The following is a 69098-nucleotide window of genomic DNA, read 5'->3' on the forward strand; positions in this document are numbered from 1 at the left end:
GTGTCCTCTTGCACTATTAGTCTGAATGTCCAGAGAAATAACTGCTTGTAGTAAAGCAGAGAAGTTTGCTGCCAGCTAAAAAATCTGAATCCCACATGGCTCATATTCAGTATTTTGTTGCTGTCTGACTTCTACTTATCTATCTTTTGTTAGAGATGAAATCATGTGAAAATAATGAATTGCGGGGGGAATAATTAATGAATTAAATAGGAGAAGACCAACATCTAAGTCAGAAAATTCAGTGAAGTTCATGAAAATTCATGCATGGGAAGAACTAAAAATGTAGTTTATCTATCAAAAATGAATTAAATTTGAATAGGAAAAAAAGTGTTTTAAGTGGCATAAAGCCACAGCTTTCAGTTTGATGAGTAGATAAGACAAACTAATGGGTCTCTGCAGTTGAAAGTATGAGATCCATCTGCTTCTTTTTTCTTCTTCTGCTTCTCTCCTTCTATGCCCCAGCTCTCTTCCTCTTCCCCTGCTCACAGCCACATCATCATATTTTATGGCTGTAGCATCAGCCACTTCTATGGCTTAATTCAATTCAGAGAAATGGCAGAAAACAATCCATAGCATAAATGGCATAAATGGTCTGCCATTGCTGGAGAGGTACAAGTATTAGAGAAAATACAAAGTTATGACAGAAAAAGAAAGGGAGAAGGGTAGAGGACGTAATCTTTTTGGTAGTAGTGAACTGTTCTGTTTGCCCACTACGTTTCATTTGACCAACCCCTAAAAAGACGCTGAACGAGAAGTGGCTTTCCCTCACATATTCTACATCAAACTGATCTCAGACGTATGGTAGCAATCGTGGAATTGCATCAAAATTAGCACAGTTATTCAGGAACGAAGCATCCTCCTATGGCTTCAGAGCACTCCATTCTGCTTTTCTTAGTATTTTGGCCTTTACATCTCATTTTCCCATTACTTAGTGAAGCTGTTTTTAATGACAGGGATGAAAAACCTTCTGCCTAAGGTTCAGCAGCTCTTTTTCTGGAGTAACAAGAACTATCTGCATTCAGATGGTCCCAAAACCCCTACCTACAAAGAAGCCTCTGCCCGATATTCATCCTGGCTTGATGACAGAGCAAATACGTGAAATTCTACAGCTTCCTCCTGGCTCAGAAAGGGTTCCATGCTCAGTTCCATGTTTGCAAAAGAGATCTGGAAAAAATGTTCTTTGTCTGAACATTATTGTTCCTTAGGGGTGGCAGAGCATGTCCCTTCTGCAAGAGAGAATAGGCTTTAAGGCCCCCCATGGCACACAGCAGCTCCCAGGGAATCTATGATAGGCCAATAACCTCCTATGCCTCTAAACCATCCACAAACCCCGACAGCCACCATGTCAAATGACAATAGTGCAGAATCCCCAGAAGAGTTTCAGACTTCTGACGATGAATTGAGAACTTTATTAGAATAAGTAGACCAGAACTCCCCTTAAGAAGGCACTCCCAAAGTATGGTCCACGAGGCCAGCCGAAATGCTCTAAGGCTGGCCTGCAAAACTCTGTTAAAAACACGGTTTTCAACAGTGTCTCTCTTAAAGGTTTGATGAAACAGCTTTGTCTGGCACTGCCAGACAAAGAATAAGCCTAAAAGTCCTCCACTAATCAGAAACTTTGAGAACTTCTACCTTAAAACACTTTTCCCTCATCCTCCTCCTCCTATCAGAGTTTTTCAGCCCCTTCCACCAGATGTCCTGTTACAGACTTGAAGCTGCAGCAGGTCCATCACTGCTTCTTTTTTCCAGTGAGGCTCTGGTTCTTCTGAAGGTCCCAAGGTCAGCTCCAGGATCAGCTGGGTGACTATCTCACCAACCTGGTCATTCCCACCGTGAGAGAACTTCTGCCTTTTCAGTTTTTTGGGCACTGAACACCACAGAGGTAAACTCCCCTTGAGAGGCTTTTTGCTCAGGTTCCAGCATGACTGAACCTTAACCTTCAACACATGCCACAGTCCAGTAAAGTTTACATACTTCAGCCAACGGCAGTCCCATATGGTCTACCTCCAGTAACAGTGATGTCAGCAGGTATTGCCCAACATTTTCCCTATTTAGTTTTATTGCCTCTAGATGGCCTGATTTCATCTTGCGTAAGAGTTTTATGTTTGAGTAGGAAGACCTGAAAACGCTGGATTTTGACACCTACAAGCTTCCTGTCACTTACACCGGGCCACTTGAAAGGAAAGTGGACCTCTCACTTCAGCAGTAGTGTTCCCAGCTGCTGACTGGCAGCATGCCGGACAAGAAGACTGCCCTACAGCCAAGAGGAATTCACACAGGCTAGTTTTGCTACGGGCTTCACTCCTGCTCTCCCTCACCAGTCTGATCCCTTGTGAAATGAGTGACCTGAATGTTGTATGCTTGAATCCACAGTGTGTTTCACAGTGCTTGGAACATTACAGACCTAAGAAACTGCTCCTCACGATGGCTAATCCTTTCAAGAAATGAAAGGGAAAAGATGCCTAAGATCCACCCATTGCTGGTTTAGGTTAAAGAAATATTTCTACAAATATGGATCAGCCAGTAGCTGCACCATAGATAAGCCACACAGACTTAGTGCCGTTCAGCAGCCACAACACAAACTGCGCTCTGTATCTCACGGGTGGTATTATTCTGCTCTCAACCTCCCCTTCACCGAGGAATGCCCCCAAAACTTACACAGGTCATACATCTTCCTATGACATCCTACTGTATATTTTATCCCCTTCTTGTTCTGCAACCGGTACGGGGAATCTTTATGCATGGAGTTCATTCACTAAATGAAAAAATGTGACTACAGAAACACAAATGCTGTGTGAGGAAACCAACAGGAAGTGTAATTTATACAACTCCCTTTCTGTTTATTTTGTCTTTTTCCTATTATTATTTTTTTCAGGTGGAGATGCAATAGCTTGCATTTTTTTTGTGCAATAGCTATGGTCAGTTTTGGATGCATGCCTGATGCCTGTCTCATAGTTTTACCAATTCCACAACACGTCATTAACCTCTTGTGAAAACACTGACTTTGTAAAACTCTCTCCTGGATGCACAGTGGGAGAAGACAACTCTTTTAAAATCTTCTCAGTCAGTACAGCACTTAAATCTGACGTTAAACTAGTCTCCAGATATCTCCTGTTTTCAGACATAAAGTAGAGCTGCTCCTGGAGTTACTATTAAGAATTCGTTTTGCTCCTTCTCTGAGGAGCACACATTAAAGACTTACTCTCTATTACACTTCCTCACTCCTTAGAAACCTTGCCATTGTATTCATCATATACTACTATAATGAGGAGCACACTAGAACTTGACAATTTGACCTGAGAAGGTAATATATTTTGAAGTTAAATACTCAACTGCTTTTTGAAGTGACAAGTCTTAGTTTTTCTTAGCGGAGTTTCAGTTTCCTATCTTTTTTTTCCTGTCCCTGGCTCTACTATTTTCACCTTTCTTCCTGTACCCCCCAAGATGAATAGCATTCCTTTGTGTGCATATGTGAGAAAGCTGTCAGCAAGAAGCAGAGATAAAGTGAAGTACTAGGCCTACATTCTGTCAACTGTCAGTGCTTTTTAAAAACATGTTTTCGTTAAAAACTGCTCCATCAGGGATCCCAAACAGTCTCAGAATAGCGCTAGAGTCCCATAAATATTGCTTTAGGGAATATAGTCACATTAGGAATGCTCATCAGTGAGTGCAACAGGCAGCAGATTAGCAGAAACAGTCACAATTAGTGCTCTAAGGACTGTAGAGAAACATGCATATTTTCATTCAGTGTATATTATTACTGTAACCAAAAGTGCATGACAGTCTGCAGGTATAAGAAACACGCGGCTTCTACACATATCTGCCATATGTGTAATCTTCACTTACTAGACTCATCATCACAAACAAACAAGAAAAACCTATAACTGCTCATTCCCTGACACTATAAACTGCACCCACACCTGGCCATATTAATCTCATCATGATAGTATTTGTACTTCTTCCTCCTCTAGCATATATGTAAAATACCGGTTGTTACCTTTATAACCTTCTATTAATGGCTGAGGAGTTCATTTACATTTATGATACAAAGACAGTAATGGTCTCCATTGCGCTAATACATTTCATGAGGAATTTTCTTTTAAAATAAGATGCAGTTCTGAACTAGTCTCTTTATACTGAAATGGTTTTGAAAACCCCTGCTACTCTCTAAGAGGTGTATTACTTTCAGAAACAGTTATGCAATACATCTAGATCAGTCAGTTTTAACAAGTACCCTAGGAACCAAATATGTATATACATATTAATGAATCAAATAGTATACAGAAATAAGAAAAAATATCTGTAAATTACACTCATTCTGGAGGGCAGCATGTTCCTAGTCATAAGCCTTGAGATGCAAGGTCACTCCATTTGCTGACATTAAACTAGTAAACCTACAACAGCATCTAAGCACGCATGAAACTTTCCTTTTCACAATACTTATGTTCCCTGCAGGCTCATGGACAGATGTTGTAACAACTCTGCTAGAAATTAAAACAAGAAAAATATTTTTCACTTCCTTTTCTGAGTCCCTCTTCGCAGATTGGAAGCCAGAAATAAAAGCAAAGCACAGTCAGCAAAGGACTGAGAAGCCTTTAAATATTTGTACTCTGCAGCCAAGGTGGGGGGAAAGCTTGTCCAATTTATTATGAATAGTCTACACTGCTCAAAAAAGATACTCTGATTTAACATTTTACCTACTTAGCAATGCCACTGGGCAATCACAGGAATACTCAGAGGCTTTTTTTTCTAGCCACAAAACAATTCCAATAAAGAGTGCAATGTTTTCAGCAACGCTATGAGACAAATACAGACCTAGCAATGAGGATAAAATTCTTTATTCTGGTATACAAAGCTGTACTAATAATAATTGTGTTCAGGGAAGGGGAAGTTGTATTCTTACAACTATACCGATATAATGGCAGCAGGATGAGTAAGAACAAACAGTTTTGCGTATTTGTATCCTCTTTCAGATCCAGTTGTGTAGGATGAACTTGCCACCACTTCTGGTCGGTGCTCATAGCCCACCTGCTGCACGTCACTGCTTGCACAGCCCAGATAACAGAAGAGCTTGCTCGAGCACTCACATCAGTTTGGTTGGCAAGGTCATCAGCTGTTTTACTCTAGCCTAGCTGTGCCTTTTGTGGATAAGGTAAGCACACTTACTACCATTACAAGATTTATCAGGGTGACACTTTTCAGCAGCAAGGCCAGCAATGAAGACATGATATTTTGACATCCTCTGCCAGCTCTGCTATTTGCAAAGTCAGCGGCTGTCACCACAGCCTTAAGCGACTGACTCAGAACAAAGCAATGCCTGTCAGGATCCTGCATTTGGCCCTGCTCAGCCTGCAATTTACTTCAGGGTGAACTTTCAAGATCTGAAGATTCATAACTTCATACCTCTACACTGCCTCAAGGAGGGAGACTCCCCTGCCACTACCATAAAGTTACATATAAATCACTGTTTGCATCACTGACTGAAATCTGACTAGTGACTCCAGCTGTTAGAGCTGAGATGTAATTCTGCTTTATTACAAGCACTGAAATGCACGCTCACTTCCTGTGGAAATGGTCTGAAGAATCATAGAATCATAGAATGGTTTGGGTTGGAAGGGACCTTTAAGGTCACCTAAACCCCCTGCTATAGGCAGGGACACCTCCCTCTAGACCATGTTGCTCAGAGCCCCATCCAGTCTGGCCTTTAAAGCTTCCAGGGAGGGGGCATCCACAGCCTCACTGGGCAACCTATTCCAGTGTCTCACCACCCTCACAGAAAAAGAAGGCCACTGTGTCTTCAACTTAATGAACTTCCCTCTATTCACACATTACCACAGCACTTGTTACTACTGATGGCAAACCTTTGGTACAGCTCTTTAAAGTACTCTGGAGTATATTGATGCACTACTACATTATAAGGCCCAATACTTCGAGTTGGCAGTAGAGCAGTTGCATTAATATCTCCTGGTGACTATGTCCAGATCATGAAAGTTTTATTACATAGTTCTGCTAAGGAGGAATTCTTTTTAGTTTGTTTGTTTGGTTTTTGTTTTTTTGTTTTAAGTAACAACTCTGATGATAAGTACAGCATTGTACCCAGAGTCTTTCCTACAGTACTGGTATAGGTACTGAGTCATTAATGTATGTCACTTATTCAGATATTTGACACAGACCAATAGCCAATATTACCCAGTGCATCTCAGGTCACTCCTCAACTCAAAATCATCAGCTAGAAAGGTGCAGAGGTAATGGAATCTGTTCCCTGAGATAGAGGCCAAAAATCCACATCTTCTACTAAAATTTAAATGTGGTCAAAAGAAACTACAAAAAATTACCATGACACAGCTTATGTCTACAGTGCCGTGGAGATGAATAGAATGCTTAATATAATTACTCTGTACACCAAGCTAAAAAAACTTCAGTTAATAAATGAATGGAATTTAAAATGAAAATAAATACATAAGCTACCGAGCTTTAACATCATATATAGATTTTAAGCTCAACATTCTTCTGACTAGGTTAATAAATAGTATGTATACATACATTTGGTTTCATGACAAGACAATTCTATATTTATAAAACTAAATTAGCGTTCAGTTGAAATCTCCTTCGTCCCACATCATAAATGCAGTTAGCACTCCAGTCAGGCATGTAAGAACGATTCTCTAAGGCTTCCTACAAATTCTGCCCTTCTCTTGCTGATGTTTCTTCTTCCATGTTCTTCCTAAGCTGTAATAAAAAAAGGTGCACGAGGCACCATTAGTTATGAAAACACAAGATATTAACTGATGGGAGGCTGATTCTCCCCAATGCTTTACTTTTCAGAAATCAGTCAAAGAAGAGGAATGTCAGACCTTGTCTTCATTCAATATCCAAACTAAAAGAATTCTTTAAACTCTTTGAAATTTTGCCAGGGTGGAATTAAAGAACTGAAAGACATTTTTCCATTACACTAATATATGCATATCCGCAGAGAAAATAAAAGAAGGACTTGCCTCAATCTAAAAGTCCTCTATTGCCATTATTAATGCTACAACACGGTTCTGATTTTCTGCTTTTAATTAGTTATTTGGTGATTTGAAACACTGATTGCTAGAAGTTGAATATATTCCATGCATGACTGCAGAAGTCTAGTGACATATCACAACAGAAACAAATATACATGAAATATCCTCCAGAGAGATCTAGCTTAAAACAAATGTCTTTGACTTTTGGAAAAGAAAGTTATGTGTTCACTATCTATTTTTGTTTAAACCAAGCTTTATTTAATTATACGAGTACTTACAAAGACAGCATAGTCCTTAAAAAGTTCACTTTTACTTTGAAAACTAGGTCCATGGAAAAAGAAATTAGCTTCTTAATAGCTCTATTTTATTACATTTCAAATTCCGATTCATAACTTGTTGCTCCAGCATATGGGCAACATATCACAGCAAAAACTAAACAAATTACTATAGCATAATGAATTGCTGTTCAGTAGCTGAGCAACAATAACTGATCGTACGTGTGCTTTTCACAAAATAAGATGCATTATTTTAAACACCAGTGAGGATACGCATTAGGCTCTCCTCACAACCACAACAAAGCCATGGTTTTCTAAAACACGAATTCCCTGCAAAACAGCAATCTAGGTTCTATATTTCTTCCTGAACTACCAACAAAACCATGTACTGAGCTTCACACCACATACTCACTGGAAACTACTGAAGGCCAAGTGTCTTCATCATCACCAAAGGCCTATTATAGACATCTAATCATGGAATCATACAATTGTTTGAGTTAGAAGGGCCCCTTAAAGGTCATTTTGTCCAACTCCCCTGCAATGAATAGGGATACCTACAGCTATGTCAGGTTACTCAGAGCCCTGTCCAGCCTAACCTTGAGCATCTCCAGGGATGGGGCATCCACCAGCTCTCTAGCCAGCCTGTTCCAGTGCTTCACTACCCTTATTGTAAAAAACTTTTTTCTTATATCCAGACTAAATCTCCCCTCCTTTTTGTTTAAAACCATTTCTACTTGTCCTATCACAACACACCCTGCTAAAGAGTCATAGAATCATAGAATCACAAGGTTGGAAAGGACCCACAAGAACATATAATCCAACCATCCCATCCTCCCATTGCTACGTCAAGCCAATAAAATATCTTGTAGCTCCTCATCCAGATGCCTCTTGAACACTGCCAGGGACGGCGAGGGCAACCTCCCAACCTCCCTTTAGGGGACAGCATTGAGGTCTCCCCTGAGCCTCCTCTTCTCCAGACTGAACAATCCCAGCTCCCTCAGCCACTCCTCATAAGGTTTGTGCTCCAGACCCCTCACCAGTTTTGTTGCCCTTCTCTGGACATGTTCCAGGGCCTCAATGTCTTTCTTGTAGTGAGGGGCCCAAAACTGAACACAGTACTCAAGGTGCAGCCTCACCAGTGCTGAGTACAGGGGGACGATCACCTCCCTGCTCCTGCTGGCCACACTATTTCAATGCAGGCCAGGATGCCGTTGGCCCTCTTGGCCACCTGGGCACACTGCTGGCTAATATTCAGCAGAGCATCAACCAACACCCCCAGGTCCCTTTCCTCCTCACAGTCATCCAACCACTCAGCCCCAAGCCTATAGTGCTGCATGCGATTGTTGTGCCCAAAGTGCTGACCTGGCACTTGGCCTTGTTGAACCTCATCCCATTCACCTCAGCACAGCGATCCAGCTCACCTAGAAAGGCCCATAGTCTTCCCTGTCATCAAGGCCTAAAATGTCCTGCAGACTCTTCACTGTGGTGACAAGATAAAAATGGATGAATCACACCTGGCCATCACACATCAGTTTGAAGGCTTCTCCTTCCTGAACACACAGGCTGAAGTCGCTTGATGCAGCACTCTCTAGAGACTCAGCTAAGTATGGAAACAAAGGACGACAGGCTTAGAGAAGAACGACGTCCAGGAGGACGAGCAAGTTTTGCTATGAACAGGTGTTTGTCACAGTTAAACTATAAGTTTATCTTATAGCAACCTATGGCCATGTTGGAATCAGAGCAAGGTATTTTTTTAAATTACATTATCTAGGATGAAATTAGACAGCCAACACCCCTAGGTTTGTGCTGAAGGAATAAAACAGCACAGAGCAGCCTCAGCATGTGCACAGGTCCAAACAGTCCAGCTTGCTTTTCACTTCCCTCCTATGACAACAAACATGGAGAAGTTTCTCCTACGTTTTGGTTTTAGCTTTCTTTGTAAATTAGCCATCTATTAAATGAATTTACAGGTTTTGTAACAGTGGCAAAGGCTGTACAAAATCTAGTAGAGAATAAACTTAGTGGGGGAGCTCCACCTAGCTGGCAAAATTTCTCTTTTTGGCCCAGTTTATTTTACTCACTGTGAGAAAAATTATTTAACCGAGCAAGCTGCTTCCACACAAAAGCTCACTGTAGAAACCACAATGCCAAATAGGCATCCACCAGATGCATGGACCAGACATCACACCACTGACTGTACTGCACTGGGAGTCTGAACCACGAGTTCCATCCTCCAAGGTGACTCAGAAGTGAAGAACTGAAGAAGACTCTCTCCTGATCAGGAGAGAATCAGGAAAAAAAAAACTGCTCTGGTGAGTACAGTCCTCCTGCTCCATCCTGACCTTCTGACTTCCACTCAGAATAAGATATAAGGGAACAAGCAGAGCAAAGAGAGAAGTGTTAGAAATACACATGCCACATACACGTGTTGCACCTTCAATCTTTCATCCCTCTAGAAAGGGCCCAGCAACTTCAGTCCTCTCTGCTTCAAATTTTACGAGTGGTTGAGTTACACGTGTAAGGATCTGCAAAGGCACCAAGTTTTAATAAAGAAATTGATTTACAGTTAAGTTCAGAACACTGCAAGATTAATAAACTTTCCCTCTCAACAGGCTGATTGCCAGGATGACATCAAAAAGAAGGGACTGAGATTCTTCTCATGAGCTCACTATTTTTTGCATTTTTTGGTTATTTCAGGGTTGTACTTTATTTTACTGACACCATAATACATCCATTGTCAGAAGGCACTGTCATCAAGGATAAAATTTAAGGTGAGTATGGCGTAATCCCTAAATCAGCTGAATTCTGTATTATAACAGGTCAAGACAAAACCAAAAACGTACAGAAACTTTTCCACAAATTGCAAAACTAATCATATATGTTATTTAAATTATTGTTTTAATCCATTTTGGTCTCTGGAAATGTGAGATACTAAGCGTAAGAGCATAAGGAGGGAACTAAGGGGTCAAAACTAGTAGGTCTGACCTCCATACTGACCTAGCCAGTAAAAGCTATTACTAACAGAGAACTGACTAAATTCCTAAAAGAACAAACAAACAAGGATATTTCATCAGTTTTCATAATGATGAAGAACTGATGACTCATGGAGTAATATTTGAACAGAACACCACTTTCTCAACCAGCTCATAACTTCCTTTGCATGGCAGGAAGACTTAAAATGGATCCTATTGGTCCAGCATGATTTAATTTCACGAAGTAGTTGCTCGCTAGCTTCTAGAAAGGAAACTTCAGCCAACGCCTGCAGAAATGTGCAGAGCAAGCTACTGGCAAAGCCAGTAACATACCTGGGATAACTTGTTAGCTCCCATGCAAAGAACATGCTGAGGATTGCTTATATACATATATATTTCTTTAACGTCGTTTTTAAAAATCTAAGAGAGCTGTTTGAGTTCTGGATCTCCCCAAAGCACTGGTGAATTCAGAGACCACGCAACTACAGAGATAACTCTCACAGGCTTAAGTGTGCTCTACAGGCATTCCTTCCATCACTGGACATTTTTCCTAAGTCTGCAAGCTGAAAGGCTGGAAGTCCCTTCTCTAACTACGAAATGAATGCTTAAAGCCCTCAGCAAAGATCTGGGTAAAGGCGTTGTGAGTAACACTGTGTTTATGACTAAAATAATTTCAGTCTAGTCATGAAAAGAAATAGCACACACTTACATACCTGTTTGTATTTATATATATGTATATGTGTTTTTAGAAGTTAAAAATCACTTAGCATTGTTCATTAATTGTAGAAGATGGCATGGAACATCTATTTTCTTTACATAGCTTATTCCCCTAGTTACCCAAATACTGTCTTGTATTGAAGATAGGGCATCAAACCCCAACACCCAGAATCACAGAATTGTAGGGGTTGGAAGGGACCTCCAGAGATCCTCCAGAACGTTTTATCATGCAGAAGTTTTAACCACAGAATCTCTATTAACACTTTCAAAGTGATTCAGAAGACACTTTCCCTGAGGCCACCTTCTTGTTCTTTTTTAACAGATACTAAGCAAATCAACACTAGAAGATGTATATGATGTATATTTCAGCATTATCTTGCTTGCTTTATATACTGTGGGTTTAAAAAAAAAAAAAAAAAAAAAAAAAAGGGCAATGGGAGATGCAGTTTGTATTTGAAGACAATAAAAAATATCACCATAAGTTTCATTTTTCTCTTATTATTATTAGACCGTAGTCCAGCAAAAGGATTTGTCCTTTTGTATGTACACGTATTAACAAGATTGTTTTATTTGTTATGCTTCTCCCTGAGTCTACAGGTTCACAGAAACACAAATTTCAGTAAAAACACCTAACATTTCTCTTTCATGCCTTGCTTTAGAAAGGCTTCAGACACAAAATATGTACCTTCTCAGATGACACCTCCAGCCTAGGACCCACTCTGGGTTGCTACAGCCAGCTCCTTGTACACAGACAGTGGTCTGGCTTAGAAGCCACGCAGGCACAGCTGCTGCCAACCCTTTTTCTTGTGCTGTTGTGGAATCACCCAGTGATGGAGCTTGGGCTGCAGCATCACTGACACATCAGCAGTACCTAATCCTTATCCTTCATCTCCTCTGACTTGAACTTAAACAGCACCGTCCCCTCTGTCCCTACGAAATAGATACCTGGCTGAGAAAGACATCATTAAGACAAACTCAGGGGAAGAAAGAATGAGGTTTTGCAGTGAGAAATCAAAAAACGTTCCTTGACATTACTAAGATGCACTTGAGATTACACACCCTCAGAAAGCCCCACATATTGTCTCTCACCAACCTACTGAAAGGTCATAAACATTTTGATATTACAAGTCACTCATCAAATCAGCACACGGAAGGGACCAGAACATGCTGTGGCTTTCTGCACGCGTTTTATGCTGAATTTCAGTTGCTTTCATCTCCTCACACTGAAGAGCAAAGCGAATCTTCTCTCAACTGTTCAGCAAGTGCTGTGAACAAGACAATTCACCTGCTACAATCTACAGCACCATCCATCACAGCAACTGCTGCCCACAGCAGTGCCTGGGATGGGTGGCTGTTCCACATGCCACACCATAAACTCACTGACACTGTCCCTGGCAGCGGCTAACATGACTGCACTGGAAGAGTACATGGTCTGGCTGTAGGCAATTAAAGGTCTTCCTGAACCAGCAGAAGCATCGCCACTTTTTAAGTTAGCAATCCCTGGTGAACCTTTGTCCCACAAATCTCTCAGATCACTGCTTTAACCTATTTTTTCAAACTGCCTGCACCAATGTGCCATGGTGTAATTATTTTGTTTTTCCCCTCTAACAATGTCTCCTCTTTCCTGTTTTTACATCCTGAAGACTTCATTTGGTATATTATTGAAAAAAAAAAAACCTTAATTTGCTCTGTGTTCTCCTCACCACTTGTGCCTCTGCAGAGAGCTATCATAATCAATCTCCCTCTTCTGAAATCTATTGTTTAAGATGGAGAGCTTTTCTATCCTCATATGAAAAATATTCCAGTGATCCTTGTTCCAGTTTTCAGCTTCTTATCCCAACTCTGCTATACCTTCATTCTGACAAGGTGGCCCCAAATGCATGCAGTTTTTAAGATCTCCATGGTTTCATGAAACAGCTGGATGGGTTTTTCTTTTTTTTTTTTTTTTTTTCCTTTCCCTCTTAGCTCTTTCTACCCCTTCCTAATACTGTTGTACTTGCCTTTTTGACCTCCATTGAGTATCAGGCTGACATTTTCACAGAATCATTCACAATGAGTCCAGGATCCTTCCTGAGTGATAATAGGTAATTTAGAGCGCATCACTGTGTATGTATAATTAGTTGTTTTTCTCCATGTGCATTATTTTGCATTTATAGATTCCAAATTTCATCTGCCATTTTCTCACTCAGTCACGCAGAATTGCAAGATCTTCTGCACTGCTTTTCAGCCAGCTTTAGCTTTGATGTCTGTGAGCTTTATCATTCCCTCCATTCTCCCCAGATTGCTTTTAAACACAGAGTACAGAGACAGCTGTACTGTGTCAGATCAGTGCTCCTCCTAACCAAGCATTCTGTGCAATATTGACTAAAAAGAAAGATGCTTAAGCAACAGCACCAGAACACAGCTCTGGAAGACTTTCCAGTCTCGGCCCCTCCTGAGTTTGTACAGTGTGTCTTTCTACTCTTGATAGCTGTCTTTTCTTTATGTTCTTTCTTTATACTATTGATGGTTCTTTTTTCATGCAGTTGTTTACTCTCTCCTTGGATTCAGGCAAACTTCTAGCATTCATAATGCCCTTGGGCATTCACAGGAATTCATAGCTTAGCTACACACTGTGCTAAGAAACCACCTCCTCTTGTTCTGAACCCAACACCCACAAGCTTCCTCTGCAACAACAAACACTCAGTCCCCAGTCACTCTGTAATGACACCCATGTCTTGGTGGATTTATGTCATATCAGCATTTTTGAAGACTGAGCCATGTTAGCCATATCAGAACAAGCTGAATCTTTAGGCTCAGGCCCAAAATTTAACAAGAAATCAAAAGGGCTACAACAACTAGATGGGCCATCATCACCCAGTGCTTTTCTGGGTAAAAAGAGATGTCATATTTTCTCTCTCCTATTTAACATACCCACTCTCATTCAAATGAGATCTATGACAGATCAATGAGGTTCTCATCCCAGGAACATTCATAATGCTTCTGCAACAGCTGCATTTACAAAGATGATCAGGGGACTGGAGCACCTCCCCTCTGAAGACAGGCTGAGTGAGCTGGGCTTGTACAGCCTGGAGAAAAGAAAGCTGCGGGGTGACCTCATTGCAGCCTTTCAGTACCTAAAGGGAGCCTACAGAGGGGGGGGGTGAAACAACTCTTCAAAAGGGTTGGTAACTGCAGGACGAGGAGAAATGATTTTAAGTTGAGGGAGGGGAGATTTAGGTTGGATGTCAGGGGGAAATTCTTTACAGAGAGAGTGGTGAGGTGCTGGAACAGGCTGCCCAGAGAGGTTGTGGATGCCCCATCCCTGGAGGTGTTCAAGGCCAGGTTGGATGGGGCCCTGGGCAGCCTGGTCTAGCATTAAATGGGGAGGTTGGTGGCCCTGCATGTGGCAGGGAGATTCATGATCTCTGAGGTCCCATCCAACCCTGGCCATTCTGTGATTTCAACAATCAACAACACATCTGTAAAAAGTAGTACACTAAGGAGAAGCAGAAAAATAAAAGTGAAGTTAAATTTTAAGAACGCTCTTCTGTGTTGCTCTTGTACTTAGCTTTCTATTGTCTTCTCTTCGACTAGTATTCTTCCTCGTTCAAAGCAAATAGCAATTTTATTACTGGCCAGGAGACTGAAAGCTCTCAGTATGGGAACCACACAAAAGACTCCTACAAGCTGTACAGGAACAGTGAACACAATTACTCTAGGTTTTTTTTCTATACTTCCACATACGTTATTATACTTGGACTTCTTTTTAAAAAGAAACTGAGATCATCCCCATCCACGCCCCAGGGATTTTTTTCTGTTCAGTGTGGAACGTCTAGATTGAAGCAAGTGAATTTCACGCTTCATTCCGAGGACAGTGAGGCTTACAGTCACTCTGATGTGTTCCAGGAACGACTCCCTCAGTTGTGGGCTAACTGCAGAAGCAGTTTGTCTCTCCCATTCATTTCCCATTTTGCCAACAATGCCATTGTTTCCGTGGAATGCAGCTGTCATGAGCGGTCGTGACTGCAGAAGGTGTTCCCTAGGGCAGCTTGGGCCACTTCCATCAAGCATTGTGAAGTCTAAGACCAAAACCAAAACCTTGAACTTGTCTCGGTACTCAGCAGGGTTACAGTGCAATGAGCAGAGCTTCAGGGTGCTATGCTTTCAGCAGCCTGTATTACGGAGGAGATGAATTGCTCCATTTTGCGTCAGCTCTGTAAATCCATACCATATGAGTGGCTACTAAAAGTCAGTAGCCAACTAGAGCACAAGCATTCACAGCTTCTACAGCTATTGTGAAACTGGGGAGCAGGTTCAGTATTTATACAAGCAAGAGGCGCAATATGAATTCAGGAAACTATTTAAATACAAATAAATCTGTACAATTATATATCCATGACTCTACTGAATCCCACACACTGTTCAGCCAAGAATTTATTTTAGCTTAATACTTAACATAAAAACTTCTTTCTTCAGTTTTGAGAAGCAATTAGGACAGTTTTCAAATAGAAAACATTTATGGTTTATGTGGAAGCATACATGCAAGCTCACATCTTCACATCTACACAATTATCATACAAAGATGTGCAAACTAATTCCTATAAAGGGAATTCCTGCATCCTTCGAAGAAGTACAGGTTAACAGAACCAGTTCTTGCCTACATTATAGCTTGTCTTCATAAAACTCAAAATCAAACAAAGCTTTTATTCTTGAGTTTCCAAACTTTAGTATGACATTTCCAGCATTTTCTTTTGGTTCTTCAAATATACGTATACATATATGGCTCCCAATGCACTTTCTCCCGCATTTATGACCTGTAAGGGATCTTATCCAATATTACCAAGATTTTTCACACTTTCTGCTCCTCCTGTTTTATCAGTCCTATCAAGTTCCATCACTAGTATTTCCACCATTCATCTTGTTCAGACACCTCTCCATCTGCATCAGTAATTGTCCAGTGTCCAAACAACCACAGCCAAGAACAACCTCTTGACTTCCCAGACACATTTTCTAGATTTTCCCCATTAGTGGCCGAGGAGACTCATTTGAAATGAGAACATAGTTCAGACGGCTGCACCGGTTATTTCTACCTCTTATTACTGCCATAACACTTCTTCCAAGACTAAAGCGCAAGCATTGGTCTAAGTGCATCATGCACATTTTAAACATCAAGTGAGTTTAAAAAGAGTAAAAAGCATATCCAAGTACATTGTTATAAATAAAAAAGTTACTGAATGCATACAATACCAGATCTCTCTGACAGAAGATTGCAAGGGCTAGCATTCCAATATCCCACTCCCCACCCAGTGATGAAGGATCACATCACCTTTTCTCACATGCTTTCAATTTTGTTTCTAGAATACCTGTAGAAAGACAAATCCTTTCTATTGCCTTGAAGGAAGAAGAAAGGGAAGGCAGTCCTCAATCCTCTGTGGCTACCTGCCTCTTTGTGTAGAGGCCTGAAGTATGCTACAAGCAGACTCATTCTTCTCCTAAGAGAGGAGAACGAAGAATCATGTCACAACTTTTTATCTCCTCTCTAACACAAGATAGAGAACCAATTGAACCAAGAATCACTGGCTTCACGGATGAAGATTTAGCCAAGCTACAAACCAACTAAAGCACAGGGAAGGAAGAGAGCATCACATGGAAAGGAATGGACAAATCTCACCGTACATAAGCAGCTCTGTCTCTACTGCATACCTGAACATACACAGCAAAACCACATTCTACTTTCTCTCCATGATCGAAGTCAGTTTTGAATGACAGTCAATAGCAAGAGTGCATAATGAAGACCAGATATAAAAAAAAGTGTTTAGAAAAAGGCTCAATACATAACTACAGTTAAAGAAAAAGCTGTGTTATTTAAACATCAGCCGGTTTCATTAGCACTTCTTCTGAAAGACAACATCCTTGTCAAAATATATTTTTTTGTTAAAAGCCTACAAAACTCACATGAAAACACTCCTGACGTCCCTTTAAAGAGAGCAATGAACTAGTCAGCTAGGGAAATGTGATCTGGGAAAGTCCAGAACAGGCTTCTTGTGGAAGGATGGAAACCTAAAACAGACTGGAAACTCTAAAGCCATAAGGCAGAAGAGATATTAGAGTGAGAAGAACAGAAGGCAGAGAAAACAAGAAGGGCATTTTTTCAGCGTTACCACAAGCATAAGCTGCAACCAAAGGCTGACATTAACAAACCACATTATCTTATGCCCTCGTGCATACAATGTCAGACTTGAATGATGAAGTTGGCACATTTTTGCTTCTCATGAAAAGAAAAACAAGGAAACGAGGAAAACAATGCCAATTAAAACTTTTTTAGAACAAGGAACCCTTGCTACAATCACACTGAAGAATACCAAACTGGATTTTAGTACAATTACACTCACTGTTATGTTCGATTCAAACATGACTTTCTAACTTAACCTTTCTTTAGTGAAAAATGAAACATTTCTGGAAAAGAAGCAACGATAATTTGCTTAAGAAAGTATATACAAGAAAGTAAATTATTTTTACAGACCTACACCACAGAAGTAATGGAACATGACAAACTTTTCTTTTCCTTATCAAAATTACCTGACATGTTGAGTTCTGTAAAACACTGGAATGACTTCATTCATTAAAGTATTCCAGTTTATCTGAAGTTACAGAGCAAACCAAATAATCAAAGAATGTACAACACTGTCACATGAATATCAGATTCTTATCATCAAGCGTTGTTGCAAAAAAAAAAAAAAAAAAAAAAAAAAAAAATGAAAGTAGTTACTGTTTGCCATTTGAAATTACAGAAACAGTGTCAGTTGGCCTCATCACAGACGTGTGGAAGACATTTACTTCTAACACTGAGAATTAAGAGTTATCTGAGACTGGGGAGACAATATGAAAGTAAACTGTATTCTGTATTTCTAGCACACCCTAAAACATCATTATGACTCCAAGTCACATTCATCTTTCTCTGCTTTCCCAAAGTTCTTTCCTTGTTTTAGCTTATCTTCTATTCAAGCTACAATCACTGCACTGGTAAAATTACCATCCACACATTTAAACTGAAATCCCTCCCCCAAAAAATGACTATGTGGAGCACTATCAAGACCACTTGCAACTCTCCATCATTTTCCATCCTCTTCATACAAGGCTTTGGGAACCAGCAATGAGAGGTGAGAGAGCTGAAGCCAGCTTTCCACAGTCTGCAGCCAAGAGTCCCGACTCAGTTTCTTCCTTGGGATAAGAGTTCATCGTATGTATACATGCCTTTGCTATCAACGACCTTTAAATGGCCAACTTGTAATCTATAGGAGACCTTTAGGCATCAATTGACATAAAGCTCATTAGCAGAACATGCAAGATAAGTTTAATGAAAGCTTGATAACGGTGTTTTTGTTCAACTACATCTAAAGATCCCATTTTGCCCACCCACAGCACTGGATGACAGCTCTATCTGAAGTTCTATTTGAAATATCATAGGGCAGAAATACTAAGTAAACCTCTCCTGGGAAGACAGCACTGTAACTTGCCTCCACTGCCTTCAGAGTGAGATTAGTTATGGGGCTTGTTCATAACTAGATCCTTTCATCATCCTCTAGACAGCTACCGATGGTGTGGAACTTGTACTTGGGGACATGAGATAGAGGCAAAGATATTGGCTGTCCCACTGCCAGTGTTGTAAATCATCTACCTTACTGCAATAGCAAAAAGTGTCCCAAGAAATCAGTCACAGATAAGCTAGCTGCTAGTTGCTCCTAGTTTCAGCTCACCCATGTAGCCACACGCATTGTCTAGGAAAAAAACACCAGCAAACTACAAACCTTACAGATAAAGCAACTGTAGAACCACTGAGTTTTCCCACTAATACAATTACTGAAGCAAACAATTTTCCTTAAGGACTGAAGCTGTTACATCAAATCTGACCTCCTAGTAGGCTAACACAGCCTCTATATGACATTCCAACAAACCACACACATCATAAAATGGTACTACCTCCAAAGCAAACTGCAACATTAAGAAATGCTTCAACCTCTCAAAGAACATTACTACTTCCAATACACTAATAAAACTGGTACAGAGAGGCACACTGACTAGAGGTATGAAAGGACAAGCATGACTACTGAACCCACCACTACTTGTATGACTTCCCCTTGATCAGCAGAATCATAGAATTGCTCAGGTTGGAAAAGACCTTAAGGATCATCAATTCCAACCGCAACCTGACCATAGCATCCTAACTCTAACAACCCTCCGCTAAATCATGTCCCTAAGCACCACATCCAAATGGTTTTTAAACACACAAAATGTCCCACACACACACAAATTAATGGAACTCCACAAGCACTGAAATCACCAGTTCTCTTAACAAAGTTATTTCAAAATTCCACTTATATTAAAGAACGAGTAACATAAGTACTTCACACACTATAATTTAAGCAAACCAGCGGAGTCTTGTTTGTTGACCAACAGAATTAAGCACAAAAATAATCCATACCAGTAAGTGAGGAAGACAGCTGGATTTCCTAGAACACCAAGTACTATAAATGTTGCACTGAGTAGTGTCTGCTATTTCAATTTATTTTGAATCATCATAAAGATTCTTTGGAAGACACACCAAGACTAAAGGAATAAGAGGCATGAGTCTTCCACAGCTGAGATGATCCCCTGCCCAGAAAGTTTACAATCAGAACTAGTTAACAGTTTTAATACTACACTGTCTTGCAGCGCTTTGAAAACTAGAACTGGATTCCTTTTCCCAGAATTGTTTTCCTGCAGGTTGTTAAGTCAAGCGGACATTTATTTGACAACTAACAGTCGTCTGTGTTTAGAAAACATATGGGATGCCCAAACATGCAAGTCAAAGGTGCTCTCCTAAAGAGTAATCTGAAGAGGTTACTCAGGCATCAAGCACTGTTGTGGGCACAGCCACAGACACTACTGCTTGGACACTGCCCAAGTGCTTACCTACTCACTCAAGCCCAGAGAGATCATCAACTTGCAAGAAAGTTGCATATATGCCTCAATTAGCAAGCAAGTTTTCTTTCAAATATCACTCCATTAAGTGAATGTATTAACGCTGTATAACGTCATCATCTACATGCCATACATAACCAAGTCCAAACTGCTGCCAGCAAGTGGTTGCACAAACCCTCTTGAGTGTGCTCAAGGCAATATTAGTACAGTTCACCCAGCTGCTCACTTATCCAACATTAACTTCAGAGCTGTGTAGGCGGTAACTCCGGCAGAGGAAAGGTTGCAAGTCACTGGGGGAAGAGTTGTACCTTCAGCCAGCACAGCTGCGGGCAAAATGAATTATCTTGCTACACCTTTAGCCCTTAGGGCCTAACGTGAACTGCAGATGGTGAGATCAGCCACAGCAGGCACTGTTACATGGCAAAGTGGTTGTTAAGCTACCTACCCAGGTAGTGATGGAGCTGGGGAGCCAGCCTAAAGGGGCCCAAAAAAGCATTGCCCGCTCCCTGGAAGGCTGCAGCTAACCCTGCTGAGACACCCATTGTGCAACACAGAATACGTTATCTGCATTTCCACAGCACAACAGAAATAGACACACGCTCCCTGAAGCTGCGTCTGGAATGCGACATCCAGGCAAGATGCACTCTTTACAAAAAGATGCTCGCTGATTTCCAGAGACCGTCAGCTATCGACAAACTCGTGCAGCATCCCAGCTGCCGGGGCACGAGATCTCAAACAGGTTAAGCTGAAGCCGCCGCTTTCACCGCAGGCTCCGCCTGCACGCAGCCTCGATCCCACTGCAAAGTGCCTGCTGAGCTCCCAACTCACAGCCAGCACCTGAAGGCAAACGATTTCAAACACGTGGCTGCGAGCCGCCGCAGATCAGGGCCCGCCATGTAAGCGGGCCAGAGAGGTCGCACGGCATCGCCCAAGCCATCGGCGGCCCGTTAACAACGGTTAACAACGCACCGCTACGGAGCGCAGGCCGCGAACGGGCCCGGGGCGGGCTCGGAGGCGGGCCGTGCCCGCCGGCGGCAGGAAGGTAGGCCGCGGTCACCATGACGACGCCGCGGGCCGCTCCCCGGGGAGAGCCGCCCCTGGCGCCCGCCGCCGGAAGTTTATTTATAGCTTGGCCGGACACGCGCTGACGTCACGGAGAGCACCGCCCCCGTGCGTCAGCGTAAGGCGTACGTAATGGGAACGTGACACACGCACGGCGTGAGCTATTTATAGCCGGCGGGAGGCGGGAGGGGAGGGGAGGGGAGGGGAGGGGAGGGGAGGGGAGGGGAGGGGAGGGGAGGGGAGGGGAGGGGAGGGGAGGGGAGGGGAGGGGAGGGGAGGGGAGGGGAGGGGAGGGGAGGGGAGGGGAGGGGAGGGGAGGGGAGGGGAGGGGAGGGGAGGGGAGGGGAGGGGAGGGGAGGGGAGGGGAGGGGGCGCTTCGGCCGTTTGTGTGCCGCCCGAACGCGCTCGGGGGCGGGGCCGGGGCGGCGTGGGCTCGGCCGGGTGCCCGCCCTCCCGTAGCCACGCCCCCGCGGGGGAAGCCGAGCGATGGCGGCGGCGCGTGACGGGCGCGGGGCGGGGCAGAGGTCACGGTGGGGCGTGGGTGTCTGTGGGGGGGGAATCCCCCTCCTCCACGCGGGAAAAACCACGGAAAATAAACGCTCGGCGCGCGCCGGCGGCTTCCGGGAAAGGTGGCGGCCATCGTGCGGCGCTGAGGCGGGACGGGACGGGACGGGACGGAGCAGCGCCGTTCCGCTTCTCTTTTAGTTCAGGTCTCCGGACGGGCTTTCCCAGGCTGCGCAAGGAAGCGTGCGTAAGGCGGGTACGGCGTTAACAGCCTGCCCTGCCCGGGGCTGGGGCAGCCAGGAGCTTGGCTCCACTCTGCGCTTCACAGTGATATTCGCAACGCCAGAGCCTGCCTTCACAGCTCACCTTTGGAGCTGGGACCAGCCGCTCAAGCCTGGAGCGACGTATGCCCTGCTCTCTCATAGGCAGGGCAGTGGCAAAAAAAAAGTGGAGCTGATTTATCAGCTCATCCAACTGGGCATCCAAGCTGATGCAGATACCAGAAGTTCTGCTTGCAACTGGAGAAAGCTGGTGTTTAACCTATGTTTAACCCACTTCTGGTCCTTAAGATGCTCGAAAGAAGTAGCCTAAGTGTTCTTGGGTCAGTTACTCATTTCTTCATATGAGAAAAGAAGAATCACTGCAATTGAGGCATCCGAGGCCTTGTGTATTAGTAAGGCATAAACAATAATGGCACTGAGTGTTCATCCATCTGTGTGGCTTTTATCTCCTAAATCCCCAGCTGCAGAGATGAATGGCATTGTGCAGAGGCGTTGAGCTGGGTCAGAGATGAGGTGAGACCTACACCTTGACGGTCCATTGCCTTGGCAGCCAAGTCAGCCTCGTTCCCATCTGAAATCCTTGAAGCCAAGAAACTGTGGAGAGTCTTCTTGATGCTGGGCAGTTCAGATAATGCTGCCATGAGATAACTGTCATCAATGGGCAGGGAAACACTAGGGCAGGAGGAGAAGGTGGACTGAGAAGAGGGGAGAGGAGCAACCAGTGCAACGCTGTGTGTAGATAAAAGGAAATCTAGAAGTCATTGCCATAACTGCAGTGCCTCCGAAGAAGACTAAGTAGTTATCTGATATAAATGATGATTGTCTTTGCAGTCATCATGTGTTTACGAAGTACTTCATGCACTAAGTAAAGAGGTGACTCCTTGGGAACTGCAAATGGGCAGTTCTGTCAAGAATTAATTATGGAAATGAAAGGCTCAGAAGGAAACTGTGGAGAAAAAACTCACAAAATAATAATGATAATTCCTATTGCTTTCCTAATTTTTAAGTAGAACTGACTTTTTTTTCCTCCTTTTTACCATCTCCCCCCCCTTTTTTTTATTTGAGTGAACACAATCAAATAAGATTGCCCTGAAGAAATGAAGGCCAAAGCTAAGTGGAATTCTTGTGCATCCACAATAAATCCAGTTAAAAGCTCCTTCATTATTACATAATTAATGTACTCAAATTAAGATCCTTCTGAATGTTCCTCCATCTCCTTATTTAATAATCTGCCATGCTTGCATGTCTGAACCTCGTCTGGACCCAGCTTCTCCCATTCCTAATCAGCTCTTACGTGGGCAGGAGGAATTACATTCCCAACAAGCCCTCCATTTAATGTGATCACAGTTTGGTCTGTGGGTTCGTCTGAAAGGCAGTCGTGCCTTCCCTCAACGTGTGACCTTCTTTACTTTTCATTTTGGATCCCTGCAAGCGAGAAAGAATTGCCTATTGTCTTTGCAAGCCAGGCAAAGTGAGCAGACTGAGTCAGCGCGGGAATATTCAGGCCTCCCATCTGTGGTATTGCAGAATTCCAGGGCAATTCCACCAGTTGGTGGAGCTTCTGTCTGGGAAAACAGAGCCATTGTGAACAAAGCATACTGCGCATACTTCTAACATTCATAAAAGATTTGGTTGGAATCATTTGAATCTTTCTCAAAATTTCTTCCTTTGGGGCAGAAATTTCCAATGTGGGGCCTCGATCCAACGGCAGTTGGAAAACCTGAGCATTTGCCATCTGGCCATTTCTCTAGCTGGGAAAAAAAAAAAAAAAACAACGAAAACCTTTTGACCGTGAATGTGTGATGGAAAGCTAGATTAGACCGGGACTTAATTCAGTCGAGATCAGGACTTAATTTAGGAAGGGACACTCTGCCAGACACAATAGCAGAGGCTGAGCTAGGCCCTAGGCCTTGTCCTCTTCCCCACCATGACCTCTGTGTGTGACAGGCACCTCACCTTTCCACTGGGAGACACAAATGGCTTTATTCACCTTGATCGATACCAGAGCCTTCCATGTTTATTCTCTGTATGGCAGGACACTTCTGTGGGGTAGGATTCTGGCTCAGACCTAACCCAACACAGGCCTTAGGTGACCAAGTTAACATTGGTACAGTTGTCTTTAATGCTGTATCCCCTGAAAGAATAGAATTGTAGAATTACAGAATCATTTAAGTTGGAAGAGACCCTTAAAGGTCACCTAGTCCAGCTCCCCTGCAATGAGCAGGGACATCTACAGCTACATCAGGTTGCTCAGAGCTCCGTCCAGCCTGACCTTGACTGTGTCCAGGGATGGGGCACCTTCAAGGCCATCTACTTCCACCCCCCCTGCCACGGACAGAGACACCTTCCACCAGACCAAAACCCCATCCCAGCCTTGAACCCTCCAGGGATGGGGATCTGCAGCTGCTCTGAGCAGCCTGTGCCAGTGCCTCACCATCATCTGAGTACTACTTTCTTCTTTAGATCTAATCTAAATCTCTTTTAGCTTAAAGCTATTCCCCCCATCCTATCACTATCTGTCCATGTAAAAAGTTGCTCTGACTTAGAATGACATAAGCACCATGTTACTGGTTCTCTAGGAAAGTATGGAGTAGAAGAGGAGCCGTTATTACAGAAATCATGCTCAACAGAAAGGACACATCAGGCAAGAATGCAAGTTCATGCAAGGCCATGGCAGTATTTTCACACTGTAGGCATTTAATGTTAAAATACATAAGACATCCTTGCAGCAGGAATGGATGTGCAGAACTCCTCCACTCCAGCAGACAGCCTGAAGCACCAGCCTGAAAGTGCTTTCACCACTTCAAAGGGACGACTGAGATGCCACCCAGCACAACACAAGGATCACAGCAGGTTCTAGGAGCTGGGGAATGTGGTTTGGCTCACATTCCCCAAGAGGTGTTCAAGACCAAGCTGGATGGGCCCTGGGCAACCTATCTAGTGCCTGATTTAGTAGTTGGTAACTCTGCCCACAGCTGGGAGGTTGGAACTAATGATCTTTGAGATCCCTTCCAACCCAAGCCATTCTATCATCTCCACCCTCACCTCTCCACCCCAGACAGAGGAAAGTCTTTGACCACGGTCATATTGTGCAAGCTGTTGTGTGATGTGATATCCTCTGATGGGGTTTTCCTAGAAAGCAGCATCCTGGCTGAAGAATGTCTGGTTTCCTGGAGGGAGGGAGGTTTGTATGTGATGCAGAGGGATGCACTTTGATTTAGGAGGTTGGACTGGATGGCCTTGTGAACAGCACCGCTATGCCACTGCTGATGCCACGGACAGATGGCAGCTGGATGGGATTTATTTTTGACTAAAGTACCTAAATTCTGCAGCAAATAGCAGTGGCATTTTCACCGCTTCGAACCCAGAAATTAGAGATCTGGTCTTGCAGAAGACAACTGCAAGCTCCAGCAACGAGTTTCCCACCAAGTTGTTTGTGCTTATGACCAAACGTATGAGAGAGAACCGCGAGGAAAGCCCTCGGCCTGTCCCGGCTGCTCGTTCCCAGCCCTTCTCTCCCTCTGCCCACGCCTTATCCCGCGGCCGGGAGCTCCTCGCACGAAGGATTTCCTTCCGACTCCCTCCAAAGCACGCAGCGCACGGTGCCTGACCTCTGCCGTAATCAATCCCCGTCGGGCGGCGGGCCCCGCTCCCGCAGGAAGCGCTCAGCCCCACGCGCGGACACGCAGCTCGGTGGCCGCTCGCCTCCGTTCCCCCACATCCAGCTCCCCGTGCAGCGCCGCCCGAAATAGCTCCCGGCGGATCATTTTAAAGCTCTCTCGTCGTCGCTTTGAGGTGGATCGTGTGTTTTTTTAGCCTCCCCGGATGACGCTATTTGCACGCCGTGGGAGACGGCTCGAGGAGGCGGCCGAGCCGCGCGGTGGACGCGCACGCGGGTGGGAGCGGGGGCGCTGCCGGGACCCCCCGGTTCGGCGTCGGTGGGGCGCAGCCCATTCCCGGCAGCCAGAACGGAGACGGCAGCGACGGAGCGCGGAAAGTGCCGCCGGCCCGAGTCGGAGCGCCATCAAAGGGGATCCCCCCGCCCGGCCTCCTCGCTCCTCCCGGCGCTTACTCAGCCGCCGGGGGGAGGCCCCGAGCCGCCGCCGTGAGGTCACCGCCGCCGCCCCGCTGCGCTCCGCTGCGTCACGCAGGGGTATCCCCGCCGCCGCCCAGCGGGGCATCCCCGCGGCGGAAACACGCCGCTTCCACGCGCGTCCCGGACGGAGGGGGAGACGAAGGGGGGTGGAGGACAGGGAACGGTTAGTCCCGCAGTCCCTCCGCTCCTCGTAGCCGGGCGGGGAAACCCCCTCCCGCGCACCCACCCGCGCACTGCCGGGTGTCGCCGACCCGGAGGGCGGCCCCGCGGCCCCCCCCCCCGTGAGCGCGGAGCAAGCCGGGCGCGGGCGGGAGCGCGGCCCCGTGACAATGGCCCCGGCGGGCGCGCTATTTTTACCCTCCCGCGCCTATATTTGGTTTGGCCGGACCGCAACCGGGGGGCCAAAAATAGCGCCGCGCTCCCGCCCGCCCCGCGCTACCGCGGCCGCCGCTCAATGGGCTCCGGCCCCGCCCCCTCCCGCGCGCGGGGCCAGCGGCTAAATTTAGCAACGCCGCTTGCGTCAATGACGCGGCCGCCGTGCGTCAGCGCGCCGCGCCCCGCCCCTTGGAGCGGGGCCCGCCGCGTCCTGTGCGTGGATTGGCCGCGGCGGCGCGAGGACGGCGTTCCGCCGTGACGTACGGCCGCTGATTGGCCCCGCCGGGGGCCGGCGACGGCCGCAGGGGAAGCGCCGCTGCGCGGGGAGCCCGGCGGCATCCCCGGGGGGGGGGGGGGGTGAGAGGGGGGAGGCCCCGCGGGCTCGGGGCCGCGGAACGGTACAGAGGGCACGGGGCGGGCAGAGGCGAAAGGCCCTCCTCCGCGGAGCGCCCCGCAGTTCCCGGGCCGGGCCGTGTGAAGGCCGCCTGTAACCGTGGTGCGCCGTGGTGCACCGTGGTACACAGACAGACGGGCACGCGCGGACGGACGGGCACGCAGGCGGACACAGAGAGAGGCACACTGACAGACACGGGAGGATACAGAGAGGCGGACACACACAGACAGACGTACAGCCGGAGCGGCCCCTGCTGCAACTTACGGGCGGCTGGCTGCTGCGGGAGGGCGGCCCCGGGGTGAAGAAACGGAGGGAAATAATAAGGAGTGTATATTACAAAAGAAAAAAAAAGGGGGGGGGGGGGGGGGGGGAAGTCGAAAAGAAAGGAAAAAGAAAGAAAGGAAAAATATGAAAAAGAGAAATAGAGAAAAAAAAAAAACTGGAGGTAATAGAAAATTAAAAATAAGGGGGGAAAAAAGACAGGAAAAATAAAAGAGAAGAGTGAGGAAAAAAAAAAGAAAAAAAAGGGGGAAAAAAGGAACGGAGGGAAAATGAGGGGAAAAAAAAAAAAAGAAAGAAAGAAAAAGAAAAAAGAAAAAGCGGAGAAAAGATTCCCGGGTCACTGCCGGCAGCGCCGGCCGTGGGGCAGCGCAGCTTCCCGGCCCCTTCAGCGCCCAGCGCTCAGCCTTTGCGAACACCACCGCGGCGCGGCCGCCGCTGTCGTTGAATACTAAGCATCACAACAACAATAATAATAACAACAATAATAATCACATTCATCATCATCATAGAGGTATTTAATCAGCCTCAGAGCGGCTCCCGATGCAGCCGGCTCCGAGCCCTTCCCACTGCGGTGCGGCCGCCTGCAGCGCGCCGCGGGGCTCGGTTCGGTTCGGCACGGTTCGGCACGGTTCGAGACGGTTCGGCACGGTTCGGCACTCAGCACTCAGCGCGGCTCGGCACCGCTCGGCACTCAGCGACGGGCGCGCGGCGCGCACCGTGCGGCGAAGGGGGGGGGGTCAGTAGCGTCAGGCTCCCATGGCGTCACTATTGACGTTTCGCATTCCAGCCGCTCTATGGAGAGGCCGCTAGGGCCGCTCTCACATAAATGACGTTCCGAGCGAGGCAGCGGAGAGCAGCGCGGAGCAGCCGCCGCCGTCCTCTCTCCCGGCACCGCCGCACGCGCACCGCGGGGCGCTCGCAGCCGCCGCGGGGACGAAGCGTGGCGCCCGCCCGGCAGCGGCTCGCGGGGCTCCGGAGGGCCCTTCCCATGCCCGCGGGGAGCGCGCGGTGCGGAGCCGCAGCCGCCCGGCAACCCCGCCGTGCCCCACGGCCGCTGGACAGCGCCTGAGAGGGAGCGGGCGCCTGGATGTAAAGACGGAACCCCCACAGCAGCCGAGTACGTACGGGGCGGGCGGGGAAAGTTGCGGCGCCGCGCTCGGAGCTCGGCGAGCGGAGGACAACTTTCGCCTCCCGGTGTGTGCGCCCGGGATGCCGCTTCTGTCCGACCGAGCCGTGCCCCGGGCGGGGGGCGGCCGCCGGAGCCGGGCTCTCTCCGCCGGGTGTTGTCATGGAAATGATGCCGCTGCCGGATAGGGGATGGATGGATGGATGGATGGATGGATGGATGGATGGATGGATGGATGGATGGATGGATGGATGGATGGATGGATGGCAGCGGTGTTACTTCGCTTCCTGGCGCGGAGCTGCGCCCTACGGGGACCGCGTACGGAGCATCGCCGCGGCCGTGCGGTGCCCCCCGGGCCGGGGCCGCGGGAGCGGGGAGAGCCGCGAGGGCTCGCGGTCGCGTGCGGCGTTCGGGACGGCGGTGTCGGTGAGGCGCAGCCCCGCACCGGTGGGCTTCGAGGCGCTGAGTTGCGCTGCGAGGAAATTTCCCAGGGAAAGAGCGGAGAAACGCAGCGTTCTGCATAGGGGCTCGGTGCTGGATTTACTCATTCCTTTCTCGAGGAAAAAAAAAAAAAAGAAAAAAGGCAAGCAAGCAAGCAAGCAAGCAAAAACTTTGGGAGCGAGCCGCCAACTTTTTTCCAAGCCGCTCCGCTCGGTGACATTCTTCGCCCGCTTTCTTCCTGCTCCGTGGAGACCGCCGTGCGCCGGGGCCGGGAACGCTCCGGCCGTGGGCTGCGGCACAGCGGAGCCTCCGCCGAGGGTGGCCCCGAACCCCCGGGGATACGGGGAGCTGGAAACGGAGCTCGGAACTTTTAATTGAACGGAGCTTCCCCTGCGCGGTCCCTCCCGGGTAAACGAAGGTTTCGAAACTCGGCTGAAGAAGTCGCAGTCACAATGGAGTGTTTCACGCTTTGCTCCTCGTGTTACAGGGCGGGGAGGGCCGTCACTCGGGGGCCCGATGTAAAGTGCACGGAGGAAGAAAAGGGCTTTGACACGGCCGCTCATTGCCTCCTGATTTACAGCCCCGTGCCGCTGCGCTCCCGGCTCCGGCGGCCGCAGCCCGGGGGGAGCCGCGTGCCGGGCAGCGCGGCCGCGTCTCCGGGTAACCGGGGAACGGAGGGGTCCTCTGGGACCGGGATCGGGGAGGGGGGGAGGTGCGCTGCCGGCCGGGGAATCTTGCAGCTCCCCCCGACCCCTCCCGACGGAGAAACTCCGGGGATGCCCGGAAAGGAGGGAGGGAGGGAAGGATGGAGGGGCTGCCGCGGGCTCCTCCCGGCAGGTGAGCGCGGAGGGGCCCGGCCCTCCCCGCCGCCCCTCACCCGGGAGAGACCCGTTGGCCGCTGACCGAACCTTCTTCCCCCGCCGCAGCGCCCCCCGGGTCGGAAGCGCGCCCCCCGCCGCGGCCATCCCCCGCTGCCGCCTCCGCGGAGAGCTCCCAGCCGGCGCCGACCCCGCCGCCGCCCGCCGCCGCCCGCCCCGCCAGCCCCACCATTCAGCGCGCAAGGTACCCGCCAGGTGAGCCGGGGGGGAGAGGGGACGGAGGTGCGAGGCCGCCCCGAGCCACGGGGGGCGGGTGGGGAACGGGTGGGACCTGCGGAGCTTCGCGGGGTGGCGGGATGGGAAAGCGGCGGTCGTGGCGGCGAGAGCTCCAGCCCCGATCTCCCGCTCGGCTGCTCGGTGGCACGGCACGTACCGCGCGTTGCGGCGTGGGGGCTTTTAGTGATAGCGTCGGGGAAGGAGGGACAGCCGCGAGGTCGTTTGTGTTGGTGCCCCGAGAGGAAGGGTTGGGTTGGGGTCAGCGAGGCGGAGGCGCTGGCGGCAGCGGGGTAGGAGGAGCCGCGTGGCCGCAGCGGACCTTTGTGTAGGGTCTGTTTTGCTGTCCCCAGGTCAGACTTATTTTAGACTTGGGCTTTCTTAGTCTGCTCTGAGCAGAACGCAGGCCGTAACTCTGGCGTGCCCAGAAACACCCAGCACCCACACCAGTGCCTTCCATCAGCCTCTGTGCCTGCCGGGAGCTGCTAAAAGCCCTTTTACCCCCACCGGGTTCACGCCGGGTTCGGCGCGGCCCCAGTGCGGTGCGGAGGTGCGGGCAAGGCATTGCTCGCCCTTTGTATTTACTCTTCGAGCCGAACCGGTGATAGAAGCGGGACTTGGCACGGGCGCAGATATCCATAGGAAGAAAAGGAGTGGTGGGAGATAGGCAGGGCTGGGAGGCGAGGCTTGGGAGAGCGTTGTCCTGCTGCCTGTTTTCTAAGCAGTAATTTTAGAAAACGGCACTGTTTTATGCTTTTAGTGTTTTGTTTTTGTTTTTTTTTTTTTCTGTCACTTATTAATGTTTACTCAAAAAGAAGAAAGATGGGAGTGCTGTGTGATGGTACAGTGAGATCTGGTGTTCAGTTTCCATTTACCTGCACAGCAGAGCTACGAGTTGGTTTGGCACCTTTTGGTTGGGTTCTTGCATGGCACGCTCAAGTGGGTGTCTAAACATCATTAGCAAAGGGCGTTCTTAAAATCCTAATGCAAACCCCATTATTTTCAGTGCGACTTTGTGTTTTAACAGGAGTTATTTATCAGCTGCTTACAAAACACAAATTGCCACAATTAAGAGGAAATGAACTTAATTTTGATGGACATTTTCCCACGTTCCTCTTCCCCTTCACTGGGGAAACGGCACAGATGGGTGCACTGTACCCCCCGGCTGCACACCCTGGGCATGCCGTGTGCTTTGGGCTTGGTTTGCAGACGTGGGGCAGCAGCCTGCGGTCAGGTGAACCTCATGTGGGCTGTGGCCACAATTTCCTGCCAGCAACAAAGGAGACAGTGCATCAGTGGGAAATGGAAAAGGATGAAGTCTTTGCAGCCGTGCACTGCCTTGCTGAAAGCATCCCAGCTCCCAGTGAGCCATGTTAACTTTTACGGCTGATGGATAAAACCAATTCTGTTATCTTATAAAAACAGAAATACCCCATCCTTTTTTCTCTTCCATTTTTGCAAATTCAGGGATACGTTTGAGCTCTGACACCCGCTGCCAATGGTGTTCCTTTCGTAATAAATATCGGTTTTAATATTATGCATTTGGTAATCTAGTTTACCCTTCATGAAGATTTTATGGCACGTTCTGACGCATACGGGGATAGATTTAGCACCATAAACCGTTCCCGTTCTGCTTATCTAATTCTCATTGACACCTATGGATATGGAGCAGCGGATCTGGGGCAGCCCGAGATGGATCCTTCTCCCACTGACACCGCTATAGATTGGAGTTGCTCCCCAATACCCGACCCCAAATGCACGTTTCTTGCTGAAGGGCAGCGGCTCGGGGCTGATTTATACTTCTCACCTCCAGGTGAGAGCGGGAGGCTCCGACAGAGCTCTGGGAAATGCGGGCAGCTCGTTGTCGGGAAGGAGGTAGTGAATGGGGCTGTGGGCCGCGGGGCTGGCTGTAACGTCCTCCTTTGCCCCTGCAGATATGCCCTGTGTGCAAGCGCAGTATAGCCCTTCGCCGCCTGGTTCGAGTTATGCAGCTCAGACCTACGCGTATGGCTCGGAGTATAGCTCGGAGATCATGAACCCGGACTATGGCAAGCTGAGCATGGAGCTGAGCGGCACCGAGATCACCGCCACTGCCACCACCTCCCTCCCCAGCTTCAGCACCTTCATGGAGGGTTACTCCGGCAGCTACGAGCTCAAGCCTTCCTGCCTCTACCAAATGCAATCTGCCTCCTCCGGCCAGAGGCCCCTCATCAAGATGGAAGATGCCCGGCTCTCCACCTACCAGCCCTCGCTGCCCCCCTCGGTGGACGAGAGCATGCCCAGCACCTCTATGTACTTCAAGCAGTCGCCTCCCTCCACGCCCACCACGCCCGGCTTCCCCCCGCACCAGAGCCTGTGGGACGAGCCCCCGCTGCCTCCCACACAGACCTGCCTGCCCCCCGGCCACCTGATGGAGGCCGCCCCCATGAAGACTGCGCCTCCGCGCTTCCCCCTCTTCCACTTCAAGCACTCTCCTCCCCACACGCCGCCGGCGGGCCCCCACATGTGCTACGACCCGGCCTCCCTGAGCTTGCCGCTGGGCTCTGACAGATCGCCAGCCGGCCAGGCGCCCATGGAGAGCCACTCCTACGGGCTGCCCTTGGCCAAGCGGCCGGCCACCTTAGCCTTCTCACCGCTCGGCCTCAACGCGGCCGCCTCTGGCCTCATGGGCGAGGCCAGCGGTGGTGGTGGTGGCGGGCTGCCCTCTCCGCCCAGCAGGAGTTCCTCGTCTGGGGAGGGCACGTGCGCCGTCTGCGGGGACAACGCTGCCTGCCAGCACTACGGCGTGCGGACCTGCGAGGGCTGCAAGGGCTTCTTCAAGGTGAGACACCCTGCTCCCCTCCCTGCCTGCCGCCCCTGGGCTCCAAGCTCCGCACCCACCATTGGTAGTTGTAGAAGTGGCTCAGAAGGCCAGAGCAGCACCGGCACGAGGAGGAAACCTCAGGCAATGTTGTGTTTGGTCACTGCCTCAGTGCTGCTCTTGGTTCAGGTGTCCCAGCACTGTAGCTCTGAAGCACTGCTGACAGCAGTAATCCACTTTGAGGCAGACGAAATCATGTGCTGACATTTTTAAGACTGAAATTCCTTCTGCTTTTAGATTCTGGCACTTCATAATTTCAGCAAATTTAGTTCAGGTTTTGTTTTGTTTTGTTTTTAGAAATGGCACCAGCGAAGCACTCGGGGTAGACTTTTTGGGGAGTGGTTTTGAGCAGTAGACTTTAAAAAGTTGATGAATTCAAGGCCAGGTTGGATGGGGCTCTGGGCAGCCTGAGCTGGTGTGGAGATGCCCTGCCCATAGCAGGGGTGGGGCTGGGGGGCCTTTGAGGTCCCTTCCAACCCAAACCATTCTGTAATTCTATGAGTCTATGAAATTTGGGGCCGATTCAGTCTATTTCTTTCAGCACAGATAGGAGTTGTGCCCCTGTTCTGCCAAAGATATCCTAACTACGATGGGAACAAAAATAGTCCCAAAGTAGTTGGAGGGGAGGGCTCACCTCGTTATGCTGTTGTTGTTGTGCATATAACTGCTACTATTACTTGGTAATAATCCTTTGGCAACGAGTTAAAATACACATGCTCCCCTGCAACTCGTTTGTTATTTAAAAATAATTATAAAATGGAGCACAGATAACCTGGAAATGGCAGCTCCTGAGGGCCTGACCCTGCCCCCGTGGAAATCTATAGCATGTCCCTCGTTGGGGGCAGGATCCACAGTTTGTCCTGCACTCTTCTTTTCTCAGTTCTAAAGTGTAATGAGCAGCATTTGCTGTGTCCCTTGTATTTAGTCCATTGCAGCTGCTCCTCGAGAAAGAACAGTGTTAAAATAGCATTTCCCCGATAATTTAATTGCAGTGAAAGATTTAATACCAAACTGAACTGATGAATTTGATCCTCTTCTGATGCCTTTCCTATTAATATCTTTCGGTGCTAAGCTGTCTTTGACTTTAAGTACGAAAACAATATATAAATATCCTAACATATTATAATAATATATATATATTTTTTGTGACGACTTCTATTACATTTTTTCAAGGCTCACCAGGTTTTTACAAATTTTTAAGGCACGGTATAGTTTATATATAGTTATATGTAAGCCGTTTTAAGCATTAATTACATATATGGCTACAGTATGACTCGGTCCATTTCTTCCCAAAAGTCAGGTCGGCTTTCCCAGAATATTTAACTGAACATATTTGGAGGAGTTCTGCTATTTTTACTTTTCTCCCTGCTGATCTTAATGGCAACCAAACCAGTTGTTGTGGCATTCGCCTAACAATAGCGATAGCAGGAGAAATACATCGCAGATCGTTTTGGTTTTATTTTAATAAGGTCAGCAATAATCAAGGGAATGAACCAAGTAGAAAATTGTTCCCAAAGGGATATTAAAAGCGGAGATAATCTAATCCCCAAAGGTAGATGCGATGACCTGGTAATTTCAGATATGATTTTATCATTCAAAGTTGCCTGTCTCCGGAGACTTGCTTCAGAACAATCCTCGATGATTTTCATTGTCAGTAGCTAACACTAATAAAATTGTTTTTCCTGCAGGCTAGTGTGTTAGGAAATTAATTTTATCTAATTATATGAATTGCACTGTCGCTTTTCACGTTGTAATTAAAATACATGTTGTCAGGTTCCAAGTTGTTCACGAAACTCTCGGTTCGCTGTTTTTCTGTTGCCTTTTCTCAGAGGACGGTTCAGAAAAATGCAAAATATGTTTGTCTGGCAAACAAGAACTGTCCGGTGGACAAGAGACGCCGTAACAGATGTCAGTACTGCCGCTTTCAGAAGTGTCTCAGCGTCGGCATGGTGAAAGAAGGTGAGGGCTACTGCTATTATTATCCCAAATGCTGGAGCATTACGTTGAACGAGCACGTGTGTGTGTGTGCGTGTGTGTGCGTGTTTGTGGACACAGACGTCTTTACTACGGACTTGGCAATTAGCTTCCTAGCTGTCCCTCCAATTCGTGCATCTGTACAATAACACATCATTGATTTTTTTTTTTCCTGTTGCCCAGTTGAGTGGGTTTAACATGTTTAGACTTTCTGGGAGCCCAGAGTTCAAGGATTGCAAGGTCACAAGGGGATAATTTGACTCTGGCCAGAATGTGTCCTTTATGAACTCTGAATGCCATTCATTAATGCAGTTGGCTTCCGCACGTTATCTTGTAGCATCAATGTTTCGTTGTCTTGGGTGCCTTTTTGCACAGGATCTTGTCTCGTGGCCATGAGCTGATTGTAAATTTGCAATTAATTTAAATGGAAACTGGATCAACTCATTAGTCCCTGTTCTGCAAATATTTAAGTATGTGAGTAATACTGTGTGAGCAGTCCTATTGCAAATACTGACATGGGAAATACAGCCTATATAGTGTGACCATATTTTTTGACTGCTTTGAGAAAGCTAAAGTTACTGTGAAAGAACAGCCCTGCCATATAGCAGGTGACGTTTGTGTTTCAAACTCTGTTTTCTATTCAGCAGTAGGGCTGTATGTGTGCATATAGGGGTACACAGGTGTGCTGCAAACAAAGCATGAGCACTAGAAACACAGCTGGGCTCCAAGGAAGCAGTTATTCTGCTGCTTACGGTCATAGTTGTAAGCAGTTTTGGTACCATTTGTGTTTCTTTGCCATCAAAGGCATCAACAGCATGCTGAAATTGGAGAATGCTCTTATTTTTGCTGGGCTGGCCATCGCAGGGGAAGCAGGTGCTCATGCTGCTCTGTCGTTTTACCGTGTCCTTACCACCGACACGCTTCTTTTCTATGCAGTTGTCCGCACAGACAGCCTGAAAGGGAGAAGAGGTCGGCTGCCTTCCAAACCAAAGAGCCCCCTGCAGCAGGAACCTTCGCAGCCCTCCCCGCCTTCTCCTCCCATCAGCATGATGAACGCCCTCGTACGAGCTTTAACCGACTCCACGCCCAGGGAGCTCGACTATTCACGAGTATGTCTCGCTTTTCTTTGTTTGTTTTCTGCATGGAAATGACTCATGAGCTGCATTCCTAGCTGGTTGGCTGAAATGAAAAGAAATGTGAAATTGGGGTGAGAGTAGAAGTTGGCCAGCCGGCCGTGCCTTTTGGGTGGGTGGGTAATGGTGGGGAAGGAGGTGTGCCGGCACTCGGTTGGCAGCTGTTCACTGTGAGGGTCTTATATTCAAGGTTATCTACCGTGTATATTTCAGAGAGTGAAAGCAAATTATGTGGATAAGTAGACTGGTTGTCTTGCAAAAGGCTGTGATTACAATGCAACTGATTGATCTCCCAAAGTCAGGACTATCCGTGTGTCTGGTATCTTAATTTTCAAGTTATTCATGCTAAAATCTAACGGAACTTTGATAGCGTGCAGCTATGAGTGTTGTGTGAAATAACACGCAATGGATAGCTCCGTTTACGTTGAAATCATAGGAAATTTGCCATTATTTCAAAGATTACAGAGCCCAGCTTTGGATGTCCCAGCAGGAATATTTCTTAAGTAAAATTCACATTCAGGAAACAAACCTCTAAATCAAAATTCTGAAAGATTGTATCAGCAAAGCTTCACCAGATATTATTTATTTTCTTACCCTAGTTCTTTAATGTGTAGTGGGCACCATTTAAATATTGATAAGGTATATTTTGAAAGCGTATAAAACTGCTCTGTAGTTATTAAAATATAGTGTAGAAGCAGCTTGTAAAATGCATTCTTAGGAAGGCTGAATGTATGAAAAGAAAAAAAATATGGCTACAAAAAAACAAGATTCAAATTCCTTCCACTTAATGAAATATGATTAAATCTCAGACTGAAAAATACAGCTGTACTCAGACAATATTCACATTGTCCATTTATCACTTGTTGCTAAGTAATATTTAATGCTAAAATGTGTTCTGTTGTAATTATATAAAAATGTATTCTTCTAGCTTAGAATATGCTTATATATGTAATTACTTTTTAATATATTTTAATATATACTTTTAAAATATATTACATATATAATTTGGCAATTATAGGTGTGCTGTAACTTCTTGTCTTCAAGCTAGTCAGTATGTATACAGTCCAGCAGTTTTACAAATTGTTTTTATGAACGAGTTGTTTAGTGCCTGACAGCCTTTGGGGAAGAATGCATTGCCCATGTTTACATGTATTTTAACTTACCCAGGGGGTCTCGGGGTCGTTCTGCAAACACCGAGGTCCACGTCCAGCTGTGCTTTCAGACAGGACTCTGCTGGGTTCCATAGCATTAAATGAGCATGACAGCTCAGTCCGCGAGAGCATTATCCAATCTCACGTATTTACCTATAGAAGCAACATTATTTTGCATTATAAATAATAATAATTAAATGAAAACTCTGACTTTTTTAATGTGACTTTCTTCTTTATCCTGTGACAGCTATTGCTGTTCAAGTGGAAAGGTCTCACTGCTGAACAATCCTGGTGGTCGTTACAGAACGCATAGGATTGACAGCAGATTAATTTAGTTTCGGTAGCTAAAAGATTATGTATGGTTGTTAGGACACGCTAATACCTACGTTTTTCCTAACATTAAAATATATACTAATCTGTTATCCTCGGCAGTACTGAAAATACAAAAAATAAGCTAAATGAAAGCAATAGATTCACATGCTTTCCGTGAACCTTATATTTCTTTAAAAAGTTAAGGGAAATCAGGAAAGACTGCTGAGTAGACACTGACATTAACTAACAGAAACATGCTGGAATCCCACTGTAACACTCAAAACTAATGTGAAGGACGCTGTACCTGTAAGGACGGGCTTGCGGCACGCTCTGCTCAGCCGTGACCCTGCCGTGCACCACAAATGGGTGGATCTGAAAGCCTGGCTTGGAGTCAGTCCTAACACTTCCATAGTCACGACCTTAATGTTTAGCATGGTCTTCATGTTTGCAAGATGTTTGCAACGTCTTGACCTGTTGCAAAAATACAGATAAGAGTTTCGGAGAGGAACGTGCGCTTCTTCCCTCCAAACAAATGCAACCATCTACACCAAAAAAAAACAAAATTAAATTGCATAATCCATATGTTTTAAAGCAAAACACAGTGGAACCAGTTCTGTTGAGAACATGGCTACTTCTCATTTCAGCACTGGTTTTAACTTACCAGCCCACAGCAATGGTATATTTAGGTACTTGGTTTCAAAAAGCAATTGCTAGGAACAGAATTCGGTTTATGAACTTTTTAAAGGCCAAGGGCCGTGGTCAGGTCTCACACCTGTTTCACTGGTACAATTCCATGGGTTTAGACTTCTCAGTAAGTGAGATGAGAAGCAGACCCTGCACCTTGCCATCCTTCTTCAGGCAAAGCAGCCACCGACTTAAATGGAGATGTTTATTTTTTGGTGGGGCATTCAGCCAATGATCCCACCCCAATCCCTAACTAAAATATGTAGCAAATGTTAGTGCTTCTGACACAGGAAGGGTACGTGGATGCATGGAGAAACAAGCCTAGCTTCTAGCTATCATATGGTAAATATGCAACACCATCATTGTTAGACTTTTGTAGCTCCAGCAGTCCATGGAGGTCCGATGAAAGTAGGCAAGGGGTCGGGCTGGATCATGCTATCAAGCTTTCAGCCTTTTAGATATACCTTATAAATCAATGTTGCTTGCTGTGCACGCATCTCTCCCTTGAGCCAGTCGGTGTCGTTTAATTCCTAGCAGGGCAGCAAGCAGTGTGTAGGGCAGAGCTATCCCTTTTTGGGATATCCCTGTGGCAGGGGGGTTGGAAGTGGATAATCTTTAAGGTCCCTTCCAACCCAACCCATTCTATGATTCTCCTCAGTGAAATAATCATGAGGGAAAAGAAGAAAAGTTTTTTGTGCATAAAACTGAAGCATACATTTTTTTTATGCCTTCTTATACACTCATGAAGACCGCTGGAAGTAAATAATATTTTATTTCAGCTATTCTCTGTAAGTGCTAACTCTGTGTAGCAAGCAGTGACATATTATAGCAGTTCAAAACTACATAATTCCTTATAGTTTTTACCTTTCTTCTAAAAATGCTCTCAAGGGCTGAACTATAATAACACATGCAGGTTAATTTTTATTTATTTATTTGTTTATTTATTTGGTGCATTCAATTTAATTAAGTGGCCCACGTGAGGTATACAGTACTGCAGCATTCAGTTATGTGACATAATGCAGCATTCAGCTTTGTTGGACAATATTAAAACTTTGTCTTACTTTTGCTGAAGGAATGCTTTATAATTATTGAGAAGAAGTTAATACCTGACATCATTACACCAACTTGCAGTGTGTTATATTTTGGGTGAATTTAGGGTAGTATCTTTCTTCTTTTCCCCCCTTTTCATTGATCAGAGGATCAAGAATGTGTCTTACCTTAACACTACCTGTAGGCAAGGCAGGAATTTCCATCAGCCCACATTTGCTGTTTTCTCATATAAAAGGAGTCACCTCAGCTCCTGCACAACAGGGCAGATCTTCTAGAGTTTGAGGAGCTGAAGACCACACAGTGGACAAGACCACCACCTCACATTCACTATCTTGGCTTCATTACTAGGGGCTGCAAGATCTCTACATACCATCTTTTTCCAGCCACAAACTGTTCCCCAGTGCATTGTGCTGCAGTTCAGTGCCAGGAGTAGTGTTTTGCACTGCTTGAGCTTCCTCACCAGGTTCTTTCATTGAAAGAAGAGATGAGCCTCTTGCAGTGTACAAATTTTCTACTGCTGTTTCCCATCTTCTGGATATTTCATCCTCCCTCTTGCAACTCTGTCCTCCTTCAGAGTGGCTGTGGCAGAATTTGTCTCCATGTGAGCACTGACAGCCCAGATGTAGCCAGAGATTTCTAGGACTTCTCATGTCTTTGCTGTGGTTCAACAATCAATTTGGCTGTGAAACTCTGTCCTACTAACAGCAAACAGCTCCAACTAGGGCAGGCAGGGAACAGGACGCCTACCCAAGAGGATCTGCTTGCTGTTCCCCCCTTTCTGCCCTGCACAGAGAGTTAATTGGGTGATACATGCAGCCAAAGGGGTATGCCTGTAGTAAGATCCTTCCACGCTCCCACCATGCTCAGTGGAGAGGAGATGTGGGTCCTTCTTCCCCTCTGACTTGGGCTGCTAGGAGTACCTTCAGGCTGATGGGCTCAGGTATAACTGTGTGTGGAAAGTGCTTCCAACGGGTGTGCACTAATGAAGATCACCCCATCCTTTCCCTGGCTGAGTCTCAGAGGTAGGGCTCATAAGGAGTCCCTCCCAGAAATACCCCACGCGATGCCTGATGGGCAGGTTGCTGTTACTTTCCAAGCACAGAATCAGACTAAGCCACCAAAGCTCCTATTACTTTTTCTCTTGAAAAGAACAGTGCCCCGGGAGCGACAGGGATCCAGTGCTGAGGAAGTGAGAGAGAGCAGGGAGGGAGCTGCCGGAGGGTCGCAGGGAAGTGCTGCAAGCTGGGGCTGTCAGGCGGTTGTTTGGAAAAGTTATGGCCGAATCAGTGGGATAATAGGTTCTCCTGAGCCTGAAATGCTTCTCTGTGTAGGATAAGAGGTGATACGGGGCAGCTGGTTTACTTTCAACCAGTTCTGTATTCAAATGAAGCCATGCTGCACGTGTCAGATAAAAGATGATTTATCTTGCGTGTCTCTATCACTGTCTGATAAAATGCAATTTGAGAAGCTGGGGAAGAAATCTGCATTTTGGACGTACTGAGACAAATTCATCAATGGGAAAAATGTTTAATTGCAGTAAGCTAAATGGCATTCCTCCTTTATTGTGGTTGAAATTATCCTCCCCACCAGATTGCTGTTTCTGTTTGCTAATAGCATGGAGCTACTTGCAAAATGTGATAAATATTGCATATTACTTACAAATTTCAAACAATTTCTCTAATTGTGGAAATGTCTTTGCAATATACATCTGAATAGCAAAATGCCTCCAGGTAGCTGAGCAGGTAGATAGATGGAGACCTGCTCAGTGTGCCTTGGATGCTTGTGTCAGCGTTGCTGCAGAAGGAAGCATTGTTAGGCAGGTAGCACCATATGCTCCTCAGGATGCCCTGAAATGCATGTCGTGTTGTAATGCTGCTTTCTGTGGTTTTTCTTTCAGTACTGTTCCACCGACCAGGCTGCTGCAGGCACAGATGCAGAACATGTACAACAGTTCTATAATCTTCTGACTGCCTCCATTGACATATCCAGAGGCTGGGCAGAAAAAATTCCAGGATTTACTGACCTCCCAAAAGAAGATCAGACATTACTCATAGAATCAGCTTTTTTGGAGCTGTTTGTACTAAGACTCTCCATCAGGTAACTATTTCTTTCATTTCCTCTTCAGCTGATGTGAAAAATCACCCACCTGCATATTCTTAGGATCAAATATAGCGATACACTGGAATGCTGTCAATTGCAAAAAAACAAACAAACAAACAAAATGATGACAGAAAACATCAACAATGTCTGCATCCACAAGAGATGATGTATAATTTGTTTTATGCTGCACAAAAGATAAGGCAGTGATTTTAAAAAGGAGCATATTTCTCACTAATGCGCTTCTTTTTATTTGATACACCACATCCTCTTCTTCCGTAGAAATCAAAATTGATCCTTGGGTACAGTTTGAACAACTTTGCTTCATACTCATCACCATAAACTATATAAAAGCGTTTTTAGTATAGAAGCTTCTCCTTTTTTTTTTTCCTTTCTTTTTTTCACACACGCGCATCTCTGTAGTCTGTTGTTGAAAGGGATAAAGGAGCTTTAAAATCTTGCTCAAATTATTTTTTTCCTTAATACCAAGTCACTCAGCAGAACAAGGTGCTGTCTGTCAGCCTGGCACCAGTTAAGATATTTCACCAAAGACACTTTCAGGGACTGGAGAAATTCCACACCGGTGATTTGAATTATGCCTTGCTTCTGTAGGTCGAAAATGACCTTTGCATGTAGCTCTTAACAGGGATACTGGCAACGGGGGGTGGGAGGAGAGAGATCCTGGCAATAACATCACTCTTGCGATAGGTTCTCACATAAAAGAGTCTGTTATGTTGTGCATTATTGCATGTGTTTTCCATTGTTTTCTTCTGTATTAATTTTGACAATATGAAAAATGCAGATCAAACCAAGTAAGTGCTGAGAGTTGCAGAACCCCATCTCTCCTCAGCTTTTATTAGTTTTGCATTTCAAAATGCACACACGTAGTATTACTGCGATTCAAACATACAGTATTTAATGTAAAATGTCTTCTCTGTTTATGCCTTTGGGCAGGACCAAAATCTTAACTAATTAGACAGTCTACGCCACATGCTACAGCTAACCTCAGGCTTATATCTCTACAAAGTAAGCAATCATAGAAGCTTGTTTGTTGTACTTTTGCCCCAAGGGAGAAGCATATTGTCAAACGTGAATGCCCACATATGTCTCAGGATAATGTGCCTTGGATTTTAAATGACAGACACTTCAATCCTGGTTATGCATTTTGCTGTAAAGTTGAAGATGCGTCTCTAATTTTTTCAATTATTTTTATTTGAGGTCTGATACTGCTGAGGATAAGTTTGTATTCTGCAATGGACTTGTGCTTCATAGACTTCAGTGCCTTCGTGGATTTGGGGAGTGGCTCGACTCTATTAAAGACTTTTCCTTAAACTTAAAGAGCCTTAACCTTGATATCCCAGCCTTAGCAAGTTTATCAGCTCTAACTATGATAACAGGTAAGTGCTCCTTTGTTATATAATGCTTCAGACTCGTGCTTTACTTAGTGTAGATTCAAGCAATTTCAGTTAACTTAGCAATATTCTGGATAAAGTAATTGCAATTTTTAAGTGTCGTAATGACCTCCATGAACTTGTAGACTGTAACATTAGACCATCAGATACATCTATTAAACTGTAATCTGACTGTCTGTTTCTTCTTGTTTTCATTGTTTTCTTGGAATTGTCTCTAAAAATCAAATTGCTTCCAGGCAAACTGAGTAGCTCCTACAAAAATCTTTTGAAATCCTTGCTGGATTCCTAGAAAGCAACAAATCACCAGAGGAAAGTCTTCTGCATGGAAATACTAACATGAGGGTGGCTTGAGGGCTAGAAGCTAGATGGCTAGTATAGCACGGTGCCTGAAAGAGTGCTGCTTTTGGGTGGTATTCTATGTAGGTATTCTGTGTTCTGTGTGTGGTATGGTAGGTATTATATATTCTATGATTTGTTGAGAGAGAAAAATTGGAGAAAAGCTATAGAAGAGATCTCTTCTGCAGCTTTACAAAAGCTTTTGGGTGTGCCAAGGTACGTGACCTTATCTCCCCTTCTGCCTGGTGGGGTGAATAGCCAGAAATTAAAGAACCTGCCAAATCTGGGTAGGAAGTACAAAACAGAGGAGCATGATGTTATGAAGTATCACTTTCTCATCCCTGACCAACAAAGCCACTTGAAGCACGCACTGCATACTGTGGGCTTTTGATAATTTAGGGGGTACAGCTGGAGAGGCAGGAGGGGTAAGGAGTGCTAGGGGTGAGAGTGTCTGATGAGCCACAGGAGCTCATCAGAGCAGCTGGAAGCCTGACTCTCGTTTCAGAAAAGGTGCTAGTGGAAAGGTGCTGGAGGTGTGATGACAGCATGGGCCAGCACCTCAGCGTGCCTCAAACTGAGTCTGCCTGGGGATGCTAGGAGCTCTGATGGGGTGGATATTGATTTCCTCTTGCATTTTAGGCAACTACCAGTTTGCAGGTGGTAGCCTCAACTAAATCAGCTGCAGTCTTTCTTTGGATGAGTGGATGCATGGGAACTGACATAAAATGCTCAGTGGCAAATGCAAAACTCTGTACATTGACCAATTCCCACTGACATTTGTAGGGCTAAATTTTTGGCTTCAGAATTTAGCTGGTACGCTTCCCTCTTGTTTGAGAGAGGGGTTTGCTTATATTTGTTGTAGCCCAAATGCTTTGCTTATTGCTAGAAATATCCTAAGGTTTTAATTAACTTACATTAGATTTTTTTCTGCTGTTTGGAAAGGATATGTTAAGGTCCAGATTCTGCTTTCTTTGATAAAATTCTGAAGTCCAGAATAATTTGGGATTGCTTTGTTCCACATGAAAAAAAAAAATCAAAATGAATGATATGTTAAACTCATAAAGAATGTTCCCAACTTATTTTTTACTTCCTTATTCAGAGATCACACAAAAGCTTAAGTACTTACATATATGTATTATAAATACATGTGTGTGTATGTACATATCATATATAAATAGTATATGTGTGCGGATTTACGGATCTGGAAATCAAAGACAGTTACTATCCCTCTCCACATATATGTACACACAGACACATATGCTCACATATGTACAGTGCTTGTCACTGATTTAGATAATATCTGATATATTTGATATGTCTTTTTAGGTAGACACAGATTATGGAGCTTGTTCTTGATTACCTTACTGGAGACTGAGAGGATATAAGTAGATAAAGAGGAGTTCCTGCAAACAATCAGTCTGACTATAGATAAGGCTGTTCTATAGGATGAGAAGTTTTTTCTCCTTACAAAGCCACAACCTGCTTTTTATTGAGTCGGACACTATTTGGTTGTCTTTAAAGAGTGGCTGGCTCAGATCACCATACAGTATTTAATAGAAATATCTTTTCATTGATAAAGCCCCACAATCCTTCCTTTCATTGCTAACAGCCCTTTCAGGAGTTTGCTGTCTTATACGGTTCTCAAAGTTTCTAAACAAATCAAATGCCTTTAGAAGGAGAGCATTTCTGTCCCTAACAGCTTTAAGGTTTTCTGTATTTGAAACTTTTTTACTTGATTTCCTGTGCACCCTACTGTAGGGATCCTGCTGTAGCGGGGGGTTGGACTAGATGATCCAGATGTCCCTTCCAACCCCTATGATTCTGTGATTCTGTGATTTTCTACTCTGTATGTGGTAGTGCTTAAAATTCATGTAGTTTTCTGTTTATTCTTTTATGTCACAATGCCAGAATATCTCTGCTGATTTGCTCTCAGAAGAGAGTAGCACTCCATGCAATCTAAATTAGATCGAGGCTCCTGTGTCTAGTGATTTATATTCACAGGTTTAAGATCTCTAAGGGCATTTAGGGACTCAGTCAGAAATTTGGCCACCTGAAAATGGATGGTACTGTATAAAGATGAATATTAAGAAATGGAAAATGAAAGTGGAAATCAGGTAGCTATGGCTAATCACTAAATGCTGAGCTGGTGGTTCTTTTGAGAATTTCGCAGCAGTTATATATTTGTAATGTTCTTAATCAGGAAAGCCTTGAGATTTGCCCATGAGAAATGGCATCCTTGTCTTCTCTTGACATTTTGAGTTTGACAAGTCAGATGCTGCTTTTCAGATAGTCCTACCAAAAAGGAAGAGCAAGGAAGATAAATTTTGGAAATCAGGTATCTGTTGAACATTTTAAGTGACTTTTTTGAGTCTTGGCTTAGATTCAGGTGGATGTTTTAGTGCCATTGTTTATCCTACAGAGAAGACACTTCTTTCCTGTACTGAACTGCTGGAGGCAGAAGGTAGTAAACCGTGGTTCAAATCCTACCTGTGAGTTAGAGCAAGAGAGAATGACCTTTTTATAGGAAGATAGGATATCCAACTACTGAGTGTCACTGTCTTTTGTGTTGAGGCCATTTGCAGTTTTGTGAATTTAGTTGTTTGCTTTTAATAGAAGTGCTGCACAACAAAACGTTGGCTTGAACAACATTTTCTTCATTATCACACAAGTTGCTCCAGTTCTTGTTTTACATTTGTCAATTTTTCGTGGCTTGAATGCTCAGCCAAAAAAAAGAGAAAACGATGTGTAACAGTTACATCTGGTTTAAATACTGTACAGCACCTTAGGTAGCAGCAAATCTAAGAATTCTTGGTCCTAGTACAGAATATGCTCCTGACAATGATGACCTGTACAGCTTGATTTCATGAGTGCTCTCCATAGACCAAACAAGGACATGCTCTTAGGAAACAAAACCTCTTGTAGTCATTGAAAGTATCAGTGAAGGAGGAAAGTAAGAGAAGCCACTGCTTGCTTTCATAGTTTGCTGTTCTGTGAGGGTGGCAGGAACAACAAACATCTCTCTCCCAGTGAAGGAAAAGGGAATAAATGTAACTCATTGTGTTGGGGAGTAAAAAACATCTGTTGTTCCCAATGTCCCAAGGTGCTGAGGGCTGATCTCTCATTTGGGGATATCAAATCGCTCCTCAGTGACAATCATGGTAGTTCCAAAGCCCTGTAACCATCTCAACTGCAGCTGCAGGTCACAGTATATGATGCATGGTTATCGGCATATACGAACATTTATGCTGTTCAGTAATCTTGATTAGAGCAGCAGGGGACCTATTGAATATCACAGTATTCACTAATTCTCTGCTTAGTTTGAGTAAAGCTGGTGGTATGCATAGCATAAGATAAACAGGAAAAGATTTTGTAAATTTGCATCCATTCGCAGATCCATATATTTGTGCTTTTCCTGTTTATTTGATGTTTCCTGGGAATTTCCAGTGAGTCCCATAGAAATTAAAGAACATGTCAGAGTCCTGCTGAATTTTCAGATAGGAGATTAGCTCGAAAGAGCCCTGGAATGAAACCAATGACATTTGGTTTATTGTGAGTGGCTTGTAAATAGTTAAAATTCCCTAATGTCACAGCATATCTTTTTTTCTTTAAGGTACTCCTTTAGGATCTTCCTCTCTCTGTCTCTCTTCTCCTTTTTTACTTCCTTCAGTTGGTTAAGAAGGGTTGGACACAACTTCCTCCAGAGCACATCAGCAGTGCTCTGAGCATCAGCCAGAAAAAAAGTAATTAGAAGACACACACCCCACATCCCCCTGAAAGCAAAAAATGCATTCTGTCCTGTTCTTTTGGGTCACTTGTTCTGTTGGGATGTAGGATAGAATGAGCTACAGAAGAGTCCCAACATGGAAGGAAAGGCTCTGTCCTTAGTTTCATGATGATGACATCCGTTAGTTTAGTAGGTTGTACAGATCACAAGTGTTTCCGTACAACCACTTCGTGCTGGACTTTCTCTAAGTCTTACACTGTGTTGATGGTGAAGATCAGCAGAACAGACCAGATATGAGCTTGGACTATTGTTTAACATACCCCCTTAGCTTCCTGAATGGTCACTAATAATGCTCTTCTGCCAGTGTCAAAATAGAAGGATTGAGATTACAGTGAAGATCATCTGAAGGGCTCACTCTTAGTCTCATATTTGTGCTCTCTCTAAAACTGCCTGTGTTTTCTTTCTCTCTCTTGTTGTTTCTCTTTTCCTTTCTGTCTCTTCCTTTCTCTATCCACATCCAAATATTATTGTTTTGCCCACTTGACACTCTCAGTGGGATGCTCTGAGCACAGAGCATTCTCACCCTAATTTAGCCAAGCTCTTTTGGCATATGTTTTAATTTAAGTATTTTACAGACCAGTTCAGAGTCACTGTATATACTAGGCTTAGTCATGCTCTTCCTGCTTTGTTAGACTGGCACTAGAACACTGAAGAATATTGTGAGGTTTCAATTAATGGTGAGTTTATATTTGTCTTCCTGCTGCTGAGCTCTCCCTTGCAGTTTACAAACAGAGTTTTTACCAAGAAATAGTATTAGCTCTGGGCTGGCCAAAAAGGGTCTGGCTGCTGCAGTTCCCTTCTGTATATGGATCTCTCTGACTTTCCACGGGGGGAGAGGCTCACCTCCTCTTCAGCAGCAGATACCCTCAGTCCCATTGCCAGGATTCTCCGGAGTGGCTGCTTCGTGTGCTGAGTCTATATAAGAGCAGGTGGCAGACTGGAGGAGTGTAGGAGAGCCGCTGATAAAAAAAAACCCTCCAGATTGCATTGTCTGCCTTCCCCTCTCCACTTTGACGAGGGAAATACTGTCAGCATCTGATGTGAAGCACTCACTCCTCCTTCTCCTCTCCCACTCCTTTGATGAGGCAAGAACTCTTTCCTCCTGGAAGCTCCTGGTGGCCTGTGTTAAGTTGTGGTTTTCCTAAAGAAGGGAGCAAACTGTGGTGTCCTCTCTGGTCATACAGCTCACCTAACTTTAGGTTCTTTGCCCAGAAGAATACAGATCACCTCTTAAAGGTGGTTCACCCACCTCAATTCAAAACCGTCTTCCAATACATTTGTCTTTGCACTGATGGTAGAAGGAGCTTGGAAGTCTGTGTCCGCAGCCTGGGACCTTTGTGAAGTGCCTGAAAGTTAGGCAGGGTGCATGTGGCCAGGTTGCAACGGGAAAGGATGCTCCTGGGTCAGTGAAGTTGCTGCTTTGCCGTGCAGCCAAGCATGTGTAAGGCAACCAGAAAGCTGTAGGCAACAGAGCCTGGTGTTTCTTTGAGTTAGAGAAGGGGAAGAGGATTGTGAAGGGGGAAGAGAAAATCAGATAATTGTATTGAAACCGAGACAATCAAGAGGCCTATTTTAAGTCTGTACCATTAATCTGCTGCATTTCTGACAGGACTGTTTCTGACACTTCAGAATTAATTAAAGCTAAAACTGACCTGCCCTGACACAGCGCGCAGAGCCTAAGGGTCTCTCAGCTACTCAGGATCTTCAAAACACTTGTACTTTTTGAGGGTGTTTTTCATAAAGGTGGAACCAAATCTGCCTAGCCCTGATGTCATCTGCCCTAAGACACAGACCAGGGAAAGGACTGGCACAGCTGGTGACAGCTTTTCCTACTCTTTGACTCTCTTCTTAAGAAGTTTTTGCTGATCAGCATAATTATAGGACAGAATCACATCAAGATTCCCAGAAATTGTGTGTGGGAAAAGGAGAAAGGTGTAAGAAACTTCCCGTGTTCACTTTGCCAGAATGAGCTGCTAAAGTTTGCAGAGCTTTAAAGGCAAGACTTCCAATGAATCGTTTTGACAGGCTTATGGAGAGCATCCTTGCCATAAATCACCGTTTTTCTTGCAAAAATCAATGGTATCCTAAACCACAAGGCTGAGAAATCCTATATTCACTTTATCCATGCCTTTTTAATTGTCCTTATAAGAAAGTCTGAATACAATAATATTTACACACCTTCTCGATCGGTTAGAGAAAATCTATTGGTTTTGACTAGCTGTCTTTCTTGGGATAAATCTTGACCTTCTCAGTCATGTGTGGATAAGAACATTCTGTGGAATACCACAAATGATTAGGAGACCACTGATTGCAGAGACAGGGTACCTACTTGCCTCATTTTGCTACCTGCAGGTTAATTAAGAAAGACTGCAGGTCTTTCTTTCCCCTAAAGTCACTGGCTGTGTGGAAAAGGCAAGAAAACTTGTTTCCTGTTATTTGAACCCTAAGTATTAAACTTAAATCTTTGATGTGACTTAGACCCAAGGCTCCTCAAGTCTACCTGAGAGAGGTAATGACCAGCTTGCAATGGCAATGCTAGGGCAAAGTGCCCATTTTTAGCAGAGATGCTTCCAAGCAGATGGCTTTGACTTTATGGGCCCTGAAGGGATGCCTTAAGGATTGGAGTCTGCAAACCCCTTCTATCACTGAAGCAGTTCCAGTTGTCAGAAACGACATCTGTAGAGACAGAGCAAACATCAAACACTCACGTGGGCAATTTGTGCAGGGGAAGACAATCTTGTTTGTTGGAGACTGCTTTCATGTTGTAGGACCAAAGAGCAGATCGAGGTTGTAGCATGCCTTACTCCTGCATTTCCTTGATTTTGTTATTTAAAGTAAGTCTGCTAATATTACAGTCTATGCACATACTGTATTTTGCATTGGCATGCTTCATGGCTAGACGTCAAAGACATGATTTGTTCGTGAAACCTTTTGAACTTGTCCGTGTAAGACAAAGACTGTCTAGTTCTTACTTGAAATGTTAACAACATTGCTGTATGCTCAAAAGCCAGAGATCATTTTCCATACTCTATGGCAACATACACATCTACTAAGGCACTGGTTTGAAAATGTGCTTTGCTATTCTGAAGTCAGAGTTGTAGTATTTCAGCTCTGCAGATCTATAAAGATATCTTCACTTACATAGCCAGGAAACAACATCAGAACCGATTAAAAGATGGAAACTTTTCAAAGACCACAGGATTGACTTCATGTCCTGCAGATTCTCAGTGGGCTAGAGGTATAAAAAAAACATCAAACCAACAACAACCTACAGCTTTTTAAATTTGTATAAAATATTTATCCCCCAAGATTTTTAATGGCAGAATCTGGCTAAGTATTTACTCCTAGTGACCTGTGTAGTTAAGGTTTACATAATTACACTACTCAACATTTACTGGAAAGGCTTTAAATATTCATTGACTCCTCATGTTTTAATGTAAACAGAGCACTTAGGATACCCAAGTTTTTTAATTCCTTCAAGGTGAAAAAGATGTCTGAAGCAGATGCTGCTGCTTGGATGAGCATTGCTCTGAAGCAGCAGAGCACGTTGATGGTACTTCATTGCTTCACCTTCTGGCCAGAGATGTATGCGCGTGCCTCCTGGTTCTGATCCCAAACTAGTATTTTTCAGGAGATAGCTCTGCGTAATTCAGTAATGTTGAAACAGTGTAAAAGGGGTGAAAATCACTGGAAAATCAGACCTTTCCATTTCTGACTGCCTTCATTGAATTCCATCTGTTTTATTGGTTTGTCAAGAGCATTGGGCCAAAAACGTCAGCGAGGGGAGGCATAAGTAGTTTATACACACATGTCAGGGCAAGGCACTGCTGTGCCTGCTTCTGGAAGTAAAGAAGACTGTGCTCTTTCCAGCGTTCATCAGGGGGTGGACAGAGAAAGTATCTACTGCCACCTCCTCCTGGAGTAAAGAGAAAGGAGCAGGACTTGGGGCAATTGGCACAACACAGCCCGTGGCTGCCGGGCTGGGGGAGAGAAATGGGGCAGGCAGACAGCTTCAGATGCATCAGAAGAAATGCCACGATCCCTCACTGCTCATCCTATACCATCACTGCTTTTTCCATCTGTTGACTAAAATTAATTTAATCTGTGTTATCTTAGACTACTCTATTCAGTCTAATGCTGTTTTGCATGTAAGTGGAGAGCACTTTGTTGTGAAGCCGCTTTTCACTTATCTGTGAATTTCCAAGTCAAAGGAAAAATCAAAAGGCCACAAAATTATTGGAGATCCTTCTTCTGAAATGTTAAATTAATTCATCCACTAAAATTTGATAGCAAACAACATGAAATTATCTCTCTCGTACTAATAAAGAGCCAGCTTTGAATGAATGACAAATCTGATTCATTACACCTAAGCTTAAAGAACTGGAGATGTATTTAGCAGCATTGCAGCATTTTAAAAAGCTATTCAAATGGGGACAAGCCGTGGCTTCCCTTGCTTTTAGGAATGTTGAGATTTTTTTTGTGATGGATAACATAGCAGCCTTTTCACTTTAGGCACTGCTTACTCAAAGCAAAATAGTTAACTTCCAGGCTGTTTTTATTTTGAGCCTTTTAAAAAAGAATAAGTTAAAAAGCAGTAGCTGATCAAAATAACAAAGGATGGCGAGTTGCTTTTAGTTTCTTATAAGAGTGTTTGCAAATTCCTGGTGGAATTCTGGGCCTGGCGCTGATGAAGCTGGCTAAGGATATCGATCGCCACTTGAATTCACTGAATAAATAATGGTTGCCATAGTTATTGAGCATTCACAACTGGTGGGGAAGCACAGAAATCTCCAAAACACCTCCTGTGATAGTTTTGCTGGAAAATCACCCAGTTAATTCTGTCTCCTATCGCAGAAATTATATGAGATACACAGGATACTCGGACGCATTATACTAGAATTTCAGTCATGATTGAGCATCTCTGTTACCCATTTTAGTAGCTAAAAAGAAACAGGGGCTTATCATCTCTTATTTTGTGTGACAAAAAGGTTAACTGACATCGTATAACCTGAACTGTTGAAAGAAATCATACACTTTTTGAAGCATCTTTTGCTTCGATTACCAGAGCACATAGTTATGCTGAAGCAAATGAGTCCTCTCCACTTGAAGTAGGGATGCTGACATGTTTGTGTTTCTTTTCTTGTGCCCTCACTTTGCAGAACGACATGGCTTAAAAGAACCAAAGAAAGTGGAAGAGCTATGCAACAAGATCACAAGCAGTTTGAAAGATCACTTAACTTTCAGTTGCCAAAACAAAGGACAGCCGCTCGAGTCCGCAGAGCCTAAGGTACTGGGTGTTCTTGCTGACTTGCGTTCTCTCTGCACACTGGGACTGCAGCGCATCTTTTACCTGAAACTGGAAGACTTGGTGCCAGCCCCTTCCATTATCGACAGGCTGTTTCTGGACACCTTGCCCTTCTGAGTCCAGCCACCCTCCTGAAAGGCAGATGCCCACCAGAGCAGGCAAACGGATCGTGACTTACCGCTAACATTTCTGCCCTCACTTAACAGAAAAGCAGCTCCAGCTCTAAAATGAGGTCTTTTCTGGCGCTTTGTCCTTACAACATGAGGCCTAAAACTTACTGGCTTACTGTTTTGGGGTTGTGTTCTTTGTTTTTCCTTTTTTTTTTTTTTGAGTATTTTTTTGTGTGTGTGTGTGTGTGCGTGACTTGGGTTTTTTAAACGGCTAATATGGCACTTTTGGACAATGCTATCCCAGCAGCAGTAAAAGGTTAACACGACTGTTTCAAACCTGTTGTTTAACACCTCATGGGACATGAGGAATACAGTGGTAGAAGATGTGTGTTTGAAATCAAGAACAGCAAATAGTTGTTTGCCAGGGTAGTATGTGTTTCGTGAGGATACCGTTAGCATACTTCCTGCATCAAGGGCACATACATCAGCACAATCGAAACAAAAATCTCACTTTTTTAACAAAGTACATTCAATTGAACATTTCATATAAATCCAATATAGCAAAATGACGATGGCTGTTAGCTCCCATGTTCAAGTGCAATTTTTTAAAGTGCTGTCTTACTAAGTCTTGTTTATTAACTAATTTATTTTAATATGAAAATAAAAGGAAGAAACCAAGTGAGAAACTGACGTGCACTAACATACATGACAGAGTTTTCCAAACTTGACTCCGTGTAGCGTGACTTACTGACAAATGTCTGTGGGAGACACGGGAACGACCACGGCTCAGTTGTTCCCTAGACAAGGAAATGCAAGTAAGTAGTGGCTGGAGCGCACAGGGTCAGCATCAGGGATAGTTTGCCTTTAGACTTTAACAGAAGTACCTGGTTAGTAAACAGACGCACGATGGGTTTCAAGAACAAGCAAGTCTTGTAAAATAGTATGAATGTAAGTGCTAGGAAGGATATAGTGAGCTGCGTTTAAACATTCCGTGTTCGTACTCCTTTTTGTATGTTTATACTGTTGATGCCATATTAATATGAAATAATTTGTTGCATAGTGTCTTTATTTGTATAAACGTTTGTATGCATGGTATATTGTATTGGCTTTGCCTGTATTTATTGCAATGACTGCCAGCTCGTAGGAGCCCTGTTACACACGATAAGGAAATGGGGTGTTCACACTGACTCAGATACACCAGTTGGAAAACTATATACATATATATAATGTGTATATATATATATGTATATACCTATATTTGTGTGTGTGTGCGTGAGCGTGCGCGTGTCTTTTTATTAACCATTTGTATATAAAATATCTGTCAGATCACAAGCAGAGCTATTTTACAGTTCATTTGCAGTGACTTCTAAGGCAGTACTGTTTAGCACTTTGATATCAAAATCTTGCTCATGTTTTGCTAAATTCAAATAATATTTAAAGATTTTAGTTCTAAAAAAAAACTTTATATGCACTGTATTAAGTCAAAATTTTGTTGGTCATTTTGCTAAGGAAATTTTTGAATGTCAACCTGATGTCACTGTATCTTTTGTTAGCTTTAAACATTCTAGCTTTTGTCTTTTTTTAAACTATGCTGTTTATATGGAAATTAAATTATACAATCAAACAGATGCCAAATGAATTGCCTAATTGCTGCAAAGGATAACCCAGATATCGAGTCACTGTATGGTTTTCAAATAGTAATCTGGTATTTTATCACTTACTATGTTTGGATGTGCTTTTATGAAAAAATTATTCTTATATCAAGATTTATAGTAGTGTCAATAGGGAAACAGACTTCTAATCACTATAGTTAATATTTCCGGTTTACCTGCAGATAATATTTGGAAAAGTATTGCTTTTTGTATTGACTTTTAAGCTTATGTGCAAACATAATAGCATAATTAAATATCAGAGAAGCTAATGTTTCTTGTAGGTTGCTGTAACAAGCCTGACCAGCAAGACAAATATATTTTGACTGAACTTGCTTTTGTATATACTAGATATATATATATACATATATATATATATACACACAATCACACACATGTGCGCATACAAAAACATACAGAAGCCGAATCAGAAAGTATGTTTACCTTTGTCTCCTTGTGTCAGACACAAGGTCCCTTGGGAAATCACTTCTGCCTAGGGACAGAGCCTGCCAGGCGCTGAGCATCAGTGAAGAGGTCCCGGGCGCTCCTTGCGAGCGGGCCCCTCCACTGAGTTTTCAGCACAGTACAGTGACATTGCTTTTTGTCAGGCGAGGTTTATTTATTCAGTGGGATGTGAATGGAGGGAGCAGGTCCAGAGCCCCACGTGAGATTTCATGTAGCTGGTGTGCTTTAGTCTTCCATGGATAGTCTTAACTGTGATACTCTCCCATTCCTGTCACCTACCGAACCGTCCTTCATTTCAACTCCAGTGCACAGACCCATCGTAGAGTGCAGCCAGTGACAGGTCACGATGGTGAAAGAAGAATTAATGCAGAATAAATCTCCTACCTTCCTCACAGCTCTCTCAGTGTGAACATGCCTTTTTCTAGGCAGAATTCAGGAATATATCAGGTGTTAAGGGAGAGTGCCTTGCTTTTGTTTCAGACAACAGTGTTTCAAGAGTTTCTTCACTCCGCTAACTGCAGTACTTTCTTCTTTTTCCTTTTTTTTTTTTCTCCTTTTTGTGGTGTTAACCTGTGGGTTGAAAGAAACGCTCTTGTACATATACAATGTAAATTAAAATTATTAAATTGAATAACGTTTTTTTCAGAGGCCCCATGTCTGTTGAATAAGTATGCTTAATTCTGTTAAAATCTGATGTGAATTTTTTATCATTTATAAAACATTAAAAAATTGTGTACTTGAGTCTTAAGAGTGGAAAAATTGGTGAAGGATGCTTAAGAACACTGGCAGTTTAATGGCTAGTCCTTAGGTTAAAAGAGCTTTCATATAAATACAGTGAGACCTGCAGTGCCTGGTTACCCAGCCTCGATAAGCTCCTGTCCATGACTGTCATGGAGGCCCTGCTGTAGAGACCTCCCTCTCCTCACTGCACTTCTCCATGTCAGCAAAAAGTTGTAATTAACTTGCCCCAATTAAACAGCCCCAAGGGAGGGAGGCCACGGCATGTGTGTCTGGCTAGAAAGTGAACTGAGCTCTGATCCCATCTCCTGCCCTGGTAGAACCAGGCCCCAGTGGGCACACACAGCAATTTCTGTGGGCAGACAGCTCTCCTCCTTCGCCTGCCCTTGCTTTGCAGGAGGGATGACTTATCCCCCAGTAGACAAAACTGTTTAACTATAAATCCATTTTCTAAGCAGTTCTGAGAGGCACCTGCCCCTCGGCCAGTCTCCTGCAGGACTTGCTCAGCTGGAGGTGGCACCAAGTGATAAGCTATGGTAGGCTGCAGGATTGGCACATCGTTCTTTGGAAATGCGGCAAAGCAAAGGGATGTGCAACTCTTCCAAATCTTTTTCTTTTTTTCTTTTTTTTTTAATGGCTTATTTTAAAAATTAGACCACTGTTCTTAAAATACCTACTTGGTATGTCGAGGAGTTTTGCATAATACTCCTGCTAGGTAAAACACAAGCATCTACTGACAAACCCTCAGTATTATCCTCAGTATACCCTCAGTAGCTTGCCTGTATTTCAATTTATAGTTACTGGGGGAATCATAAATTATGTCCCTAGATATCAGCCCCAATCTAGATCACCTGCACTCATATCCTTATGTATGCCTCATGTGCTTGTATTCCTAAATCACCATGTCAGTGGCTGCGTCCCCACAAAGAGACACAATGCCTTGGGAGCCTGGGCTGAGTCAGGAGCCTCACCTAGCAGAGACCATCCTCAGACAGGAGGCCCCAAGGCACCCCAAAATGAGTGACTGTAATTAGAGGCGAGCCAAATCACTTTCTAGTTTTCCTACCGTTTCTTCTCACATTCAGGTTAATTTGTCCAATATTTAGTGCTCAAATTTCAGTTATGATGCAGAGAAAGGAGAGAAAGAGATTTGATTGTACATAATTAAGCATGTCTGACAAAAATTGGCAACTCCCTCTATGGATACATGAAACATTGTTTGATTAATTATTTGTATTATAGCAACACCTAGAGGCCGCAGCAGAGATCAGGACCCTGCTTGGTAGCTACCCCAATTTGCACCACCCTGGGAAGTTCCATCCAAACAGAAAAAGTAGAAAGAAGAAAACTCAAGAGAAAAGGAGTGTTATACAGACCGCCAAGCCCAAGGGCAGGCAGCATTTCACTCAGAGCTGCGAGTAAAAACCTCAGCTGGCTGAGCTAGTGGCCAGTGAATGCTCTGATTCTGATTGCCTTTTCTTTCCTGAGGCAATTTTATACAAACACAACAAAAGCACAACAAAATTCAAAACAGTTCATGTATTCCAACTTCATCTTGTCTGCGCTGTGTGCGTGAGTGGTGCCCTGTCATCCATCAGACTTCAAAATCCTGCTCGATCCCAAGTTTGGAAGATGTGATGCAAGCTTGGTAGTATTTGGAAAAGAGCTACTTAGCTGTTCTTTATTAAATGAATGGAGCTGATCATCAGGAATATTACAAGATATGGATTAAACAATAATTACTAATGAATAAAAAAGATTAACTTTTGAAAATGCCAAACTACTGATGCAGTAATTGAATCAATGTAGACTCAATTAATCAAACTCTTAACAGTTGATATATTTGAGAACTGTACCCCTGACCTACATTTGTGAGAATTCCAAATACAACAATTTGTCAAATGTGAGCTAAGGAAACTCATTTACTCTATGGAAACACTTTTAGCATTATTTCTTTTGTTTTCTTTTTTAAGACACCCTTTCATTATATTCACAACATGGGATGTTTTGGCTTCATTGGGTTACAGAAGAAATTTGAACATGGGAAGTTGTGATGTGGCTGTGAAAATTGGATGAGATTCTTGACTTGAACTCAGAAAAGCAAGGGTTTCCTTAAGAAATGTGGGAATCCAGCTGTAATTTGATACTATATGTATCTCAACAAGCCCACATGTGTACAATGGATCTACTCTAATGTCAAGTATAAGATTCTGAAGTTATGAAGACACAAGACTGTTGGAAATGCTTTTTTTTTTTTTTTTTTTGCGTTGTTTAATATTTTTGATTGTTTATCAATTTTTCTTAAAAAAACACAGAACTCTGGGATCATTTATGTGGAATTTTATCTCAAAATAAAAATAAAATAAAAATAAAAATAAATAAGCTAAATGAAATTTCAAGCAAGATATGTGTGTAAGTAGTTGAAATACATTTTTAAAGAATGCATTTTTACAAGATCTCCCTCCACAACAACTTGCATTATGCATTACACTAGAATAAAAGTGAATTGCAGAAATAGTTTGAAACTGGGGAAACTTCTGAACCTATCAGAAAGAAAACAGAAATTAATTTACCTTTCTTGGGGCTTCATTATTTATCTTGCTGTGTTTCCTAATTAATTGACGATATTGATGTTTACACAGGGATTTGCTTCTTTCCAACTTCGCTTGATCCTGTGAAGAAGCCAGAATGCTGCATTTGTAGTAGCACATTTATTCCCATGGCAACAGCCAGGGATTTCACAAACACTAATTGGGGCTGGCAACTTCAACTGTTCTCAGTACAGTCCCATATAATTTTCCCTCTTTTATCTATTTTTCATTATACCTTACCTTTTGATTGACTTCCTCAATACATTTACAGTGCTTCCTCATGTCCTCAAGACTGACTTAATGCCTTACCTGATTTACCAGTCTCTACTCTTTACATCTGCTCATTTGCACTTATCCAGATAAGAGACAACTGCAGTGCATTTGTGCTAAGCTCTAGCTCTTATACTTCAAATGCATCCAGGTTTCACTACAACCAGTTAGTTTCTGTACCAGTGTGTGCAAAAGCAGCAAATAGATGTACCAATGCACAGCAGCACATTCACATATAAGCATGCTGCCAGATACCTCTAAAGGTAGGTGCCAAACCGTACTTCAGGTGGAGAACAAGCTTACTGTCCGCTTACACTTAAGTTCTGTGATCATTCAAGATCATTCAGTTCAAGTGGATCATGAACATTCACAGACGTTCAATTTACTATGTGGAGAATACTAGTTGTATACTGTGGTCATCCACTTGAGTTAAGGCCTTGACTTGCTCACAAGCCTAGAACAAACCTTGCGTTAGCAACGAATCTTAGAATCACAGAACAGCTTGGGTTGGAAGGGACCCCAAAGCCCACCCAGCCCCACCCCGTGCTGTAGGCAGGGCTGCCCCCCACCAGCTCAGCTGCCCAGGGCCCCATCCAACCTGGCCTTGAGTGCCTCCAGGGATGGGGCACCACAGCTTCTCTGGGCAGCTTTGTCAGCACCTCACTGCCCTCTGAGTAATTAATTTCTTCCTGACATCTAACCTTAATTTCTCCTATTTTAGTTTAAAACCATTTCATCTAGTCCTATCGCTATCTGTTCATGTAAAAAGTCAGTCCGCTTCCTGCTTATAAGCTCCCTTCCAAGTACTGGAAGGCCGTAGTGAAGACTTCCTGGAGCCTTCCCCAAGCTGAACAGTCCCAGCTCTTTAAGCCCTTCTTCATAGGTGAGGTGCTCCAGCATTTTCATCATCTTAATGGCCCTGCTCTGGACTTGCTCCAGCAGCTGCTTATCCTTCATGTGCTGAGGGCTCCAAGCCTGAATGCAGTTCTCCAGCTGGGGACTTACAGTAGAACAGTACTACATACAGAACAGAGGGAGACATCACCTCCCTCACCACGCTGGCCATTTTTTTTTTATGCAGCCCGGGATACATTTGGCCTTCTGGGCTGCAAGAGCACACAGCTGGATCATGTCCACCTGGATCATGTCCAGCAATCCCAAGTCCTTCTCCACAGGGCTGCTCTCAGTGTGTTCCTCTCCCAGTCTGTATACATATCTGGGATTGTCTTGACCCAAGCGCAACACCTTGCATTTGGCCTTAATGAACCTCATTTGGTTCATGTGGGCTCACTTTTCAAACTTGTCCGGGTCCCTCTGGATGCCATACCTTCCTGCCAACTACACCACTTAGCTTGGTGTCACCTGAAAAGCTGCTGAAGTTATTCTCAATCCCACTACGTTATTGATAAAGATGTCGGAGAGCACCAGTCCCAAGACTAACTCCCAGGGGACACCACTTATCATCACTTCCCTCTTCTACATAGAGACAATGACAACAACCCTCTGGCTGTGACCATCCAACGGATGGCCCGCAGGCTTTCTGGGTAACCTATACCCAGTCCTATGCTCAGTCAATGGAACATCACTGAGCAAAGTCAAGATTCCCATTCAGAGGCTGACTTGAGAATAAGTCCCAGACAGTTTTCGAACCATTCTCTCAGCAAAAATAAATTAAAACCAAATAGAGAAAGTATGCCACTATTGCCCTAATTTGAATAGAAAGACAATAAATAAGACCAGTTAGAGTGAATTTACACTCCAGGCCACTGAAAATGACTAAAAATTGAGGAGTAAAATGATGGAACCATGTGGAGCCTTGTCATTAGGTTACAGGTGAAGTCAAATTTGTTTCTTACTTAGAAATAATTTAATATATTATTAGTAGAAAACTAGTATTAAAATACTAAATTCTCAGTGTGACCACCACCTTCTTGCCCTATATGATATGAAGTAAAAAGCTTCTTAACTATCAAAAATCTGTCTTGGCAGTAAACCGAATGTTTTTAGGAGTCTTTAATTGAAAGCAGGGCAAAAATACTATATTTGATAAAGATAACTTATTGTAATAAAGAGTATAATTTTTTTTTTAAAGATTAAAAAGAAAAAGGGGGGGCAAAGGGGGGGGGCATTTTACATTCAAGTGAAAAGGAAACTGCTGCAAGAAATCTCATATTCCAATAAATGGCAGGATGAACTTACAGGAACACATAAAGAAGGCCTTTACTGAAAAAGGCTTTTGACTCTCAAGGCTACATTTTGCCTCTTTCTCTTTGAGGCACTGAACTGTGCCAGCTTGCACAATTTTTGAAAACACGTGCTGCTGCCATTGACTGAAAGGCTCTGTTTTAAAAACATAACAAATATTTGGGAGAAATTTGAACCCAGAGCCCTTCAGCTTTTGCGATTGTTTTCATGGTTTCATTTTGTTCCCTATCCCCTCTAATTTCAAAAAGCATCATCAAACTCATAACAGGGTTTTCATAACTTTTGTGAACTGGGCCACAGTCAAGAATTTCCACCTTGAGTAATATTATTGCATGAAGTTTCCCACCTATCATACAGTGCTCTGCAGTGCTCAGCACATACATCTGCTTTTCATCTCTTTTCTAAAAGTTCTGTGGATAGCTGTGCCTTTGAAATTAAGGAGCTGGGGAACAAATCAGGGTTGAAGGTTTTTCAGAGCTATGGATGTTGTGTTTTAAACTGATCTGTTGAGAGGAGCGCAAGGGAAAGCATTTCCTGCAGCAAGGCAAGCTGGTGCAGTATAACCTTTTGGAAAGAGAGACAGGATTCACTACACACAGAATCACATCCCCTGTAGATGGAAGTGAAAGCTTCCCAGACAGGTTTAAGCAAAAGACTTTTTAAAGCAAGTTATTGAGAATGGCTGAGACTGAGATATTAAAAAAGCAGGTGTCAAGAACTAAGATGAAACCTTAAAATTCTTGCAAAACCTGAGATTTTGAAAAGAAAGCTCCTTCTACGCCATGCCTCCAAAGCAGCACTTATTCCCATGAGAACGTAACACAACAAGAATCACACTGCTGGCATCTAATGGACAAAAACAATTGTGGAAATCCAATAAAAATAGTGGGAAATGCTATTTGGTGAAAACATTGTCCAGCTTTCTGTAGTGCATGATTACAGCTCAAGCAAAACATGATGCCTGCAGTGTATTCTCTTCCTATGAAGAAAGGCTGAGGGAATTTGGCTTGGAGAAGAGAAGGCTCCAGAGAGACCTCACTGCGGCCTTCCAGTACTTGAAGGGAATTTTAAACAAGAAGGAGACTGACTTTTTACATGGACAGATAGTGACAGGACAAGGTGAAATGGTATTAAACTAAAATAGGGGAAATTAAGGATAGATGTCAGGAAGAAATTAATTACTCAGAGGGCAGTGAGGCATTGGCACAGGTGCCCAGAGAAGCTGTGGTGCCCCATCCTGGAGGCGCTCAAGGCCAGGTTGGATGGGGCCCTGGGCAGCTGAGCTGGTGGGGGGCAGCCCTGGGGTGGGTGGGCTTTGAGGGCCCTTCCAACCCAAACCATCCTGTGGATTTATGACTCCATGGCTTGATTCTATGATTCTGTGATTCCATGCCATTCAGGCTGCAGCTTCACAAGCGTTCCTAGCCAGCATAGGGCAAATCTTCTGCCAGGAGTCACCCTGGGTATCTACTACTTCCCACTGCAATGTTTCCCTGCCTCAGGCCAGTGGTGACTTTGGGGATGGGAGGTGAAACAAAGCAAGAACCTGGTTTGGTTTAAAACTCACCTGTTCTTTCCGCCCTCTCTTTACTGGTCAGCAGCAGTTTCCATGCACATTAGTTTTCCCATTTGTTGTCAGGATAATTTTTAGAATTGCTATGTACGCCTAAATGTCAAATGGGAGGAAAAGATCAGCAGGTATCCCTATGACCATTACTGCCATGCAACATTTGCATGGGAGTAGCCTGAAGATTTCCCTGTGTAAACAAGGGGTCTGTTGCACCAAGTCCTCTTTACACACATAGCTAGAGACACTCCCTGTTCCAAAGGCATTTAGAACTGATAAAGCAACACAAAGGAAAACTGTGTTATAATTGCTGTATGAAGAGAATATCTATGCACAGAGGTATTCAGTGATTTTCTGTCACATGGGAACTTTGGAAGAGTCGTGAAGTGAGTCTGGATCCCACCATTCTAGCCTACTCCTTAAAAATAAATATCCTTCCTCTCTTATGTCATGAGTCAGCACACTTTTCCAAAATGGTGCACTCAGCCTGACTGTTGTCAAATTGCTTGGGGAGACTCTAACCTGACATATTTAGCACATCCTTCCCGCAGCTCTCACAGAAGCACAAGGATGTCAGCTCTGATCAGACTCAACCGGGGCTGCAAAACCTCATGTTTGTAGATCTAAGATGGTCTAGAAAGTAATTCTTCCAAAAGCTACTGCCATTCTGTGCATGAAGACAGACACAAGAAGCTGCAGTGGGCAACATTTCCATCAGGCTGCCCTAAAATAACAGCCTAGAAATTAGTATTACATTAACCTAGACAATGTTTTTAGACTTAGAAATGTCTAAACCGCAAGAACTCTTTTGGAGGTGGGCTACTGCTTCGGATCTCAGATTGCAGCCCCATCTGCTGTGAAGAGCTGTCAATCTAATCTATCCAAGTCTGCAGCTTTCTGTCCAGTATGGCATAATGTATAAAGCAAAGGATGCCACAGTAACTGTATTGTGTTTGCAGTCTGAACAGGTGCTTAAAAAAAAAAAAAGATCATACAAGAGTTTTGTTATCTATACTTCTATACTTACTATTTGAAGAATGATTCATATGACCTGAGCATTTAGAAAACTGCAATGCCATAAGGATAGAATGGGGAGGAGGAACACATTCTTTAATCAACATCTACGCATGGTTGGAAAGCTGCAGACAGTTCTCTGCAAGCAGTCACTGAAGCAGGTTAAATTTTGTCACAACCACGTAAGGACTCCTGTGGTAGCTCCTAGTGAGGGTCAATCTGCCCCAGTGTCCTGCCTGCCAGTGGCCAAGAGAAACTGGGAATTAAGTATGTAGAGCCTAAAAATACACTTAGCAGGCATCTCTAAACCCTTTGGATCATGCAACACATCCATAAAAAACCTTTGAACATGCACCCCCAGTATATGCATTTTCACTTATTTATAAACCATACCCATGCACTACTGAAGTTCTAACATTTTCTTCCTGCACCCCCAAGGATCGTCTTGTGCATTCCCTGGGGTGAGAGCACCCTGCTTTGGAGACCACTGCTAGAGAGGATCATCCCATTTTTATAGCATTTCTAGAAACAATAAATAATACTTTTTATTGCAGACATGTTAGTCACCGGACCTCACTCAAGCAGTGCAGACCTGCCTTATTTGGCTACCAGCAATCACGACACACTTGCATTTACCTCATGCACACTGAATGTGATACCAGTTAGAAACAGAAAGGGACAATTTGTCCAAGCATAAAAAAACCCTGTTGCCGTAACAAGCCAGGAACATCAATTTAATGTGGGAAATATTAATAGGAACTGGAAATTGTTCAAGAACATTCTACTGGGTATTAAAAAAAAAAAAAAAAAAAAAAGTGCCACAAATCTACTAGTAGGAAAGAATTCATGCTGGGGAAGAAGGAACGTGTGAAACACAGAAGATGCAGAAATGTTAGTCAGATGCCATCAATCAAAATACAAAGAATGCAAAGAAGGATAATGGCAGTAAACTGCAAATGTAAAAAACATTTTGCTGAACACAGCAATATGAAAAGCTCACTTGGCATTACAGTTAGAAGGAAAAAGAAACAAATTACGGTAAAAAAAAAATCGATACCAAATATTCCATTACTACATACAGGTATCATCACAGTTTTGAACAAAGGCTCAGAAAAGACAGATGGGTTCATCACTGCTTCTCTTCTGATTTCAGAATGCAGCAGGAGGATAAGCTTGCCCAACAAAATGTGGTAGATGGAACAGAAAGCCTGGCATCAAGAACAAAGAGTGTGATGAAGCGTCAGTCGCAATTACACATTTACAAATCAAGCAGCCTAGTGGGAAACAAGCATCATGGAAAGGACATTTGAATTGCCAACTTACTCCAAGTATTAAAAAAGAATAAAAAGGTGATCCTGGAAAATACAGACCTCTTAGTCACAAGCTGAATCCGGACACGTAATGGGAATTTTCACTTAGGAGGCAATGAGCATAGAATTGTATGCTTCAGATGTGATTAATAATGATCAATAAAATTTCAGGAAGCATGGATTTTGAAAATAAAACCTTTTTTTTAATCTTCTTCTTTTCCTGTTGTTCACATCTGTCCTACAATACTAAAAACTGCCTTCAGAGCAAGAACTCAGTAGATCATCACAAACTCTAGTGTAGCCAATTTTGTCTCAGCCACTGAAAGGGATACAAACCTTGTGGGATAGAAGAACCTAACCCGGTCCTGACATGCCAGGACTCCAGGCCAGCTCCAGTGAGTATGAAGTTGTGGGGCTTAGCTTAGGGATCAGTTTTCATGATCTTTATGCATAAGATTAGCCTAACTTGCCTGAGAATTTTTTTTTCTGGCTATGAAAGAGAGAGAACTGTATTTTCCTGAAGATTTTTAGATCAACCTACAAGTATAAGCCAGATTTGGGAAGGACACTTCTCAGTTTCTAAATTTGACAGCTATAAGCCAGAATTCAGAACATGATACGTAGTGCAAAAACAAGTTTATGAAATTGTATTTGAATTCTCTACACACCTTGAGAATTGCCATCTTTGCAGAATGATAGAATCATAGAATCCATTGAGTTGGAAGGGACATCTGAAGGTCATCAAACCAGCTTCCCCGCAATGAACAGGGACATGTACAGCTACATCAGGTTGCCCAGAGCCTTATCCAGCTTCGCCTTGAAAGACTCCAGGCATGGAGCATTAATTACACCACTGGGCAACCTGTTCCAGTGCTTCACCACCCTCACTGTAAAAGATTTTTTCCTTATTTCCAACCTAAATCTACTCATTGAGTTTGAGACCATTCCCCATTGCTCTATCACCACAGACCCTCCTAAAGAGTTTGCCCCTTTCTTTCTCGTAGCTCCCCTTTAGATACTGAAAGGCCATTATCAGCTCACCTTGGAATCTTCTCTTCTCCAGCCCCAACTCTGTCTCATTTAAAAATCTCTGATTTTTATTGGCAGAAATGTGTTGAGAATGTCTGTTTTCATTTGAATTCTCAGATACAAACATGTCTATTGATGCATAATTGAGAGTGTGTTCTGTTAGTCAATCATTAGTAACAACGTTCTAATTCTGTTTCCAAACTCCAGTAAAAAAACTATGGAGCAGAAAACTGAAGTGATCAATCATACATCACAAGCAGCAAGCAGTCAAACAACTCATAAGCATAGGTATCATGTTTCTTCTCAATCTTCAGGTGAGGACTCTGAAAAGCATGCTATCATGAGAAATCCAGACCGGCTAAAAATGATGTGAACAAGCAAGCAAACAGACAAAAAGTTAAAATTATCTTATACTTTATGTAACACACATTTTGATATTGCATCATAGCCCCAATTAGTTACTGTACTTTCATGCACCAACAGTTATCTGTTAAACCATCTTGATAAAGGTTGTTTGCAAACAGGAAAATCCGATCCTCTGTCTGGTATCAACTGTTGTCTCCACTACCTTTGACAGAGTTACTCTGGCTTTATCAGCTCAAAAGTAAGAGCTGAACAAAAATGCCACTAGCCACAGTAATATTAATAAGAATTGTTAGAGTTCTGAAGGACATAGGTCTATTAGCTTTTAATAGGTTTAGTAAGCTTTGCGTATAAGTTTTATATGCAGATATGCATACATTTACATTCTAATTCCTGCAGTGTTTCCTGTCTGTTGGTCTATATTTTATTTCCACAGAGGCCTCTCACCTTTTCCTTGTGCTCTTTCACATGGTGGTTCCCCAACCAGATGAGCATGCAGATTTTATCTTTATCTCACTGGCAGTGTCTGTATAAGTCAGCACTGACAGTTTTGTTTCCTAGGCGTCCCCTCAAGCTACTCTGCACCAAGTGTCATTCAGTATGTGTTACTCTTCCTGCCTCACACCTTCCATTCATACATCTATAACCATTAACTTGTTGATATCTCTGTTTTATCCTGTGCCTGCATGAAGCCTTCCTCCATATTCTTGGATTAGTGGAGATCCATGGATCAGATATGGCTTTTGTGAGGACAGTACCACTGCCTCAGAGGCACGTAGTACAAGCTGCATTAGCTATACTCCACTGTGAGCCCAGGAAGCCCCAGCTGCCCAGTCTCCATGTTAGCAGCACTATTTTTAGTTTGGTGCCACCTTTTGCAGATTTTCTAACAATTTATTTTATTTTCTTAGTAAAAACATATGGCAAACAGATGCCTAAGCCGGGCCCCAGCCACGCATTTCTTGTTCCTGCCTTTCCAGAATATCTGGGAAAATTCTGAGGTTTATGCTAATATACACGGAACGTGCAATTTATTTCAAGTGCAACCTCACGCTGACTGGCATGTCATTTTAAAATCAAGATTCTGTCTCTTTTTTTTTTTCATGGGCAACCTTGAAAACATAAATCAGGATTCAAAGATGGTAGCAGCTGGGTATCAATCATAGGAAGCAAGGATGATGTAGAGATCTTCCTTCTCCTTCCCACACACATCTTTAAAAATTCAAAATAAATCAGATTCATCTACAAGTATCAGTTTACCAGTCCCTCTCTTAGGTAACACTTCTGCACAATGGTATGATCATGGCTATGTCTGAGATGAAAGAAGAATGAGCTGTAGTCTTGAAAATGTTAAATCTAGCTCTGCTTAAAAATCACCATTCTCCCCTGGGATTAGAATTTAGCTATTTTGCACATTTCTGCAGTGACCAAGGCAACTATGACACAAGAGAGAGCATGCTCTAAGCCAACATGAAAACATGAAGGCCTTCAGTAGGGCTGTCAGTCCCTGTCATACACATTTTTCCCAGGCATTAACCTTGCTTTATATTGTAATTCTTCTCTCCCCTTTCCCTCACCCTGTGTTCTACTATCCTACAGAAACACATTTAAGATTTATATTGCAATATGTTTAAACTTATTCTGATTTTCAGAAGTATATGTATATTTATTTTGGAGAAAGTTTATCTTGGTAAGAGGGACCACACACTAATACCAGCATTATTTATTAAGGCTACGATGTCATTAATTTCTCACATGGGAGCTGAAAGCCGAGGAATACTATCTCTGGTTTCCCTCTGCTCTGTCTCTTTCCCAGGATTCACTCCCTGCAGAAATGTAAACTTATAACTGGATCTATCTCCCAAGCATGCCCAAGATGTGTCAAGATATGCTTCAGATATCAAATGTCAGAATGTAGATGTATTCACACAATTCAAATGTTTAATTTAGAGGCTATTTAAATGAACAGCCTCTCAAATTAATTGTCATACTCTCTTTTTCCTCACTAAAAATGTTGCCTTTTTGTACAAATGATAAGAATGTTGCAATTCCCTGGATTTTGTTGGTTTTTTTAAATTAATATGAAACAATTAATTGTTGCTGAATTAGATGCCATTGATGCCATGAAATACCATTTCAGGGACATGCAGTGGAAGTGCAGACATACACTGAATGAAATTGTTCTGAAACAGTGTGTAGTCAGGAGCTCCTATGAGCTCTGGGACCATAGTCCACCTCAGAAATGATTACAGGTATCCTATATTTTACATCAAAATTATCTAGGGTAAGAAGAGAGAGAGAAAAATATAAAATGCCAAAGTCAATGCCAAATAGATTTGTGAATTGTACACGATTTCCAAGAGATGTTTCTTTTCCTCCTGCACAACTTTTAGCAATGCAAAATGTTGCTTACAAATAAAGGATTCAATTTTCTTGTCCATAGGGAGAAACGGCTAAAGAAAGAAGTCTCTGCAGATCTCTCTGCAATGAATGAGAGACTGAAGTTTCTCCTTATGGCTCGTGTCCCAGACTCTGTTGTCAGCTGCTAATCCATTTCCACTGCACTCTCTTGGTATCATGCTCCTTCATTTGCCTCAATGCTCCTAGTTGATGTTTTATTATTGATTATTTGTTGCTAGTTTTGCGTGTGAGCAAAGCATTTGGTAGCTTGTCTTTAGTGCCCTTGTGGGGCAGCTGCAGACCAAAGGTGTTAGAAGCCACTTGGAGCAGAAGAAATTCTATGTTCCCCTGTCAGTAAGTGGCTGCATTGTGAGTCCCTTCATCCTGCACCAATTTCTGTTTCACCCCGAAATGATTGTACTCATCATGAGTACTGATCTCTGCCTACAGACCCACAAGGAACACAAAAGAAATGTGACTGGAAAATAATTTGATTTCTGGCTTAATTCAATGAAACAGTTGTAGTGATTTCTAAAATGTAGGGATTTTTTTTTTTCCTGGAATCAGTGTTTGAAGAAAACAGATTGCCGTCACGTGCATTGAAAATGGCATTTAACAGTGACTTTATCATATGGACTGGAATATTAGCAGATACATTATGTGCAGAAATGTAACACGTTTCACCTTCTCCATCTAATCCGGGAGGTTCTTATTTTCCAGCCACCCACTTGGGCATGCAGTTATTCATTCGGTACAAAAATGAACTGCACCTGAAATATATTCAGATTATTGTAGAATTGCCTCCACCTTGCTGCCACAATTGTCAAGGTAAAAATATCTGTCTCTTTCTCAAGAGATAGATGATGATAATACAGAAATGCTTCTACTCTCAAGGTGCCTGTACTAATACAAGGAGTCAATTCTATTTAAAAATAAATTCACACTTCAGCAATTGCTATACTTGATGCATGCATTTCACACACACACATATACAATGTTGGAAAAGTTATTTACCTGTAATCACACATTCAGAAGTTAGGAAATAAAAGAGCCAAAATTGTTCCATGCTTGAGAAAACTTATTTTCTGCCTTTGTGTGGTAGTATTATGATACATTGTTAATTATATGAATATGTGCTGCTTCACCTCAGCAATTTGCCTTGTTTAATCCAAAGAACACCTTTTCCTCTTCAAATTTTCTACTTGAGCCACCAGTGCCATCAGCCCCCATAGCACTGCTGGGAGTTGGAACTAGATGATCTTGGAGGTCCCTTCCAGTGCAAGCCATTCTATGTTTCTATGATTTAATATCGCCTTTGACCCAGTTTTCTCAGCAAACAAAGCTTCCAGTGTTGTGCTATCTTTCTGTCCCTCAGTCTGCTACCGAGCATTTTTGAACCCATGGGCTGATTTCAACCAAATCTGACAGGAAAACTGAGGTTTAGGAAGGAAATCTCACTGGTGTCCCATAATAGCTGGGGAAATTAGCAATCCCCTACTGAAGTAAAGCCTGAAGCACGAACCTTGGCACAAAGCCTCCAGGCAGCCCAGCCGTGAGGCAGCCATACTTTGGAAGCCGGCCTTCCCTCACATTGCAGCATGCACAGCTGCCCACCAAAGCCCTCATACGGCTTCTCCCTTCTGAGCACTTCTGTTTAAAAATTGTTTAGACACCAGAAGTGCTCTGGGTGCAGTACCCAGGAGGGTGATGGTGGGGATTATAC

At 44.0% G+C, this 69098-nt stretch overlaps 1 protein-coding gene across 1 annotated transcript; it reads left to right on the plus strand.

Annotated features, from left to right (window-relative positions):
- Window positions 1-29412: 29412 nt before the first annotated feature.
- Window positions 29413-51781, plus strand: NR4A3 (nuclear receptor subfamily 4 group A member 3; the record flags this gene model as incomplete). Its single annotated transcript, XM_079533562.1, has 7 exons — window positions 29413-29548; window positions 31501-32387; window positions 34256-34385; window positions 35337-35509; window positions 40628-40827; window positions 42046-42224; window positions 51519-51781. Exons 2-7 carry the CDS (start codon window positions 31503-31505, stop codon window positions 51779-51781), a joined length of 1830 nt encoding a protein of 609 aa, XP_079389688.1. The 5' UTR covers window positions 29413-29548; window positions 31501-31502.
- Window positions 51782-69098: the final 17317 nt, after the last annotated feature.

This window comes from Tetrao urogallus (genome assembly GCF_951394365.1).
Source record: "Tetrao urogallus genome assembly, chromosome: 3".
In the NCBI taxonomy this organism is placed as follows: Eukaryota; Metazoa; Chordata; class Aves; order Galliformes; family Phasianidae; genus Tetrao; species Tetrao urogallus.